The following is a 71,078-nucleotide window of genomic DNA, read 5'->3' as shown; positions in this document are numbered from 1 at the left end:
CTAATGCAGTTGTTACTTGGAAAAAACTTAAACTCTCGATTTGATTAGAGGTAGAACAGAAGCCAAATTTTTCTATAACTTTACTGTGACCATGGCCAACAAGTTATTTAACCTTTCTGAGCCTTTGTAACCTCTAAAATGGAAATACTGTCTATTTTGCAGTACTATAAGGTTTATAGACAGTATTTAAAAAACAACTGCATAGTGAGTGGTACTTCAGAAACATAAGGTTTTTTTTAAATTGATTTCAGAGAGGAAGGGAGAGTGGGGAGAGAGAGAAACATCAATGACGAGACAGCAATTGATTGAGTGCCTCCTGCACATACCTGCTGGGGGGGAATCAAGCCCACAACCCGGGCATGTGCCCTGATGGGGAACTGAACCTCGATTTCCTGGATCATAGGTCGATGCTCAACCACTGAGCCATGACGGCTGGACAGAAACATAAACTTTTTATAAAATGTTTCATATTCTGTCTTTTGTCCACCTGTGTCTGAGGCTACTCATTTTGTAATGATTGCATATACTCTGCCATGCTAAAAAAAAAAAAAAAAAAAAAAAAGTACTCCATATTGTTGCTTACTAGGCTAGAGCCTGAGTAACTTCCTTCAAAGCAACATTTTCCATGTCATCCAGATGATTCTTAATATGGTTCACATTTGTTAAAATAAACAGACTAAACCATACCTGAAAATCACAAATGATTTGATGAACAGCATTAGAATCCAACAGGTTAACATGCTCAAACTTTGGTCTTGCTCTTCTAAAACCACAGCCAACGGCATGCCAGTTATTCTGCTGAAATTCTTTGTACACAGCTCTGCCAAGAAGCCCAGTGGCACCAGTAACCAGGACCCGCCTACTGGGGACGTTAACTTCCTCCTAAAAGGTGAAGGGGAAGAAAAGGGATTATTTGCTTTGAAAAAATTCTCTCAACAAAATTAGTCAAGGTGATCATTCACCAAACACTTCCTCTAAGCGTTCTGCTTTGTGTCCTTTATCCATAAGCCAATTCTTAAGTCAGAACAAAGATCAAACTGTATTGATAACTGCATCACTTAAGAAAGTTTTCATAATCTTACCAAAGGAAAAAAAACAAAAAACCACCTAAGATGACACCGCAAGGAATCAGCTGGTCAAAAAGACTGTGATTGCCTATGTTAATAATAAAAAATCTTAATTCTATGATCAGTGATGTCCAAATGAGTAATCAACTGCAACTTTAATTATGTTCTTCAGTTTATAAAGTCCACGATTAGGGTTACGCTTACTTATTTTATGACCTGATTAAATATTTGGCCTTTATTCCACCAGTGTTTACAAGGTGACATTTTCGGTCTCCAGTTTTTAATCCCAAGTTTTCTTTCAAGTCTCACTGATGTAGCATATTTTGATAGGTCCGAGCGAGAGAATTCACAGTCCACAGGGATTTATGTGAAGGAAAAACAAATTTGATCCTTATGGCACTAATATCCTTTCTAAGTTTAACCAGACTGGTAAATGTTCTTGAATTAAAACTCTAAATTTACCTACATAGACCAGTTAAACTAATAAACACAGATATAAAGAATAAAAAAATTAAAAAAAAAAACATTCTAAACGGATATGTGTTGCAGCTGTGAAAATGAAAAAAATCCCTTACACATAAAAATTAAAAGGAACTACTATTTAGGAAATAATATCACGACAGGCAACAGCAAATTATCTTCCAAAATCTTGAATTAAGTCAGAAACAGAAGTTTTATTAAACTTCATCATCTTGAAGACTTATTTCCAAATGCTGTTATAGTCCCCTAATCCTGAGTTGTCAAACCTTTAAAGATGCATACAATAATAACCAAAGACCTTCCCTTAGCTCTCAGTTCAGCTGAATAACCAGCAGACTATATATTAAAAAAATAAAAACATTAAAAGAAGAAAAAGGCTACCAAAAATCAGGGATTTCCATCATAGGAAAAACCTGAAATGAAAGGTCTGATAGGGACAGTATAAAGGTAAATTCTTAAAGATATTGTCCTTGGTTCAACCAATTTCATAGCATTTTTAAAGTAGAAGGAAAATTCATGTAGGTGGTTGCAAAACTTGGCTCAAAGCCCATTTATCTATGAAAACAAGGTTTTCAGCCAGCAAAATATTTTCTTTACATTTGGCAAGAAAACAGCTCTACAAAGATTGAATTATAAAGAGAAAACTTGCCAAGTCTAGTAGAGATACAATCTGAAAACAATTTACACGGGCTAAGTACTATAAACATCCCTGGAAAACACTATGAAAGAGCTATGGTTTGGTTTCTTCCGAGTTTCTCACTTTTTGCTTCCCTCTAGAAGCAGCAGGAGGGAGTTCGTAGGTCAGTGTTCTCGGCTTCCGAGTGCGGACTGCCCTCTGGAAGGCTTTCAGACCCAGGGGATCTGGAGTAGGGCCTGACCATTTGCGTTTCTAACAAATTCCAAGGTGCTGCTGATGGTGACCTGGGAACTGCACTTTGAGAAGTGTAATCCTGAACTCCAGGGAAGCCCAAGGCTTTTCTAAAGATAATTTCCTCTAATTCAAACAAGCCAAAAAATTGCCAACTATCTTTCTAGAAGCAACATCTTTCCCCCTTAAAAAGGAAAATTAGAGAAAGTCAAAGAGCAAGCATTACACAATCCACAAAGGTTACTAAACAGTAAATTATGATTTCTGAATCTTTCACTGACTAAACTTTCCCCTTATTGTAACACATCTGTTACATGGATAAAAGACATGGATCTTATAAATGTGTCATAGTTTGGCTGTGTTTTCTGCTTTTCAGTGCATCTTCAAGTAAGAGCCCAGATTATCTTTTATAATCAAGAGCATCTTAGACTTCATGAAGTAAGAGTACTGTTACAAGGACAGCAAGGCTCTTTAGGGAATACGTTATGCTTAGCACTTTCTGAAACAGAAATGATTCTGCACAATCTTATATCTGAAAACCATCAACTGTCATATAAACCTACATCAGACCTGATCATAATCAGGCCTTTTGATCATACAAACAGCTTTGCTAGGCAGGGCAGATATACATCCAAAGTGAGGAATCTAAAGCCTAGAGATGTTAAAGGTTTTGTCCAGTTAAAACCAGAACTTGGGTCTTCTTGCTTCCATGGTCCAGCCAAATACATACTGAGTTTTGTCGCAATCCTTTGTACTTATACTTGGTTTCGTGATGATTAAATTTTATCTGCTCTGCCAAGAACTGTGCCATTGAGAAGTTACTCCATCTCTGTTGATCTATTTCCTCATTGGTAAAAGGAGGCATTTGGAAAGATGGCTAAGGCTGTTACAGCTTTATAGTTCTACAATCCTGACCTTTTCCATATTATCCTTACCACAAAGGGGTCTGAAGAGAGTGAATTCACTTAAAATAAGTTTTACTCTTTCCACAGTCTCTCTAGAGACTTAATGAGCACCTTCTGTCACCAGTACAGGGGCCAAAACAAGATTTTTCCATTGGATTATAAGTTTATTTGGTGGTTGGCAAATAAAATATGCATCATTCTGAAATTAAAAGATGTCAACCAAAAATAACTTCTATTTCAGTTTCTATACATAAACAGAACTCTACCTAAAGCTTTAGAAAGCATATTATTTTGATTTTTTCTTTTTAAAAGAAAATAAATATTCCTCTGAAAATTACTTTGGACTGTTAACACTATAAATTTAGTCCTGCAAAACACAAGCATGTCCTGAAACCCTGAGGAACTCAAAATGAAAGAATAAAAAGCTGTCTAGTTCATCAAAACCACAATCAAGAGCTGAAAACATTTTGTGTGCCTCAAAGTCTACTTCCTCAATTTTTATTACTTTATGGGTAAATTATATCAAATGTCACTTTAAGTTACTCTGAACCTATTTATTTCTTACTGTATAAACCCTTAGATGTACAGAATTCAATGACATCAGATGACCAGATTTACAGATACGAAGGAAAATTCTTGAAAAATTAAACATACATAAATAAATGTAGAACTACCACTCTTATGCTATCTAATCAAATAGTACCAAGTTGTAAAGAAGAATAAATGGCTCTCTCAGAATGACCCAAAACAGTACCCGGTGACAGATTTCTAACTTAGCACACTTGCATTAAAAGTATCTTAGAAATAGGTGAAAAATCACTAATACCTAAAGAGGGTTCTTCTTCAGCTTTAGTGGTAAACATAACAATACTTTGCAATTTTTAGAATGTCTTAAATTTAGCAAAGTTTTGAATTCATTTCTTTAATTGATCTTCGAAAAATTTCCCCTCAAGGCAGATCTCTGAGACATTCCTGGGCTGTAGGAAACTTTTAAAGATCCCATGACTCCTTAGCTGACCTCGGTCTGACTCCTGTTACCCTAGTGCACACCCCAGCCAGTGTTATTCACAGAGACCACTAGCCTGCTTCTCTAAGACAAACTGTAAGCCAGTCCTCCTTCTCATGAGTGAGTTTTCATTCTACCGGTTTTGAGAACAGCAAATATGTCCCACGCTTTTGGAGGCACCATTTTTTAGATATATTTTTATTGATCTCAGAGAGACGAAGGGAGAAGAGGGAGAGAGAGGGAGAGAAACATCAATGATGAGAGTCGCGGATCAGCCGCCTCCTGCGCGCCCCCTGCTGGGGGTCGAGCCCGCAGCCCGGCCTGTGCCCTGACCGGGAATCGAACCCCGATCTCCTGGGTCCTAGGTGGACGCTCAGCCGCTGAGCCACGCCGGCCGGGCTGGACGTACCATTTCTAAGGAGGGAAACCCCCACTTACGTTAGTCTACTGGACTCCTACTGTGGAAGCCGCTTTATACACGCACATACATATACATAAACGTAAACTGACAACAGGTAGCAGTTACTCAGCACTGTCTGGGCCACACAGGAACAATACAGTGCTTTAACGACCCCATCTGGCCCAGCGGGCGTGGCTCAGCGGGCGAGCATCCACCTAGGACCCAGGCGATCGGGGTTCGATTCCCGGTCAGGGCACATGCCCAGGTTGTGGGTTAGGCAGCCGATCAATGACTCTCTCATCATCGATGTTTCTCTCTCTCCCTCCCCCCTCCTTTCCTCTCTCTGAAATCAATAAAGATATGTTTAAAAGTAAATAAATAAAAAATAAATAAATAGCCCATCTATCCTAACTTAGTCCCCCCAATCCCATCCCAAAGTAACATGAAAACACCAACATGCCACATTTTTGGAGGCATTAAAACTTTGCATTCCCCCAAACTGCCGTCTCCTCTATCCCCGCTTCTATCCAGAAGACACGGTGGTCTGGGCACGACCAGCCTTCTGACCCCCAGGGCTGGGTATATTCTGTAGACTGGTGGGTGAGTGCCGGGCAGCCTGGACGAGGACAGACAGAAGGTGGGCGAGGGCGGTGGTCCCAAACGCTGGGACCACCTTTCTTCCCGCAACCTGTGTAGCGCCTTTAAAGCCCCAAACACCGCTTCTAACATGCACTTGATGAACGTGGACCACAGGCATGGCCTCGAAGCCTCAATCTCCTCATCTGCAGCGTGGAGCCAAATCAACCTTCCAGGGATGACGACCGCGATGCACACACCGCGTCTGGACGCTGTTTACTATTCCTGAAAAGCCACCCTTCCCCTTCTGCCTAAGAGACACCAACGGGCAAGACCGAGGGGCGGGCACAAAGGATGCAAGAGAAACTAAGGAAAAGCGAAGCAAAAACCGAGACGGCCCCGAACAGCCCTCTTCACTCCCGAGAGGGGCGAGGAGACGCAAAAGTGAAACCCGGTCTCCGAGCGCCGAGGCTGCGAGGGCACCCGGGGCGGGTGTGCGCGACGTAAACAAACCCCGAGGCGCCGCCGGGTCCTCCGGGCCGAGGAGGCGGCGCCGAGCGGCCGAGCGGGAGGATGCGCCCGGAAAAACCACCGCTGCCACCCGCTGCCCCGAGACCCCCGGGACGCCTGCTTCACCTCCACCAGCTGGCAGCTCCCGGGAACGAAGTGGACGGACAGCTCCTTCTCCCGCCCCACCATGCCGGCCGTCCTCGCGCCGCGTCGGCGACCGCCGCTTCCTCCCGCCCAGGACCGCGCCAGCCGCAGCGCCGCAGCCCCGCAGCTGCCGCTCCGGTGCCCTCGGCCCGCCTCCCCGAGGTCCGGTGGCCTGCCTACCGCTTCCGGCTTCCGCTGCCAAGGCCGCGCCCGTTCATTGGCCACGCTGCGCCCAAGCCCCAGAAAGGGGGCGGGCGCGCCGGAGGAGCTTTCTGCCCACGCGCCAACTCTTAAAGGGACACACAAAACAAAGGCCTTGGCCTTAAGCAGTGAGTCCAAGTTATGTTTTTTGAGAGAGTTATTTTATGTACTTTTTTCCCTTTTTTTTTTTTTGACTAGGGCAGGATTGAATTGGATCGCCTGCAACTTCAAGTTGGCAGACTTGTGCGCAGTGCATAAGCATCAACCTGAAACTAATACAAAATATTGAACGTAAACTGCAATTGGAAAAGAAACAAAAAAAGTAGGGCCAAAAGTTCAAGAAGGAACCAAGGGGACAGAGTCATGCTCAAGCCCCAGTTTCACGCTTTTTTTACGTGACAAATCAAGTTACTTTCCCTTCGAAACCGCAGTCCTATTTCCGAAATCCTTTTTGCTTTAGAACCTAAGCAGCCTTTCGCAAAAGTCCTGTGACTTTCCTACCCACCCCCACCCCCCACCAAGAACTCATTTCCTAGTCTGTAGAGTGTCTTTGGAACAGTAACGGAAGAGAACCCGAGTGAGGCCCTTCCTTTTATCGATTTCTGTGTAAACCCGGACTGTTCCTGCTCGTCAGCTTAGCCTGTATTTAGGGTCCTTGAGAGCACTGCCCCAACCCCGACCCTGCCGGATCTGCAGGCAACAAAGTAACGGGGGTGGCTGCAGGGGGATGGGGGAGAAGATTCCAGATCCTCTTCATTCTCAAAAGCTGGAGAGTTTTTACAAAGTCTCTAGTTGCAACGCGTGTTGCGATCTAACCCACGAAAAAGTAATTAAGTATTCAATGTGAAGAGGAGTTTAGGACGAGCACATGCCGCGAGCTTGCATTCCCAGGGAAGCCTTGCCTGGAGCGAGGGGCAGCAAAAGCGTCCTGCCTGCGTTTGTGCATCTGGTTGGATACTTGCAGGAAAACCGTGGCATCGTTTTAGGGGCACGTGTGTGTGTGGTTTTTCATCACTCTCTTTAAAGAGGAAAGTTTCTGTGCGCATGAAAACGCCGCCGTTCTACAGGCACTGTCCCAGTCCGTGCTGGGGCCAAGCCTAGGAATGGAACGACGGCAGCCTGGAGCTGCAAGTTACGTTAGCGGGGTCGGTTCACGCCGAGACAAAGAAAGGCGGGGGTGCCCTGTAGGCAAAAGCCTCCTCTACGCAGAACCTTCGCCTGTGCCGCTGCAGGAACCCGCTCTGCTGCATTGCACGTTTGTCAGCTCATGAGACTTACTGGGAACTTCATACAGGGTCAAGAATTAAAGTTAGTTTATTCCTTCGCGTCCCAAGGTTCTATGTTTTAAAGAAATGAGTGACACCCTTTCATTTCGGCTTTCAGCGGTCGTGCACCCAGATGCTTTTCAAGCAACTCTTAGCTCCAGAATGCCTCCTTCCCTGGACCGCTAAGCCCTTACCTGTTCCATGTTCCCGGGCATTTCGGGCATGGTTCCAGAATGAGCTGGGAAGGCAGATTCGGGTGAGTTTCAGCCGCCGCCGCCTCCGGCCGCGTCTTTGTTCTTCCAGCAGGGAGCGCGGGCCGGGAAAACGTGAGCCGCAGCTCCGCTCCACCTTTTAAATTAGCATTTTGATGCCAATCCCAGAACCTCGTGCAGTTTTCAACCTTGCAGTAAACTGGCAGCTGATTCCCCGTGGCAGTCTTGAAAATACCCAATGAGAAGTTTCCTGCTTAATCGCCGGACTAGTGAAGGGCCATTAGCAAAACCATTAGGAGAACCAACTTCTTTTTTTTAGAAGAAACAACAGCAACAAAACCTCCCTGTGAAGACTTGTTGCAATTTTCTCTTGCAGAAGAAAAGCAAGAGTCGGCGGTTGGAAAGCACGCAGACCACGCAACTGATTTCCTGTTCTGAAATATTTTGTTATGCCTCATTACAGAAGAATTTATTTAGCAAAGTTTTCCATTGCTTTCCCCCCAGTGCTTTTTAATAAACTATTTCAAAGGTCGGTAAAAGGCACGTGGTAACAGCAAGCAGAGATTAAAATGCAACAGGTCATTTCCATTAATCTTTTCCTGCCCTTTGTTTGAGAGAGTGGAAAAGAGGCGAGCCCTAAGTTTGGCCACACATTAAAGATGGCTAGATCTGTGATTCCTAAACCTGCCTGCGCCAGGGAACAAATGAAACAATCATTCTGAAGGAGTGGAGTAGAGTGATCTTATTTTTAACTTTCAAGGGTGATGTATATGTGCAATTAAATTTTGAGCCACTGCTCGGGATTATGATTCTTTAACAATTTAACAACAAAACTGCCATTCAGCTAGACCTAAAAACATCACTTAACTCTTTACACTCTACCCACTTAAAGTACATACATAGCACATGTAAACTCTATGTGGCATGCAGAGAGTCTATGAGCAATGAAGAACTTACAATTTTTAAAAATTGATAAATTAAAATTCAATTTAAAAAGTTTCTGTTCATGAAAAGATAATATTTTTAAAAATGAATAAGAAAGGCACAGACTGGGAAAATGGTCTTCAAAGAACTAATATTCAGAATATTTAAAGAACTATAATTCAATATTTTTTTAAAAATCATTTTAAAAATGGACATAGTTTTGAACAGATACTTATAGGAGCACTTATAATGTCCAGAGATTGAGCACCTGAATTAATTTGAAATATAATTATATTACTTATAAAACTGTAGAACACATACACTTAAGTGAGCAAGGATTTAAGTTTCTTTTTCCTTAAGTTCCTTTCTCCTAGGCCCTTGCACCCATACACTCCCGTTGGCCCGGGACTAAACAATTAAGGAGGTGACGCAGCTGTGGACAGTGTATCCCTGAACAGGCCTGGCCAGGCCGGCCCAACTGGGAATCAAGATATCATCTCATTGAAACGTCACCAGATGACCAAGAACAATAGCCTGCGGACCTCCAGGGCTGCACAATAGCTGCATTCTGTTCCCAGCCTCAATTTATCCCATTTCCCTATATAACCTGATCCCTCAGGCCATTCCTAAAGACAGGTTTTGGATGCTCATATGCTCCCTGCCTTCTTGGTTGGCTGGCCTTCTCAATAAAGACCTTATATGATTCAACCCTGCCTTTGTTGAATTGGATACAGCGACAGGCCGCGGGAAACCCACTGGGAAACTGGGCAACAGTACTTCACAAAGTGAAGACACAGAATAATCACATAAAGTGTTACATAGGAAAAGGGTCTCCACGTCTGGATGGTTCTGACTAAATGTATTCTTGCTAAATGTTAAAATGTAGCACAGTATTTTGCAGACTCAATTGTAACCAGATGAACTTGACCAGAGCCAAAACCTGATGGGCTTTGCCAACTCCAAAGAAGTCAATATGTTATTAACCAAATCTGGGATAAGTTTAGCCAATTGCAAAGAAGAAATCAACATGTAATTAACCAAATAGCGTATATAACCAATGGCTAAGCCTCCTTTCTGGGAGACAGAGCTTTGGATGGGAATCCCCAGTCTCCTTTACTTGCTGCAAGTAAACAAAACGACCTAACACAACCACCATGTCTTGTTCTTAAATAGAATACTCCAAGGAGTGAGCCCCTTGAATTCGGTACCAGAAAGATGCTCAACATCAGGGAAATGTAAATTACAGTAACATTGAAATACCATTACATACCTAACAGAATGGCTAAAATTAAAAAGACTGATAACATCATACGCTAACAAACATTTTGAGCAACTAGAATGCTAGTGGGAGTATAACATAATAAAATCACTTCAGAAAACTGGTTGACAATTTACTCTAAAGTGAAATATACACCTACCCCATGACCCAGGAATTCCATTTCTAGGTCCTTACCCAAGAGAAATGAAAGCATATATCCCTAAGATTTGCACAAGAATATTTATAGCAGCTTAAATCAAATAACCTAAAACTGGAAACAAACATTGCTCAACAGATAAATGGATAGCCAAATTGTGGTATATCCATACTGTGGAATATTGCTCAGCTATACAAAGAAATGAACTATATCAATTAATCATAAAATCATTATGCTGAGCGAAAGAAGCTGGATGCAAAAAAGTGTGATTCCATTTATGTGAAATTCTAAAGTAGGTGAAACTAATCTATGGTGAAAGAAATTATCTTTCCTTAGAGGAAAAGTAGAGATTAACTGTGAAGGCCATAAGTGAACTTTCTGAGGTAATGGAAATGTTTTATATTTTGATAGGGGTGTGGGGAACATGGTTAATTATGTTTATCAAAATTCATCAAACTAAAACAATTAAGATCTGCTCATTTCGTTGTATTACTGTATGTAATTTATAGGTCAATTTTAAAACAGTAGTACACTCATATTTTGGATCATTTGGGTAACAATCTTAAACTCAGTCAACAATTTCCAAGATACTAGGTTGAGGTAGTGTTATCCACTGCATTGACACTGCGCAATGAACTAAATTGACAGTATTTAAATTTCTGAACTCATTAAGATCTAAGAAATCAAAATATTTTTTCCTTGAGAGGATATGCAAACATTTTTCAAGTTTGAGAAATGTATCTCTAAGTTATTATAGTACCCCAAGGGAAAGAACAAAGGGTTTTGTCCTCCCTCTTTGTAAACGACACTCTGCTTCAACCATCCCAGCTGTTCCCGTTTCTATGACTGTGACACCCACGTGAATGGCTTTGACCTACGTTCTCTCCCAAGCTATGGCTTCCCCATTCCAGATGCCTCAAAGCAATCTTTACCTGTATGTTCCTCTGGCATATCAAACTCACAGGTCCAAGAAACTAAAACAGTAAATTTAATATTGATTCATTACTTTGTTCTCCAAACCCAATCTTCCTCTTAACCTCCCAGGTTTGTGTGAAAGATGCTGATACTGGACACCAAATGGGTCTGGGTCGCCTGTCACTACTTGAGCCAAATTAAGCAGAGACAAGGTTGAATCATAAATGAGCGTTTATTCCAATAACGCTGCCAGTTTGGAGAGAGCAGCAGGTCATCCTGTAAGTTCTGCTCTGGCCTCCCCTACTAGCCGGCTAATTATATATGGATAAGGAAGGGGGGCAGGATAAGGGCTGTAGGGCCCATGGTCTGTGTGTCTCCATCCAGGACCTTGAAGTCCAATAACAAGGTAGTTCATTTTCTATGATGTTAAAAACAGCTCCACCTGTTCCTGGGATCAGAGAATGGTCAGCATTCCTGATGAAAACTCCCGAAGGGGGTCAGGGTCTGGGCACAGCAACCAAATCAAAGCATGCCCTGTCCTTTGTCTGTTCTCAAAATGTATTTTCTTTGAGGATGGATCCATCCAGGCCCCAAGGCATCTCTTATCTTTCTACAGCTCTGTATTTCTTCTTGCAGCACATCCTCCACTTTCCCATGGTCTGTAAGAAAACCTCTTATCTATAGTTAGTAAGGTGAATAATCACTTAACAGCTGTGGTCCTATTCTCGTTGTGTGCCCTTCCCCGTATCAACACTATTACACTAATTAACTCGGCTACACTAAAATATACATGTGGGAGTTTATTAGCGGATGAAGATTGTAAATGAAAATGAATCATTAAAAACAATAAATCTATTTAAATTAAAATGTGGAACAAAAGTACGAAAGGAAATGTGCAGAATAATCTTGGAGTGAGGAAGCCTTTGTTAAACAAAAAATCCTGAGCCCTGGCCAGATGGTTCAGTTGGTTGGAGCATCCTCCCAATATGCCAAGGCTGTGGGTTCAATCTCCAGTAAGGGCACATAGAAGAATCAACCAATTAATGTATAAATAAATGTAACAACAGCAAAAAAAATCAGTGTTTTTCTCTCGCTCTTTCTCCCTTTCTCTCTCAAATCAATCCATAAATAAAATGTTTTTAATATATCTTTATTGATTTCAGAGAGAGGAAGGGAGAGATAGAAACATCAATGATGAAAGAGCCATTGATCAGCTGCCTCCTGCCCCGCCCCCCCCCCCCCCCCCCCCCCCCCGGGGATTGAGCCGGCAACCCAGGCATGTGCCCTGACCAGGAATCAAATCTTGATCTCCTGGATCATAGGTCGATGCTCAACTGCTGAGCCACGTGGGTCAGGCAATAAAAAAATCTTGAGGCAGAAAGCCGTTCTGAAAGAAAGGGTTTATTGAGCCACATGCTAACCAGAAAAAGGACCAGGTCCTGGGGCGTGCAGTCCCAACCACCACTGGCAGGACTGGATGGAGAAGACAGACATGTCCCCGATCCTGGGGTTGATGGGGCTCTTTTATACAATGAGTTTGGGGGAGAGAGATGTAAGATGTTTAGAAAGAATTTACGTTGGCTACAGACAAGGGGAGGGCAGGAAAAGGAGAAGGGAAGGTGCAGGGGTAGGTGAACAGTCCATGAGGAAGAGGGACGTGGTGCTTTGGAACTGGTTGTGTGCAACAGTCTGCCAAGTTCATTCCTAAGCAAGAAGCCTGGGGTCAGTCTGGTGGTTCCCTCTTCCGTTTGGGTAAGAGCTGAAATAACTGCCGGGAAGCTGACTCGAAGTTTCAATGCCCCTTCAGGAATGCAGCAGCCTTTTGCGGGTTTTGGCCTGCAGCTGTCGATGAACTTCCCCTGCTCTTCCTCTCGCCCTCAGGCTGCTGTAACTGAGGACGCCTCAGAATGTGTCTCCTGTCACCTCGTATAGGCATATCATGAAATTCAGAAACCAAAAGTGAAAATATCAACAAACTAGACTACATAGATTTTTGTAAATATCTGCATGACAACAATAATAATGAACGAAGTCAAACGATCAACTGGGAGAAAATACATGTAATGCGTGAGGGGTAAAGAAATAAATGTCACACGGCCGGGGTGGCTCAGTGGTTGAGCGTCGACCTATGAACCAGGAGGTCACGGTTCGATTCCCTGTCAGGGCACCTACCTGGGGTGTGGGCCCGATCCCCAGGAGGCAGCTGATCAATGATTCTCTCTCATCACTGCAGTTTCTCTCTCTCTCTCCCTCTCCCTTCCTCTCTCTGAAATCAATAGAAACATATATTTTTTAAAAGAACTAATTGTCCTCATGCTATATGAGGAACCAGGGCAGGGATGTACAATTCTCCTGACATCAGTGGAGTGGAGAAGTGTAAGCCTCCCCTTGGAATTACTATGTTTTGAACAATCCAACAAGGAGCTGGAGCAGAGGGTGTGAGTACACGTGTATTTGTGTCGGCAAATCTTACGGAGGAGAGAAGATGAAGCTCCTGCCGACCTGCTTCAGTGTTCAGTTCCGCATGGGTAAGGCCAACGGAAGGGTACATGAGTCAGAACACTGAGGGGCCTGCGCTAACACTCTAGGTATAACTTTCTGGCTAATGTAGGGGATTTAAAAACTTATTATTATAAACATTTTCAAACTTACGTAAGTTAAAAAAATAGCCTAATAAATACCTTTATACTTTCTACCCAAGTTTTGTTCTCTTTTTGTCTAAATCAGTCCTACTTTAAAAAAGTAAACCCTTATTTTGTTTAGAGCAGTTTAAGGTTCACAGAAAAATTGAGGTGAAAACACAGGGGTTTCCCCAAGACATCCTGCCCTCACACATGTACAGCCCCCTCCCCCCATTATCAACATCCCTCCAAAGTGGTACACAAGTTACAACTTATGAACCTACATAGATACGTCACTGCCACCCAAAGTCCGCAGTTTACATCAGGGCTCACTCTTGCCGTTGTAAATTCTATGGATTTAGACGAATGTGTAATGACACGTACCCGTCATTGTGGCATCATGCGGAGTATTTGCACTGCCCTAAAATTCCCGGTGTTCCTCCTGCGTATCCCACCCCACCCCTCAAACCCTGGCGGTCACTGACCTTTTTACTGTCGCCATAGTCTTGCCTTTTCCAGAATGTCATATGATTGGAATCATACAGGATGTAGCCTTTTCAGACGGGCTTCTTTCACTTAGGAACATGCACGGAAAGTTCCTTCTCCATCTTTTTCTGGCCTGAAAGCTCATTCTTTTCAGCACTGAATAATATGCCATTGTCTGGAAGTACCACAGTTTATTTACCAGGTCACCCATGATGGACTCTGGTTGTTCCCACATCTTTGCTATTGTAACACTGCAATGAACTTGGAAGGGCAAATATTTGTTTGAAGCCCTCATTTCAATTATTTGGGATAAATACTCCTAAGTGCGACGGCTGGATCCTACGGTAGTTCTTTTTTTAAGTTTTTTGAGGAACCTCCATAGTTTCTGCACCACTTTACATTTCCACTAGCACTGTTCAAGGGGTCTGGTTTTTTTACATGTTCACCAACACTTACCTTTCATTTTTTGGTAACAGCCATTTTAATAGATGTGACATGATATCTTACTGTGGTTTTGACTGATGTACATTTCCCTGATTAGTGACACTTAGCATCTTTCATATACCTGTTGGCCATTTGTGTCTTTTTATAAATTAAAAATATTGTTATTGATTTTTAGAGAAGGGAGAGGGCGAGAGTGAAACACTGATCAGCTGCCTCCTGCATGCTTCCTACTGAGGAACCCAAACGGCAACATTTCGGTGCAATGGACTCTGCCCAACCAATGAGCGACACCAGCCAGGGCCATGCATGTATTCTTTGGAGAAGTGTATATTCAAATTCTCACCCATTTTAAAAATTTTAGGGGTTTTTTGCTATTGAGTTGTAGGAGTTCCTTATCTGGTATATAGTTTGCAAATATTTTCTTGACTTTTGTAGGGTGGCTTTTCACTGTTTTCTTTGCTATAAGAGTGCTTCATATTTCTATAATCCTATAAATACTCTTGAGCTTTGTTCTGGGGTGTAATTCAGTTTCTTAGACATAGTTTGATCCTTTCAGGTCTTCCTTGTAAGATTAGTTAGGCGGGACCAGAGCAGTGCTCACTTTAGGACTAATCACAGGTACGCCTCGGAGATACTGTGGGTTCCACTCCAGACCACCACCATACAGCAAGTATTCCAAGAAGGCAAATCACACATTTTGGTGTCCCAGTGCACATAAAAGTTATGTTTACACTATACTGTAGTTTATTAAGAATGCAATAGCATTATGTCTAAAAAACAATGTACACACCTTGATTAAAAATACTGTATTACTAAAAAACAATGCTAATAATCACCTGAGCTCTCAGCAAGTTCTAATCTTTTTGATGCCAATGGGCTTTTACGACACAGGTTGCCACAAACCATCATGTAAAAAACACGTCATCTGCAAAGTGCGATAGAGTGAAGTGCAATAAAACGAGGTCTACCTGTATTACCCAGTACTGAGGCGAAAGCCTTCTGTATATCCCACCCATCGCCTTATACATCATTAGGTTTTCCCAGCGTGGCCGGTGGTAACAGCCAATATTTCTAGCCTTGTGTCAGCTTTGAGCACTGTTACTTCTAATTTTAGGGCGTGGGGCTTTCCCTGGCCTCAAATAGTTTCCTCATGTGCACTACTAACGAATACCTGAGGGGCCCTTCGTACAGCTCCAGAGTCCTCCCTTTAGGCGATGTTCTCCTTTCTAGTACCCTGTCCTGCAAACTCCAGCCACTTTGGTATCCTTGGATCTCAACTCGGGTGGTTGGGTGGGCTCTGCCTGGGTTCCCCGCCTTCCCCTTCCCAACATCCTCGTTTGAAAATTCTCTTAAGGCAGTAAATTGGGAACAAGTGTAGAGCTCACCTTCATTTTCCCATCTCTCAGGGATTGTCCTTCAGTGGCTCACATCTAACATCTCAAAAATAATTACCTTGTCTAGGTTCTGGTAGTTTTAGGTGGGGGGGGGGATGAGGTGAGGATGGATGAATCCGATCCTGTTATTCCATCTTAGATAAAAGCAAAATTCCTAAACCATTTCACTTTATTATACAAATTTTCTGATTTCTACATTTCCTCTGAACTTAATTCAAATAATGGCATTTAAAAATTCAACTATGCATTAAGGTCCAATAAAATCATTTATTATGAAAAGCAATTCTAATTGTAATAATCTCTTTTAGTACATTGATGGAGAAATATTACTTAAAAAGGTGGCTTATAATACACTAACAGTAAACCCGAAATTTCAGATGGAGAATTACCACTCTCTAAATAGTATACTACCATTTGTAATTCTAGAGACAAGGTAGGGAGGGGAGGGCACAGATAATAAATACACCTTAAACAGGAGCATTAACATAACTTCATATAATACGAGTTGAATAATTGGGTTAATGATTTAATGTGTGCTTTTATTTCACAGTACAGAAATACTAATCAAATACCCAGTAGTCAGGTGACGCCAAGCAGTATAAGAAAAATTCTCTAGAGTTAGTTGAGTGCTCTCCCCCTCCTGGGAGCATGCCAGTGCCTTTCCCTTCTTTTTCACCCATAGGCCTTCTTCCTGCGCCCTTCCCTTCCTGTACTTCTTCCCCCACAGGCCCACATCTCCTAAACTGCAAGGGTCCCCACGAGACTTGCAACCAGGGGAGCTGCAGGCAGCAGCAGCTCGTCCAGAGATATCCCCTTGAACCTGTCCCCAAGACTCCCTTTTCTCTGACTCCTTAGTGAGCCAAAGTAGCCCTGCCTAGGCTCTCTCCTGGTGCTGCTTCTGTCCTAAGCCCTTCCTTGTTTCACTATCCCCAGCTTTCATAAACATACTCTCAAAATAAATAAATAAATAAAAGAGTTAAGAGCAGTGTTTCTCAGATTTTTGACCTATCTAAGAATTAACTGTAGAGTTTCTTTCAAATGTAGATTTTCAGGCCAAAACCCATATTTTAATTTCGTAGGACTGGGATAGAGTCTAGGAATCTGCAATCCATTGACCAGCTCAGTGACTCTGGTAAGAGATAAAGAGATGACTGTGGCCTGGCTGGGCGTGGCTCAGCAGCTGAACATTGATCGAGGATCCAGAAACACGAGGTTCGATTCCTGGCCAGAGCACATGCCTGGGTTGCGGGCTCAATCCCCAGTCGGGGGCATGCAGGAAGCAGCCGATCAATGACTCTCTCATCATTGATGTTTCTCTCTCTCTCTCCCTCTCCCTTCCTCTCTGTGAAATCAATAAAGATATATATTTTTTAAAAAAAGAGAGAGATGACTGTGGAATTAAGCCTGCCCTTACTTCTTACTTGAACTGGATAAATAGATGACAGATAAAACAAAGTAAACATTATTAGGACAATCAAAGTAGAGGCAAGAACAAGCCAAGGTGTTTTGTCTTAGCTTAAGAGGTTCAGATCAGAAAAGCCATCCAGGATCAAACTAAAAAACCTGGGGATTAGAATCTTGAAAGCATCTAAGGTTTCAGAATAGGGGAATAATAATATGAGAGTGATTTTTAAAAGAATGTTGATTGATGGGACAAGTTGGAAAGCTGGAAAGCCAAGTGGAAGGTTTAGAATGAAGTGATGAAAATGAACAACAGGGAGGAGCTAAGGACAATAGAAAATAAAATGTCAGAAGACATAATGGTGAAAATGTTGACCTTGCTTTCAGATACCTAAGAATAGGAAGTTTATGTTAAACACATTTAAAAGCATTCGTTACAAACATAATAACAGCAACAACAACAAGAATAAGACTAAAATAATCTTCAGTTGGTTTTCCAGGTGTTTACTTGCAGGATTCTTGAAACTCCACAGGAGCTCAACAGCAGTTTGTATTGCCTGGAGGGATTATTAAAAAGAAGTGTTAGTGTTCTCAGTCAACACCAAGTCATCAGTCAGCATAAACTAAAAACAGGCCTCTACTGTCTTCCGTAAGGCAGATGAAGCAATGTTTGCATTCCGTAGCATAATTTTATTTATAGTTCTTCATTCACTGTTTTGACTTATGTTGATTTATTGTCAAAGATACAAAGGTTCAATGTCAAGAAAGAGACAACATCTACTTCTCCAAAACTACAAACTAGACATTTAGGTTAAAATGCTAAGGGTATGTCAGAGGGAATTGTTCTGGGGGGCGGCTGGTGCAGGGGGAGAGGGGGGTAGGAGCAAAAAAGTCAGACAAGGCTTCAAGGAAGAGGGAGTTTCAATGGGCTTGAAGAACAGATGGGATCCAGAAATAAGGAAAATAGAAAGTATGGAAGGAGGGAAGAAGTCTTTTCACAAAAAAATCTCAGGAAGAATTTCTTTTATATCAGAAACTGTCAATAAATTTTCAGTTCATAAAAATGGATAACTTACTAAATGCTCTAAAAGCAAATCTAAAGGAAGGTGACACTTGTATACATTCATTTCTTACCTTCTTTTAACGGGGTTTTCAGAACAAAGTTTTCTTTACTTTCGTGAACAAAAGCCTTTGAAGGATCAAAGTGTTTGATACCCAGAACTTTATTCAACTCCTCTTGAAGTTTTCTCTCGCTTTGCTTTGTTTTAGCAAGCTGACAGCGGAGCTTTGACACCTCCTACAGAAAAATATAGACAATAAACAGTTACTTAAGATGACGCTGGTGAAGTGTGTAAGCAATGTTACTGACAAATTCCAAAGTTGCTCAGCTCAAGTATCAAACCAAACGGCAAAAATCACTACTAGAGAGACACTTTAAGACTATGAATTTAGCCCTGGCTCAGTTGGTTGGGCACCGTCCTATGTGCCCAAAGGTTGCCGGTTTGATTCCCGGTCAGGGCACATGCCAGGGTTGCAGGCTCAATCCCTGGTAGGGGGCATACAGGAGGAAGTGGAACAATGCTTAGCTCTCACATTGATGTTTCTCTCTCTCTCGAAAAATCAATAATAATAAAAAAAAGACTAAATTTACAAAATGACCTGGAACAACTATGATATAGGAGATAACAAGTCATTTAAATCTTCTTGCCCCTCTACAGGTACAAGGATGTATTTCTGATAAAAGTTCATCTCTAACTTTAAGGCCGAGATCAACTTCCAGCATAAGAGCATGAGGGACTCCACTGACTTGCTTCCTAGTGAAACGAAACATTAGAAAGAGGCAACCATTTAAAGCCTCCATAAGTGGCTCTAAGACAAAAGAGCCAATGAAGAAACATCTATTCAGGCAAATCTACGAAAATGTGGTAAAAAGGAAGAGTCTGTGCTATTTGCACAAGCCTGCCCCCTGTGTCCCCACTGCCGCTTAGGAAGGTGAGAGCTCCACACTGGACTGCTGCAGCCAAGATCCCAGGGCTCCCTCCCCTGCTAGCTCCTTGCCAGAAGCTTTTCCCGTCAGGAAAAGCAGGGCATCAACATTTCTCATCTTGCCCTCAGCTACCTGTTGCATCAGAGAAATGCAAGTCAAAATTGCAATTAGGTATCACTTCACATCCACTAGGATGGCTAGAGTCAAAAAGTCAGAAAATAACAAGTTCTGCTGAGGAGGTAAAGAAATTAGAACCCTACTTTGTTGCTGCTGGAATGCAGGGTGGCATAGCTGCTTTGGAAAACAGCCCAACAGTTCCTCACGTGATTAAACAGTTACCATATGACCCAGCAATTTCACTCCTAGATAACCCAAGAGCAACAAAAACGTAAGTCCACACAAGAGCTTCTACATGGCAGTTCACAGTAGCATTATTCATAACAGCCCAAAGGTGAAAACAACCCAACTGTCCTTCAAGCAACAGATGAATAAATAAAATGTGCCATAGCCACAAAATAAAATACTAAGAATGAAGTACTGGTGCATGCTATCACGCGGACTAACCTTGAGAACATTATGCTGACTGGAAAAATCCAGACACAAGAGGCCACATATTATTTGATTAAAAAAAAAAGTCCAGAATAAGAAAATTTTTAGAGGCAGAAAGTAGATTAGTGGTGGGTGGGAGGAGTGGATGAGAAAATAGGGAGATAATAGCTAAAGGGTAAGGGGTTTCATTTTGAAGTGATTAAAAATGTTCTAAAATTGACTGTGGCGATGGTTACACCTATCTGTAACTATAGTGAAAACCACCGAGTTGTACGCTTTAAATGGTGTGTGAATTATATTTCAATAAAGCTATTAAAGCCCGGCTGGGTGTGGCTCAGCAGTTGAGCATCGACCTAGGATCCAGGAGATCGAGGTTCGATTCCCGGTCAGGGCGCATGCCCGGGTTGCGGGCTTGATCCCCAGCGCGGGGCGTGCAGGAGGCAGCCGATCGATGACTCTCTCATCACTGATGTTTCTCTCTCTCTCTCTCTCCCTCTCCCTCTTTGAAATCAATAAAAATATATTTAAAACAATAAAATAAAAAACTTAAAGGCCTAACTATTTTTGAACACTGCCTATCTTTATAGTATTTATTTATATCAAGGCTTTTGTTACTTTAAAAACAGAAATGGATGTGTAAACCTTTCTGAAATTTTCCAATCACTCTAGTAATTTTCAACATACTAACGAAGTAGTTAGAAAACTGGAGAACACTGACACCCATCTGGTAAGCACTCTAAAATAAAATAAATCCTTAATTCTTGGATGGATGTTCCTCTTTTCTGATAGGGAAGTCCTTCATTTTACTTGACCGTTATAAACGGAATAAAAACAGCCCTCTGCCGCGTCTTCCGTGGGACTGTTGCTCTACACACCGACTTGAGTTGGCTATTTTCATCTTTCAGCTTCACCACGTGCTTGATTTTTTGCTTTAGATTCTGATGGCCCAATAACTTAGCATACGAATCTCTCAGTTTATTGAGCTGGTCCTGAGCTGCACCATGTTCATTCAACAGAGCCTGTTTCTCTGCTTCAAATGCATCCAGTTGTAGCTGAAAAATAGATTTTACATCAAGTTAAAACTTAAAACTGTTAAATCTTACTTGTCTATGTTAACTATATAAAAAATTTAAAAATGAACATAAAACAGATTTTGTTGATATGTTCTCAGAGCTCTCCATAAATTCTGTGAGACTATTTTTTTTTTAAATTGTGTGGTTTTCATTTCAAAGATCATAAAAAGAGGGAAAGAAACAAGAAAAGAAGTCCAGTCAGCCAGTCTATTTGTATCAACTGGATTGCATTATAACCAGCACTCCTAATCTATTTAAGTGCCAAGATTAGCATTTCTGCTGCTGCTTTTTTAAGATCGGTGTATTAACTTGAGAAAGATCACAACAAAATAATTATCACAAATTTACATACATTAATGGTCAAAAGAGTCTTCTAAGCTATTAACTTGAAGTCTCTTACTAGGAGGTATTTTTTTTAGCCTATAAAGGCTTTATTAAAAAAATGTATGCATAATAATTTAACAAAGTTTATAAGCCATCTTGAATAGGAAGTTAAACTGGCACTAAATGCACAGCAAAATGACCTTTCAGGAAAACCAGGCCACTGTCCTGACTGTGAGAGGGAACAAGGTGAATTCCTAAAACAAACAAGAGTATGTTTAGTCCTAACTGACAAACCTGGAAAGGCTTTGTTTTCTCATATAGTTCTTCATAGAGGAGACGCCACTTATTCACCTCCTCCGTTAACTCTGCCACTGTGTCTGCTTCCCCAGCCTTCCTGTAAGGGAAGTTAATTAAAGACGTAGTGCAGTGCGTTAGAGACAAGGACTGAGGTGCGTGGCCCTGGGCTCTGAGCCGGGACTACCTTGCTGCCTCCTCCTCCGCCAGCTGCCTCTTCAGGTCTTCACCCTGCTGCTTGAGCTGGTTCTCCAAGTCAGTTACTTTTTGGAGAGAAGAAACTGTGATTTCTTTCATTTCTGCTTCTTTGAGTGCTGATCTGGTCTGCAGGTCTAGAAGCATCCTTGGTTTGAGAGAGAAGACGAACCCATTGAACATTTTACAGCCATTTTAACTACTTTTCATGTTTTCCTTTATTATTATTTCTTTAACTTCAGGACATCTCTTCAACAATTTTTATCTTTTTAATTAAATTTTTAATTTGCAATTTGAGATCACCCAAAGCAAGCCATGAGACCAGCTACAATGCCCTGCATCTCTCGGTAGCCGGCTTTCAGCAGCGTTAAGCCCTCTTGATGGCCCGCGGGCCGGAGTGTGCCAGGCTCTGCTTCTCCCACTGACCTTGCATATTCCTGGTTTGAGCTCTCCATGGCCAGCATCTGATGCTGAACATCCTCTGCCCTTTTCTCAGCCTTGGCCACTCGTTCCTGAAGTGATGAGTTCTCCAGCTTAAGATCTTCTATCTCACTAGCTGTTAATGCTTTATAGCTTATTAACAAGAAAACAAGTTAAAGCATTTTTCTAACTACTGTATATATGACAAATAGATAGCAGATGAATATACAGTTTGTAAAATTTTAAGTAAAACAAACAAAACCTTAGTATCTATCAATTTATGCATTTACACAGTCAGAACTCAGTGTTCTGAGGTCAGTGCTAATGAGCTTATACCTCATACACTGCTTTTCAAAAAAAAAAAAAAAATCAAGTGCCTACTACATGCAGAAAGTATGCATACAGAGATGAAAAAACCCATTACCAAACATGAAAATTATTCTAAAGTAAAAATTCTAAAATCTCTGTAATTACTCTGTTCATGTTCTTTTTGGGAAAATAGGCAAATGCCTCTCTTCAGGTTTTCACACACACACACACCCCAAAAAAAAAATTGGGGAAAAAAAAGGATATAATTAAAATTGTGGTGTTAGGAAGTAAAACTACAGAGCTCCTTAAGTTGATAAAACAGGGGACCCTACATTTCGGTTGGTGATTCAGAAAAGGCCTTTCTGAAGAATTCATTGTTTAGCTGAGCCATGATGCACAAGGAAGATTTGGGGAGGCAGTTAGGGAAAAGTATTTCAGAGGGAAAAGATGCTTAGAGGCAGGTCAAACATAGTGCACATATACTAAAAATTTGAACAACAGAGATTCGGCCCTTGTGCAAGTATCATATGCAAATTCATAAAGCATTCCATATTTTAAAGCAAAACAAAAAAACAAAAAGAAAAAATATAAGACTGGAGCCTAATAAATAAGAGAGGTAAGAGCAGAAGCTAGGGAAGGTGGAGGCCACTCATCACTGCAGGGCACCGCAGGGTCACCTGAGGTCTCTAAGTGTGTGGATGACTCCAGACACATGCGGAGAAGGGACTGGGGAAGGTGCAGGTGTGCCACATGGAAAGATTAACTAGAAGGCAATTATCAGTCCCAGTGAACGAAAAAGGCTGGGACTAAGGAGCTGGCAATGGAAATACGTGAGATCTCTTTCTGAGGCAGAATTTTAAAATTCCAGGAATAGATGAGGTGTTGGGAGAAAGAGAGAGAAAAGGATCAGAGATGACACTAAGATTTATGGAGCGAGAAGCTAGGGAGATGCCAGAGACTGAAATAAAAAAGAGACCAGAGGCAGAAAGAGACGGGGTGATCAAGAGTCGTTTTAGACAGGTTACATTGGGAGACTGTGAGATATCCACTTGGAGATGTCAAGTAGGTAGCTGGATACACGGGCACAGAGCTGAATGGAGATGTGTGGTTTGAAGAAATAAGCTTTAACGGTATTAGCATACTGATGGTGAGTGGAGTCATAGAATGGCTAAACACCTCCCAAGACACTATTTTTCAAAGTAATAAAAAGGGAAATACCTGTACAGGATTGAGAACAGCACTAAAAATTATATAAAATAAAATTTATATAATTTATATTTCTGTTCTGATGGAAACATTATAATTAAAATAGATACATACATATACATGACGTGTGTGTGTGTGTGTGTGTGTGTGTGTGCACGTATATATCTATGTTATACATAATGTATCACATAAAGATCTTGTCCTTGGGAAAGAAGGTACTATTTAGTGAATGGGCACTAGCAATTCATTATCCACATGGAAAAACAAAAGTAAATTTGATCTCTATATCACTGCACACACAGAAATCAGTTCTAAGTGAAAAAGTAAAATGCAAAACAGAAACTTTTAGAAGAAAAATAGGTGAATATCTTTATGTTCTTGGGATAAAAAGATGATCTTAAATGAGATGCAAAAGTGTTCACATAAAAATCTACAAATTTAACCACATTAAAATCAAAAGGAAATTAATATACCAGGCAACACTAAATGTCCATTTATGGTCGGTCATTGTGGAATTTAAAGTAATACCAATAATTTTATGTGTGTGATTGATTTTGTTGTTCGGTTTTCCCTAAACACCCCTCCCTGCTCTTATTATGCTTGAGAGTGCAGGCTCCTGATAAAAATACCTTTCGAATTGAGCAGTGACATCCCCAAGGTTCTGCTCTGCACTGTTACACCTTTCCTGCAGCAGCAGGGTGACCTGAGTCTGAGCAGCATTACTTTTCTCGAGTTCAGCTTCTTTCCTAAGAAAAATGAAAAATGAAAAGATAAACTGCTAAATACAAATCACTGCCCTAAGAAAGAGATTATTAGTATTCACCTTTGACACTATGGGTGTCAAAGGTGAATCCCACATCCCCGTTTACACTAGCTCCTGGATAGCTTAGATCTAAATTTATGGACGACATCGAATAGCATGTTTAGTATGTAGGGCTTCATCTCATCTTTCCTGTTCTGATTTTACTTTTGTTTTCATCTTCACTCACTTATTTCTACATTTATCTTTTTATATCACATGTATTTATGCAGTTAGTTTAAACACTCTTTTGGAAGAAAGTAGGATAAAAATACTCAAAGAGAATCTTAATAGCAACAGCTAAGACTAAAGAATGTGAAGAATTACTAGTCAAAAAGCATTTGGACTGAATAAAATTTAATTCTCTGCATGCAGACACTTAAGAGATACTAAGTACAGTAAAGACACTTTGTTTTAAAAGTTCTTTTGAAAAGAGTTATAGGATTAGGAAGATTTTTATTATATCCATAACCTACATACTAAATTGTTATTCAAAGATTCAATAACTTACTTAGTGGGTTATTTTGCATAGACAAAATGGCTTTTTAGTCATCTTTATAAATAATATCCATTACCAAAATGATGATAGAAATTTTTAGATATGCACATGAGTGTATGATAACTTTTAAAGAACATGTGGAACTAAAAACCATAAATAAGAAGCACTATTCACTTACAGGCTAAGTCTGACACTAGATAACAGCTGGTTGAATTCATTCTGTAATGAATAGGGGATTTAAAAATATACACAACTGCAGCTAAAAGCAATCAAATGGTACTAACGGTACTATTAATAAAGGTAATATTTTTATAATAAAAATAGTCTCTTTACTGCCCCCTAGAGGAAGCACTTTCAACTCTTTTAGTTTTTATTTTTAGCATAACATTTCCAGGCAGAAAGGGACCATAGAAACCACCTCATAAAACTCCTTTATTATCTAATAAAATAGTAAATTACAGAGATTAAGGCTGTCTTGCTCAGAATCACACAGCTAGTTAACAGACCTAGCCATAAATTACTTATCTCCTGACCTCTGGACCAGTTCTAGGTCAGGATAAATGATTATCTCAACGTTCTTTCTGAAACTGAGATCATCTATTCAGGTTCTTAAAGAAACTATTGCCTGAGACTGGTGTCAGTATAGAACAATCCCCCTAATTACATTTTGGTGCTGTTCTCCCAAAAGCAGTAAATATAAAAACCTTGGTGTGCTTTTTTATTTTTTATTTTTAAATCACTAAGCATTAAAAGAAAACAGAAGAGGCTCAGACTAGTCCATGCTAGAAAAATTTTAGTGATGAAATCCCAAAGATTGAAATAATATAATTATTTTATTTGCAGTTTGAATTCAATAATCAACCTGGACATTTTAATTTAAGTAAAGGTAATGGGGGACACATAATGTGATGAAAACAATATGAAACTAGAGTAAAAAACAAAACAAAACATAAGATCTCAGTCTTTCTACTTCTAATGATACATTTCTTATTTTCGAATGTTTCCCAATTCTGGTTGATTTTTCCTCATTTTGCTTTTTGACTGTTATTTCTGAAGTGTTTGTGTTCTCTCAAAACAAGTAATTAAAGATATAACTTACACTATGTGAAATGATGTACTTATATACAAAAATGGAAATGAGTCTTATAAGAGGGTGGGAATCTTAGTTTTTTGGGAATTTTTCTAAATCTATTATTGTTGTGCCCAGCCGGGTGTGGCTCAGCGGTTAAGCATCGACCTAGGATCCAGGCGATCAGGGTTTGATTACCGGTCAGGGCACATGCCCGGGTTGTGGGCTGCAGCCGATCAGTGACTCTCTCATCATTGATGTTTCTAGCTCTCTCTCTCCCTCTCCTTTCCTCTCTCTGAAATCAATAAAGATATATTTAAATAAATAAATAAATAAATCTATTATTGTTGTAACGTTAATGTCCAATCATTTTCAGAAAACATGAGAGTAGTTATAGGAACCCAAAATTTTGGCCATTTTTGTATTAAAACTCTTAAATTAAACCACTGGCTTTAAATAAAGAAAGGGTGTGGCTCGGACTTTGGCCATCACACTTGTTTGCAGGTACATCCTCTGCTTGTACTTTCTCTGTGGCTATTCCTTTACTGTAAAATGACTCTAACCTCACCCACTTGTGTGACTGATGTGTGAATCCCAAAAGAATGTACTAGAAGAATATTCTGTAAAATCTGAAGTCCTCTGCAAGTATGAGGTCTTATTAACACAAACCCCTTCAGCTTTTCTTCTAGAAGTTTCAGTTCTTCAGCTTTAGCTTTTGTTTCTTCCTCCAGCTGTTGGACCAGCTTTTCACCTTGCTGCTCCTTTTGCTGCAACTTGTCGAGCTCATCCAGAGCTTGCTTTAATTCTTCCTCAAGGAGATTCCTCTCTTTCACCATTTCCTCTTGAAAAGTGCACAGCTTCTGCTGAAGACTAGAAGATAATTCCTGCATCCAGAAGAGAACCAAGGAATAATCAGAAAGGTTTAAATAATTTAATTTAATAATTTGTGAGGCTTTATTAAAGACAGAAAAGATACAGATAATGAAAAATACCAAATTCAAGATCCTCAAGGAAATTTGAAAAAAATATGAAGATATCATATTCCCTTTGTCAGGGATTACATCCTATAACTTGTCAACATTATGATGTTTTATTTTAGTCTTTTTTCTGTGCAACACACATACACAAGCCTACTTCTCATAAAACTGAAATCATATTCTACAAATGGCTTTTATCACATATTTTTGTCATATGATATATAAAAGGACTATGATTTCAATGTTATATCAAAAAAATTTAAAGTTATAGGAGTACATGCCGATAAAAAGATATAAGTAAATTACCATTATAAAAAGTTTTGACATTATAAAGTGAAAACTGCCTTTGACTACTCCCCACCCCAACCTTGCTTTTCTCATTCCAGAGATAAACACTACTTTGGTATATATGCCTATGGTCTTTTCTCGTATATTTATATACTTTTTAAAACATAAGTTATATACTGTGTATTTAAAGGTCATTTAAAAACATAAAAATGGCTGTTGAGATATTTTCAAGTATAGTATATACAGATCTATTTAATTCCTTCAGTCGTTGCAGGTTCTTCAACAATATAATATTTATATAATATAATATTGCCTAACTCTCACAAAGGTAATTTATTATTTTATTTTATATTTTATTCTATTTTATTTATCAAATGTTTACATTTGTGCCAATCGTTTAAGTGAAAAACCAAAGGATTTCCATTTCTATGATTATTACTAAGATAGAACATATATTAACAGTTATAGGCTATCTAAATTTCTATTTCTAAGAATTATCTATTTCTACCCTATGCCCATTGTTTCTTAGTGGACTTTTTTCTCATTGACATGTAAAATGTTTTTTACGTAATCTGGATTTTAAAAAATTGTCAGTTTGTTTCTCGTGTAATTAGATCCCTTTTTTCAACACAACTGTAAAAGCTTATGTAGTAATCTAACAACAAGAATGTGCTGGGAAAGGTTTTTAAACAATTTCCTTATTTTGCTCCATCTGCTGCTTATAATTTTCTCACATTATCAATAACCCTGTGTCGAACATCTTTGTAGCTAAATCTGCTGCAAAACCATGATTATTTTCTCAGGATAAAGTTCCAAAAATAAAATTGGTGGATCAAAGGATATATACAATTTAAATGTGTTCTGACCACAGGGAAATGTACAACATAAAATAAGTAGTAGTTTTATTTTATATTGTAGAAAATTACCTTCTCTTGTTGCAGAAGTGAATCAGTTTGCAACTCTTTCTGTTGTAGCTTTTCAAGTTCTTGTTTCTCAAGAATTAACTTCTCTTTTAAGTTTTGTATTTCAGAGCTCAGGTTTTCATCCTGTTCTCTGCCCCTGTCGATGAGGTCTTCTGGCAAAGGGAAGCGTTAACAATGTTGTCAATAGATACTAATATTAGCTTTGAGCAACCCAGATTCCCATTATAGTTCATTCTCCATACGTATTTCATTAACATACATAGCATGTCAACAGAGAGCAAGTATTTTCAAAGGGAAAACCCCCCTCTATGTTTATATCATTACTCTATATGTTATATGATAAACCCCCCAAACCTACTTCTATGTGTCACCAATTTTAATTGGCCACCATATGGAGAAGTCGAATACTGCACAATAGTATATATTTACATCAAGACAAGCAATATATTAAAATAAACAGGACAAACATTATAAAAGACTAAAATTCTCATATGTAGAGCAGGGTTTTTTTGTTGTTTATATAACTATTTTAGAAGTTGTTTTTAAACATAGCAGTGCTTTTCTCAAATATTGCATGTAGTACTTAGCTAAAGAAAGTAAAACTGTAAACATACAATACCTTTTTCTTTTTTGAGCAGCTGACATTTAGCATTCAGGTCTTTTACTTGTTTAGACAACGTATCAACATTCTCCTCAAGAGACTGCGTAAGGCTTAAAACTTCATGATCCTTCTCTTTCAAATTTTCCTCTAACCGGGCAATGTCTAGCTTGTATTTTTCCACTTGATCTGAGGCACAACTGCATTAAGACAGATTATTATGAAGAGCACATTATTTAAGCACAGGGAAAAGTAACTGAGAAGATCAAAATGATGTATTCACTGCACTTCAACAAAATGAGGACCAATTTAAAACTACTGTCGATTGATATTACCTTATTTCTTCAATGTATTCTAAGAGTTTTTCTGTTTCAGATTTTTCATCAACCTTTTCTTTCTGTACTGAAACGCTAAAAAAAAAGGTGCATATATTAATATAATAATCACACACGATGCTTACTCTGTATCAGATACTATTTTATCAGGTAGGCTGATTCTTGAGTCTAACCTCTGAACTGTTAATTTATGTGGCATCTCAAGTTGACAATTTAATATAGGCAAATAGGAGACTTACTTTTTTTAAGTGAGAAAGCTTTCCAAATATAGTCCGATAAAGGGCTGTGATGATTAAGACTCATCATCCACAACACTCCAAGTGTTAGAAAAATAATCTTTTTTGCAGCTTTCCTGGTTTCCCCACCCCCACATGTACAAGATACCATTCTGTATTCCATAAAGCTTATGTGTTGACCTCCTCCAAAAACCTCAGCTTAAGAAATGGGCAAAAGCCTTAAATAGACATCTAACAAAAGGATACATATGAACGGTCAATAAAAATATAATTCACATTAATAGCAATAAATTAAAATCACAAATGAGATACTATTTCACAGCTATCAGAAGGGCTGAAATCACACTTGACAACATCAACTGCTGCTGAGGATGTGGGACCACTGGACTGGAACCATCACACACTCTAACTGGGCATGAAAACGGTTCATCCACTTTGAGTTTCTGAAAGTGTTATACACGTATCCTGTGACCCAGGAATTCCATTCTTAGGTATTTACTCAAGAGAAATAAAACACATGTCTGCAAAGAGGCACACATAGCAGTCTTATTTATAATAGAGACTGGAGACCCAAGTATTGATCAACGGGAGAAGAGTACACAGATGGAGGCTGAGTCACATAGTGGGCTACTACTCAGAAATTAAAAGGAACAAATTATCACACACACACACACACACACACACACACACACGTTCACAAACACGTGCAGACAATGATAAATGTGTCCCCAAAAACCAAACTAATCTATGACGATGGAAGTCGGAGCCGTAGGGGTGGGCCATTACAAGGGGATGGCAGGAACAGGGTGCACGGAGGGAGGGATGCCAGTACTCTCCCTTGTACTGGGTGGTGGTTATTCAGGGAAGACAACTGTCAAGTCACCAAACTGACTACTTGTGATCTGTGCGTTTTATTGTATGTCCACTGCAGCTCAGTAGTAAACACAGGGCTAGAGCTGTGCATTGAACACAGCCCCCTATACCAGTGCTTCTCAGTTTGGTCCACTTCACCTCTTCCGCAAGATCATGCCGTTAGAAAAATCATCACCGATACAGAGAAGCACATAAGTAACCAGAGTCATAGGTCTTTTCAGCCTAAAATGGTTGGGAATGAGTAGGTCTCAACTGTCACTTGGATAAAGAAATAAAGGCAATGAGAGGAAGGAAAAGAGGTAAGTATTGTGGGAAGGTTCAGGTCCCAGGAAACAATAGCAGGGGAGAGAGGTGAAACCCGAACTGAAGGCTTCCTCTTCCCTTTGGGCACTCACAGTTTCCCCTCGAGCTCGGCTACTTTCCCCTGAGACTCTTGGAGATTCTTCTGGGTGACCTGCAGTTTCGCCTCCATGCCTTGTTGCTTGGCCATCAGGCTCTACACAACAGAAATAGGTTGCAGGAAATAAGAACTCGCTCAGATCCACAGGTCCAGGCCCTGTGCACTCAGCAGAGGCGTCGCTTACCCTCATCTTAGCTTCTCTTTGGTTTCTAAGCTTCATCAGTTCCAGGCTCAGCATTCTCAGGTGCTTCTGGTTACCATCTTCAGAAAACTAAGTACGACAAACATGTAAAAGATTCAGAAATATCTTCTAAGTCCTATGTCAAATCACTTAAATACTGATTGACCTACCAATTATTGGGACTGTTAGTTGCCTGCAATACACTCTGACAGAGCAAACAGCCTTTGACCAACACCAGATTACTATTTATGCTATTGTGCTTGCCCCTCCTTTCACTCCATGCAACTTTCTGGTTTAATGCTGAAAGTAGCTTGGGTGGTCACTTGCCTCTATATGCTGGAATGTTCATTGCAAGGCTGTAAAACAGGCTTCTTGGAGAGGGTTGCATAAAGGGTGTTTACTTAACAAAACACATTTGAATTCCCTGGCCTACTTGGAATTATGTGAGGACTACAGGGTCCACCCCAGGCCAACTAAGTCAGATCCTCCTGGATGGGGCCCAGGAATCTGTTCCCTTCCCCGTGTTTCATTCTTCCGCACCCTCACTCCCTTTGAAAGCAAAGAGCCCCCAGCACATCACAGGCCCCAAATAAATGACTCTTAAACTGAACAGTGATTTATAGCTACCTTCTACTTCTGTAAAAAGCAAAATGACCACATTAAGTCCTATTACTATATTAATCCTGATAAACACAATTTATTGATTGAACACATTTCTTCATTTTTCACTTCCTTTCCAAAAGGATTTGAGATGGAAGCCTACTATTATTACTACTATTCATTTCAAAGAAGGATCTTTAAAGTGACTTCTAGATGTAAATTCTGCAACTTGGATTCATGTCCTTATTTATGGGGGCTATTTTGAAGGAGGGTGAGAAAATGTCAGACATTAAAACAAAAAGTAACAAGTTTGTTTCTAACTTCTTATGTATCAGGCAACATAATAAAAAAGATACAATAATAATTCCTACTGGAAGTAGCTTAATATTTAAGGTACGTTTAGTGAAGGAAAAAAAAAGACTAAACTAGAGTCTAAAATTCCCAAACAACTAGTATTTTTATTATTTATTCAATTATAATTATTATTGTGTGGTTCGAATACCTTAGATTTTAGTAGCTCGTTAGTCCTGGTTAGTTCAGTGACCTGCTTCTCCAGTGTAGCATTACTTGCAGAGAGAGACGTTTTTTCCCTGACGGCAGCACTTAGCTTTGCTTCCATCTTGTCCAGCTCAGCTTCCAGATCCTGGAGGCGCTTGTCCTGAGCACCACGTTCCTGCAGGAGGACACGAATCTGGATGGAAACAAGGTGATGAGTGAATGAATGATTCAATGACACAATGCCAACATAACTAGCTGCTACTGATAATTAAAATGTCAAAGTTCTAGGAAAACCAGATTGTGACATGCTGCTCTCAGGTATCCTAATTTCACTAGCTGTGTGAAGAATCATATTTAATTTATGATATGTCTTAAAAATCAGTAAGCATTTCAAGAACACAGGATTTTAATCACCATAAACTTCCTGATGTAATTAAACTCTTTATTCATCTTTAAGATTGTTACCTATAAGAGCTCTTATTTTCTCTAGGCCTAACTATATGAAATCAAATTATAATTTAAAATGCTAAATCACTTTTTTGTCTTAAGAAGGCAGAACTGGAATTCTTGGTAGGATGCAGTAGGCACGAACAAGCCATCATTTCTTCTGTAATTACTAGATGAAACCCAAACCCCAAATCAAAACCACATATTTCTCAAAAGAAAAAGTGGAAGCCAGAGACAATGAAATGGCATGCTTCAAACACAGGAGGGGAAAACCTGCCAATATAAAATTCTATTCCGAATGAAAAGCTTTAAATATGAAGGTGACATAGAGATTTTTCAAAGAAAAGCTGAGAGTGTCTGATAACAGTAGGCCTGCACAACAAGAAACACTAAAGGAAGCTTTCTGGTAAAGCAGAATGATCCCAGATGCTTATGAGATAGCACTATAAATATGGGACACAGACAGATTGACCAAAACAAAACAAAAGCTGATATGGCTATGTAAATATCACACGCAGTAGATTTTAAGGCAAAAAATACTACTAGAAATAAACGGGAATTTTATGGTAAAACAGTCATTTCAAGAGGAAGATATAGGCTTAAATTTGTTCTGTACTTAATATCATAACTTCAAAATATAAACAGAAAAAAATGACAGAATTAAAAGAGAAATAGACTAATTCACAGAGCTAAAATTTTAAAAGTACTCCTCTTAGTAACTGACAGAATAATATCAGTAAATATTTGGACAAAACTATTAACTCACTTGAACTGACATACATAGACCACTATACCCAACAAGTGCAAAATACATATTTTTCTCTAGTGCACAGAACACATTTACCAAAATAGACTATTTGCTGGGTATAAAAGCATCAAGAAAACATAGCTGTATTAAATCTTATGAAAAGTATTTTGTATTCTCATTGGCTTTGTGTGCATACTAATCTCAGTATTTTAAGCCAACATTGCTTAACTAACAATATATTAAGCACCACTTATATGTATATGGCTATGAACTTGATGCTAAGGACTGACCGGGCTTTAAGAGTCCCTACCATAAGATTCTCTATGCTCATAATATACACACTATGTTTATAACTGGTGTTTTTAGCATAGTATCATACAGCAGAAAAAAGAACAGTGAGATAATCTACATCATACATTTTGCAGCTAAAGAAGCTTAAGTTCCAAAAAAGTGTTTGTAAACTCAAATGCCTACACGACTAAGCGGATAACATAAAGAAGCAAAGAGGGCCAGGCGAGGACTGAACAAATGTGGGGTCTAAAGGGGCCATCCTGCACAACTGTGGTAGATTGTTACCCAGGAGGGGAATGTGGAAACACTGTTGTCAGATCTGATTTCTGCCAACAGATGTCAGAAATCTGATTGTTTTGCATGAAACTTTACATTTAAATACTGACAATTAATTCACATTAAAGGAACACACAACAAATAATTTGAAGCTTAAAATCTCTATTCTAAAAGATTAACTGACCCAAATGACCAGTTTGAATCCTGGCACTGCCCCTTACCTGCTATCTGAGATTCACCTATTACCCCTCCCCCATTAATCCTTTTCATGTATTCTCAATAAAATGATAACCAATATTATTAAAATAAATACAAAAGGATCAGGTAGCATCCAGGACAGAGATCTGCAAAGTTACCTCGACATATTCGTGGTAATCAATGAAAAGTTCTACTATAATCAATGAAAAGTTTTAGTACATCAAAAGAATAGGTCCACCAGAAAGAACCAGTAACGGAAACATGGCTAAAAGACAGAGAGAAAAGCAAGGCTGGAAGGGACCAGCTTATCCCTGCTGAGGGAAGTGAATGGGCTACTTGGGTCAGCTCTGATCAACAGGAACTTCTGCTATGGGGGAAATGCTTCCCAGTATGGTAGCCTCTCCTCACATGGGGCTACTGAGCACTTGAACTAACTGAAAAAATTGAGTTCTAAATTTTATTTAACTGAAATCATCACATATGGTGAGTAGCTACCACATAACTGCAGCCCTAAATCATTTTATCCCTGAGAAAGGCCTATACCAGTGGTGCAGAGAAATGTGTCAGGTTAGCACAGCTCCATCACAATCCAACCAGCCTGCTAGGATTTCATGCTCACTAAGCAATTCCCTAGCTAGTCACTCTCTTAACATATAGAGCAGCATATAGGAAAAGTAAAGGTAAATACTTGACCTATACATAATTGTAGTAAACCAACATATTGATTTTTAGTTGTCATTGTTTCATTAAGCAGGTTATCTTGAACCTGTCCCTTAGTATGCTAACAACTTGACTTGCCAGCATATCCCACTGGCAACCAGGCTCTGACGCGTGGTGTCGGAGCCAAGGAGTGATTACCCTGTAGGCACTGGTCTGGATGGTGTGTCTGCCACCCAGTGTGACTCCTTAAGCTGCAACAGAATCCCTGTCTCTTAATTCTATGGAACTCTTTCCATTGTATAGAGCACATTTATTTTCCAGTAAGTTGAAAGCATTGCTTACCTCTTTTTCCAACATCTTCAAGTCTTTATCATTCTTTTGAGATTCCTTCTATTTAAAAGTCAAAGAACAAGGGATGATCAAATGTAAGCGTAATGAACATCACAAATGAATTTGATTTTTAGTTATCAGAAAACACTGAGGAGTCCAAACTGTTAATTTCTATTTTAAACATTTCCCTGAGTCTACTAAATATTTTGTAGGTTCCTTACTAAATGAGGGAAAAGGTTCTTCAAATCTCAAAATATTTCAGGCTTAAAAGTTTTGATCCCAATAGATTTGTTTTTTGTTTGTTTATCTTCCTAACAAGTCCAGTGAAAAGAACAGCTGGAGCTTTATGACTAAAGCGACTGACTGCTTCTTTCTAAAGTTAAACAGCAATGCATTTTGAATATTTAATCATGCTATCTCAGAAAGAAAAGAATCTTACAAAGAGAAATCAGTTTAAACTTAAATAGCCAAAGAGGGGGGAAAATTCAAAGAAATAAAGAAAAACTGAAATGGTACAAGCTCCTAATCTACTTTATTCTAAGTACGACATAATTTTCATACTACATCTTTTTATATGCAACAGGCTTTTTGAGACTATGATCGAAAAACAGAATGACTATCTTTTCCATCTAAAAATGGAAGAAAATGCATACACATCTTAAATGAAATCTGTTTTATATGTTTTTAAGTGTGGGGGGGTTACACATCAGTCTCACATTTATTAATTTACCACCTGATGGCATTTTCTATCAAGAAAGGCCTATTATTTTGAGGTTTTGCACAAACTTGAGACTTGTTTTTAATTTAGTTTTCTAAGAGGGTTTTTGAATTCTATAATTAATTAAAAATTTCAGCCCAGACGGGCGTGGCTCAGCGGTTGAGCATCGACCTGGGATCCAGGCGATCAGGGTTCGATTCCCGGTCAGGGCACATGCCCGGGTTGTGGGCTCGATCAATGACTCTCTCATCATTGATGTTTCTCTCTCTCTCTCTCTCTCTCTCTCTCTCCCTTTCCTTTCCTCTCTCTGGAATCAATAAAGATATATTTAAAAAATAAAAAAAATTTCAGAACTGTTTCTCCAGGAAATTTACATCAATTTCCAAGAAGAATGTCTATATCACTGCTGCCCAAGAGAAATATAATGCAAGTCATATATTCATCTTCAAATTTTCTAGTAGCGATATTTAAAAAGTAAAGTTTTTTAATAATATATTTTACTTAACCCAAAATACCAAAAATATTATTTCAACATGTCATTAGTATAAAATTATTAGTGAGGTATTTTATATTTTTTGTTCTAGGTCTTCAATATTTGCTGTGCATTTTACACTTCCAGCACATCTCAATTCAGGTTCTAAATTTTCATCAGAAATATCTATCTGTATTTAGATTTCATAAAACATACAGGTGAAAAAGTAGATTTGCCTGCCTAAGTTGTTCTGAAAACATTTGAGAATTTTCCAACAACAGAATCAAGTATCAGCTTTTAAATATATGCATATTAATTAAAATTAAATATTAAAAATGTAGTTCTTCACTTTCAAATGCTCAGTAGCCACATGTGGCTGACTAATCATGTCCTTATTAGACATGCAACTCTTTATTCCAGAATAAGAGACACAGGAGTAATTGCCAAAGGAATGAACAAGTCTAAGCTCAACCTATGGCTTCAGTTTCCCAACTCGGAATCCTTATCACATTAAAAAATCAATTTGGCCCGGCCGGGCGTGGCTCAGCGGTTGAGCATCGACCTGGGATCCAGGTGATCAGGGTTCGATTCCCGGTCAGGGCACATGCCCGGGTTGCGGGCTTGATCAATGACTTTCTCATCATTGATGTTTCTATCTCTCTCTCTCCCTCTCCTTCCCTCTCTCTGAAATCAATAAAGATATATTTAAAAATAAAAATTAAAAAATTAAAAATCAATTTGGCCTGGCCCATATGGTTCAGTGGTTGAGCGCCAACCCATGTACCAGGAGGTCATGGTTCAATTCCCAGTCAGGGTACATACCTAGCTTGCAGGCTCCATCCCCAGTACGGGGTGTGCAGGAGGCAACTAATCAATGTTTCTCTCTCCCTCCCCCTTCCTTTTTCTAAAGTCAATAAAAAAATAAAAATAAAAAAAGTACAACTTGCTTTTATGAACTAATGGAAACAAACAGTAATAGTAGGCTCTTGCACAAGCAGTAACTTGAAGCCAATACAAATTTAATTTCTCACCATTCCTTGGCAGTTTTTGAACAGTAAACATCTTTTAGGCATTAGAATATTTTTTTCCTTTCTCTTTATCAGTACTTACCCTTCTCCCCAAACAAAAATAAAACAACTCAAATGATGGTAACTACAAATCAAAACATCACATAATTTTTAAACTTTTACTATAAAATTTATCTAGACATAGAAATGACTGAGAAGTGGAAACCATTTTGTAATTCTGAACTGGGGGTACATTTAAGCACAATATATTTAGCAGTGGTGTAGGCAGAAATATAAAACTTACTGGGGTCCTAATGATAATCTATTTCACTACTTTATAGGTTTCCTTATAAATTTAGTACTTAACCCAGTCTAGTGAAATGCAGTCCCTTTCAGAAATATTTTCAATGATACAGTTCATAAACCAGGTAGAACATAAGAGCTCCTCACCTTTAATCCCAACGTCTTAACTTTCCTTGCTGAAGCAGGCAAGGTAGTTTCTTTGTCAAGAGTAACATTTTGTTGAGATTCTGCAATAAATTGAACCACAGGCAAAACATAATTTCAAAATTTCTTACTGCGGCTATTAGTGAAGCAATATAAATTTATTCTTTTCTGGACTGTACATTTCCAAATAATTAGTTGCACATATGTTTTACACATCTAACATTTTTCTGATTTTTCTGTTGTTCCCTGACAGAAGGCCAAGGTAATTAGCAAAAGGGAAACTGTGTATCTCTGTGTCTCACTTCATTTTCCTGATTACACAGTTGTGTAAAAAGGAAGGCATTATTCTTTAGTTGACCCTCTCATAAATCAACCAAAAACAAAAATGTAAGTATAGTTGTAGTTTCACACTCTTAGAAATATCATAATGTCTTTAAATGTATATACTGTTAATCATAACTTAAAACTTTTGAGGCCATATAACCATTATTTTATTTTGGGATCCATTACCTTTTTGTTTTTTAAATCTTTGTGATTTCTGAAAGGATACCGGTCCTTTCAATACTTCTGAAGTTTTCACATCATAAGCACCTGGAGACGGTGCACAGCCTAGAGGAAACATAAAACATCAACTTCTCATCTAATGCTACTTACAAGTCTAAGTTAAAAACATGCCCAAGGAAAGTGAGTAACATAAATGTAAAAAATTCCATTAGTAAATGCTTTGTTCTTTCAAATGTAACATAACACCCATTTGATATGAGGAACAGTATCATCTTCCCAAATGCCCTTTATTTCAACTGGGTCAAAGGAACGCAGGCGACTGAGCAAAACAGCAAAGACAGTCCTGGGGTGAACATCTTGTAAGACCAAGCAACATGGTTTTCTTATTAGGATTTACTATAAGAGAGAACATATTTGGAATCAGCTCTACTCAGAGTCACTGAGGTTAACTAGTTTACTACCATTAGATTCTAGAAGTGAAGCAACTAAAAGTGTCTTAGCCCTCAAGATTTAGCCTGGAATAAATTTTTTAAAAAATATGATTGTGTTGATTTTAGAGAGAGGAAGGGAGAGAGATATATAAACACCGATGACAGTCATTGATCCACTGCCTCCTGCACACCCACTACCGGGGATTGAGCCCGCAACATGGGTATGTGCCGTGACAGGGAATCGAACCATGACCTCCTGGTTCATGGGTCAACGCTCAACCACTGAGCCACGCCAGCTGGGCTGGAATATAAATTTATAGTGATAATCCATCTCTGGCTAATATCAATACAGAAAATTTATAAAGCCATAGGCTATATTTCTATGTTCCAGAAATGTATATTGTGTAACTTCATGCAAGCAACTGGGGTCCCAAATTAAAGGCATTTCAGAGTGTTTATGCATAGCAAATGTAAGATCTGGTGGTCAGGGGCGACAATAATAAAAATGTCATTAGCATAGCCCTGGCCGGTGTGGCTCAGTATTTAGAGCATTGGCCCTTGCACTGAAGGGTTGTGGGTTCAATTCCCAGTCAAGGGCAGGCATGTACCTGGATTGCAGGTTCGATCCCTGGCCCTGGTCAGGGCACGTGTGGGAGGTAAACAATCAATGTTTCTCTGTCACATTGATGTTTCTCTCTCTCTCTTCCCTTCCCTCCCTCTAAAAATCAATGGAAAAAATATCCTCTGGTGAGGATTAACAACTGAAAAATGTCACTAGCATAAAGCTTTAGTTTATTGGGAATCAACAGAGTTATACTATTCTCTGAAAAGCTACTTACTTGAGTCCAGAGTTTCATGCAAATAAATAGGAGCAGCAGGGAATGTGAGCATTCCAAGGCAACTCCTACTCTCCCCTAAGTGTTTTTCAAGAGGGATGACAAAAGTTCATTAGATATCTTGACTAACAGTTTTTTAAAAAGTGAAACAACAGAAAATATCAGTGTGACTCACACATAGCAAATTCAAGCACTGTTTTCTGGTACTTCTGTTTCAGTTTTGTGTAGAAATATAAAGATATATCCCACATAGAGATATACAGTTTATTTCTCATCCTGGGACACAAAAAGTATTAAAGTCATTGCTTTCAATTCTAAGTAGGCTATAAAAACATCAAGAATGGAATTAAGTTTCCGTTCTTCTACCTAGAACAATGATCATTTATACATACTGATATAGATTCCAATCCTGGGAGCTTTCAGATCTAAATGTGGTCAATAAGGGGTAGAGGTAGTGTGTTTCCAATCAGGAGAGAGAGTATTAAATGAAGTATAGAATTCACAGGCGTATCTAAGCTTAAGGCAGACTGAGCAAAAAGCATCAGTCTTGGCCGGCTCAGATTTCTCACACTGCACAACTCTTAACACAACATGGAGTGAACGTAGGGTGAAAGGGGTTTCCCCCCAATTAGGTTAAAGGTGGCACATCTTAGAGCATCTATATTACTCATTTGGGATAGGGGCGGGGGTGTCAACGGGGAGCACATTATATTTTAAAGCAAACAGGAGACTTCAAAGAAAACTGCCACCACTACTGCAGGCGAAGCGTTTTTAGGGAAAGTGGGGATGAAGGGATGGTTATCTTTTGCTCTCTGTTCTTAGGGATGCTTTTCTGGAAAAGTGTGAGCAGCACTGTTCTAGACTTGGCAGAGCAGCCAGAAAAAAAGTCGTGCGGCCTTCTAGTGTTTAGTTCATCGTTAGGTCCACACTCCCAAAAGGGGATGAGGGCCAGCAAAAGGTGGGATGGTGGGCAGTAACTACGCAGAATCATGCAAGTTGAGAACAATTAAAACCATATTTAAAAACTCTTCTCTAAAGACTGAAGAGTGAAACCCTGGCCCGCGCGGCTCAGTTGGTTGAGTGTTGTCCCGTGCACCCAAAGGTCGCTGGTTCGATTTCTGGTCAGGGTACATGCCCAGGTTGCAGGCTCAGTCCCCGGTGTGGGGTGTGCAGGAGGCAGCCGACTGACGCTTCTCTTTCACATAGATGTCCCTCTCTGTATCTCTCTCTAAAATCAATAAAATTTATTTATTTTTATTTATTTTTTTTAAGCTTTCTTTTTTTTTTTTTTTTTTAAATATATCTTTATTGATTTCAGAGAGAGGAAAGGAGAGGGAGAGAGAGATAGAAACATCAATGATGAGAGAGTCATTGATTGAGCCCACAACCGGAGCATGTGCCCTGACTGGGAATCGAACCCTGATCGCCTGGATCCAAGGTCGATGCTCAACCCCTGAGCCACGCTGTGCTAAAATCAATAAAATTTTTTAAAAAAAGACAAAAAAGACTGAAGAGTCAAATTCGATAGTCACAGGTATCTAGATTCAAGAACTAGGTTGACAGCCTGCCTGTACCTACCATCCCTAAGACTGGGCATATGCTGTTTTCATGCCATAGGTCTTTCTCTTTTATAAGACTTAAATGTACTACATTGTAGACAAGACTTGTTAGAAATCTGGGGAGAGGGAACATCAGACAAAAGAAAAGGGATAACCTGGGAGATACCACAAGCTTTCTGGAACAACTTATATCTTGATCAAGGATAACCAGAAGCTAAGGCAGAAAGCGAATACTTCTATGCAAACAAACGCTTTATGCATTAAATTAAATAAATGCTTCAAACTTCCAGAACTTTTTCGTTCCTATTTCTTCCACCTCGAATGGCTAGTCCACCTTCCGTTTGGCCTGGCTAACTCTCACTCATCCTCCAGATCTCAGCCTGCGGTGGCCTCCTCTGGTTTTCTCTGAATCTCCCCGTCGGGTCAGAGCCCTCACAGGGGAGCCCGTGGGGACCCAGTTTGGTAAAGGCCTGCTTACACGGTGCAGGCATCCACGTCCCACGTGAGACAGCGCCTGTAACTTACCCACCTCCCACCTTAGGCAAGCTGCTTGGAGGCGGGGACTGTCTTAATCATGACTGTGTCCCCTGTACTTTGCTCAGGGCTGAGGTTAAGCGGTGTGGTGAAGAAAACACAGAGAGCCACTGGGGACGTGACAAAGGGAGCAAGGGTTTTGTAATTAGGATTCAAATCCGGCTTAATCTGCCCATCGGCGGACACTACCGCGGGTCAGGTCCTGTGGGGTCACTGGGAGAAGATCGTGAATAAGAACATTCCCGTTTGCATGCCGTCTGCCAGAGATTAAAGACAGGTGACCACGAAACGAGTATGTTTATATATCATGCATAGGTCACGGTTCCGCTCTACCACTGACAGGCCGCTCGGTGCCGTGGCAAAAGCCCCGTTTCCTCATCTGCAAAATACGGGCGGAACCAATACCTTCCTCGTTCGGCTGTTGGAAAAAAACAAACCAGACCTAGGAGGAAACATCTTAGCACAGAGCGAGTGTGTGATAAACGCCCGAGCGCTTCCCAAGCGCGTCCGAGGCGAGCGGGCTGCTGCGCTCACGCGCCGCAGGGTCCGGAGCCCAGGGCGGGCTTCACCAAGGCCCCGCTTCAGGCGCCAGGTCTGCCGGCTGGCTTGTGTGACCCTGAGGAAACCCAAGGCTCGGCCATTTCATCAGGAAGATCATGCGCAGGATTCTCTCTCCAGGACGCTGGGGGAATGAGAAGCGAACCAGTCATCTAGGTAAACATACAGTATGGCGCCTGGGCCACCGCCAAGATGAGCTGTCATCACGTCCTTTACAGTGTTTTTCCACCGATACTGCCGTAATTCTACAGTCGACAAACTGCCTTTCCCAACCTTCTTTCTTTTATGCCCGAATGGAATGTCCAGAAAGAAATCCACAAGTACAGACAAACAGCATGGCCAGCCCTAAAAATCGCTTATTTCTCTTGTGATGGAGGGAACCGAAAGGGGCAAGGGGCGTGAGAGCAACTCCCGTCCCCCAGTTCCTTCCCCCGTACGCACCAGAAGGGTCATTGAAGCGTTTCAGGGGCGCCTTAGGGAAGGACATGCTGACCACCAGCTCCACACGCCGGAGGGAACTGGCGTTCCCCGGCCACTTCCTGGTGCCGATTTTGACAATCCTAACTTCAAATTCAAATCTCCCGGCTCATTCCCCGCCCACCCCGGCGTTAGCCAATCGGAAAAACCAAAACTCAGGGCAAACCAATCCAGAGAAGGGACCTACAAAGAGCATGCGCACTCAGCTCTCTCCGGGTCCAATTACGTAGCTTGTGAGTTCAAGTTGCCAGCCTATAGGAGACCGTTACGGTCTCCGCGCCCCGCCTCCTCCCGCGTCCAATCACTCCTGGCGTTACTGACTTGTAACCTACCGCCAAGCAGCATTTGCGCAAGCGCGCTTCAACTCGAGAAGCCGGGAAGTGGGCCTGTGGCGTCACAAAGGGGGCGGTGCAGTGAGTTCCAGCCTCTCCGGTTCCAACCCTCGCCTGCCGTTCCTGGGATGTAAACTTCTCGGGTTTCAGTTCTTTCAAATTGGGTCCTGCCAGGATCCTGAATAGCCACTGAAAGGGAGAAACAAGCGCCCTGAGAGCTCCGCTTCCATTGCTGCGCATGAGCGGTGACCTGAGCGGAGCGGCCGGGGCGGGGCCTGAGCGTGGCGACCCGGCGCCTGCGCTCAGCTCGCTCAGCGCGGCTGCCGCCGGGAGGCCCCTGGAGCATGTCGGCCCCGTTTGAGGAGCGCAGCGGGGTGGTGCCGTGCGGGACGCCGTGGGGCCAGTGGTACCAGACCCTGGAGGAGGTGTTCATTGAAGTTCAGGTGCCGCCGGGCACTCGCGCCCAAGATGTCCGGTGCGACCTGCGGAGCCGGCATGTGGCGCTGGCGGTGGGTGGCCGCGAGATCCTCAAGGTAGCGGCAGGTCGGGGCTTGTGCCCGGTGTCTTCGCGGCCTCCTCAAATCCCCGCGCCCCGGGGCTCCTGGTGTCCGTAGGAGGACTTGGGAGGCCGCGGGGCTTCGCTGTCCGGCCTGAGTTCGGTCTGGTCGCAGCCCCCACCTCCACCTCCAGGGCCAGTGCCGAGTCGACTTGGAAATTTGAGGAGCCCGTTTTTCTGGCTTGCTTTCTAAACCAAATGAAATAAATTGCTTCTGTTCTGCCTCTGCGGGTCTTCAGCTGAGAACGGCTGAACTAGATGGTTAAAGAGACGAATATTTATACTCCAGACACCGCCCTGAGCGCGGGGAGGACCGCGCTGAACGAGACCGATGGGGTTTCCGCGCTCGGGTTATGGCAAGTTAGGGAGGCTTCAGAAAACCAAAACAATGGCTGCTCAGGCAGTTACGGGAGAAGTAAAGAAGAAAATCCAGGAGCAGGATATCGGGATGCGGATTCAGAGGGGGTGTCAGGTGTTTGCTTTTTTCCTCCTTGAAAATCGGGAAAGTTCTGCACGTTTCTGGACTTTTTGGTTAAGCAGATGGTCAAGAGGTGTGTGAAGAAAATAACCCCTTTTACGCTCACCGGTGCCAGCCCTTTGGGTCAGGGACCCGCTTGTGCCTTGTTAAGCTTTATAGTTAAATTCAGTGAAGTCCAAGTTAGACTCCTTTCTCAGATTTAGATGCCCAAGATGTTTGATGGCACTGTTAAAGACTGTCTCGGGAGGACACCTGGTTATGCCATTTTTTTCTAGTTTTGAAGTCTTGGGCAAGAGATTTGTCAGTGTGTCTAACCTGGATCCATAAAGTGCAGTCATTAAAGCACCTTTCTTGTAGGACTGTTTTGGGCATAGCATGGTACCCGTGTGAAAGCAGAGCTTGGAGCAGGGCCTCGTATGTGATAAACACACAGGTCTGAGCTGTTGTTTTCTATGGAAGCTCTTTGAGTGCCTTCGAGAAAAGGAAGATTCATGGGAAAGACTCTGATTTCTGTCATCGTGGATCTAAATGACTTTTCTGAATAGCTCTGCAGTTCATAGCTTCCTGAACAGTGGTTTAAGATTACAATTCACATTTATCTTAGTAATTCCAGTAATTTGGGAATTGAGCAATAACTAGGATTTTAGGTGTGCATTTAGACTGGTAGGGTTTTTTCACAAGTATCGACATGAAAAAAAAGTGTTCTTTTTTTTTTAAAACATTTTCTAAAACAAATTTGGTAAGCAACAAATAAATGGGTTTCAGCAGACACATTCTCTTTTAGACTTACATTTTGCTGCTTACGTAAAAGGAGTTTCTGAAGGAAAACAGTAACAGCTGATCTTACCTCAGATCCATAGTAGGTGCTAAAATAATCTTTTAATGCCAAACTGCCCAACAAAGAGATTGAGCCAGTTTTTAAAAGTTTATTTTAAAAGACATCATTTCTTCTTAATTCCATCAGGACAGCTCTTGTAATTTATTTTAATTGATAAAGCATTTCAGGTATTAATTTTCTGTTTGGCTGATCAGTGATCAGTAGTCTGTCTTCATCTTATAAAAATCAAGGGTCCCTGATCTTCAGAGAGCCCTGTGTTTTCTGTCATAGTAAATATTCCAAGCAGTGTAAACTAGGTTTCATTTCACCTGCTAGGAGGAAACTTAGGGTTGAGGACCTGTCAATGTGTTGAAATGGTGTAAAATTTTGTGTCGCTATTCTAACCAAATTAGACAATTTGTGGGTTAGATAGGAAATTAGGTAAGTCTTGAATCATGAAAGCTTTGTAAAAATTAATGAAGCTTCTATATTTTTTGTATCTTATGTTTGTTTTTCAGGGCAAACTCTTTGATTCTACAATAGCTGATGAAGGAACGTGGACTTTGGGTAAGGGTAATCTATTATAAATCCTAGGGTCTTTGTAAACATTAATTTTGTCTTGGAACTCAGTATGTTTTCCCTGTTGTATTAGGTGCTTTGTCTTTGTGGCTTTGGAAGCTATAATAATAGAAATGTACTGACAGCAATTGTGTGTCAAGATTACCTAATGGTTTTTGAAAATGTAAAAATTGATGAACTCTAACTACTTGTCATTTTTGTTTAGAGGACAGAAAAATGGTTCGTATCGTTCTTACAAAGACAAAGAGAGATGCAGCAAATTGTTGGACTTCTCTTCTAGAATCTGAATATGCAGCTGATCCTTGGGTACAAGATCAAATGCAGAGAAAACTTACACTAGAGAGATTCCAGAAAGAAGTAAGTCAGATAAATGTATGAATATGTGTAGTTAAACATCTTAAAAACATGGAATAATTATTTTTTGAAATTAAAACTCATGAGGTTATAACAATGACAAAAGTTCTATAGAGGAATTTTTAAAGTTAAATGGTTAGAAAAAGGACTGCCTTTTTTATTTTTATTTTATTTATTTTTTTGTTAATCCTCATCCTAGGATATTTTTCCATTGATATTTTTTCAGAGACAGTGGAAGGGGGGGAGGGGGAAAGAGAAACATCGATGTGAGAGAGACTCATCAATTGGTTGCTTCCTGCTCGAGCGCAGACCAGGCTGGGGATCAAACCTGCAACCCAGGTACATGCCCTTGACTGGGAATCAAACCCGGGACCGTTTGGTGCTCGGGCCAGTGCTCTAACCAGTGAGCAACCACCAGCCAGGGCAAGTCTGACCTTTTTATGTATGGATTTTTTTAAAAAAATTTCTTGAGAATTTATACTATTGTGATATCTAAGTTTAATTTATTTAATGTACATCAGTAATGTCTGAATAAACTCATGAAAACTCAATCACTGTAGACTTAGATAGTGTAAAAAAGTGAAACACCCCTTCATCAACATCTCTGCTTTCCATGCCTCTGTCTCAGCCTCACCTTATTAATATGTTGGCTTATTTTGTCTTTAACATAAATGGAGACTCACACTGTGTATATTCTTCATGTTTCCTTTTTAATATGTTTTGCATCTCTTTTCCTGTTAGTGCACATAGATAAAACTCACTTCTTTAGCCTCTCCAGGGTGCTTTCTAGTTTGAATGTTATTGTAATATTTAGCTATTCCCACTTGATACGATTTAGATGTCCCCGTTTATGTCTGCTATTTCAAACAAAGTTTGTACTTTCATCTCTGTGAAATTATTGAAACTATTCAAACATTCCTTTAAGATAGATGTTTAGGAGAATTACTGGATCGAAGCACTGTTAAAGTGTTCATGGATAATTTCCATCTCTATGGCGATTTCCAAATGTCTATCTCTAGCCTAGACTTTTCTCCCGAGTTTTGGATTCATCCAATTGCCTATCCAACATCTCCACTTGGCTAACAAACATATTAAACTCAACACGTCCAACATGAACATCCTAACTTCTCTCTCACGTTTGTTCTACCTCTAGGCTTCTCACCTCAGTTGATGGACACAAGTTCAAATTAAAAAAATAATAATAGGGAATCATCCTCCATTCCTCCCTGTCTCTCACACCCTATGCATTTTGTCAGGAAACATGCATTTTTACTGGTACTGCCACTTCCACCTGATCTGGACTACCTCTAATATCTTGTCTAGATTACTTCAATAACCTAATTCTTCTCTTCACTTCTACCTTTTCCAAACTACAGTCCTCTCAAAATAGCAATTAGAGCAGTCCTTTTAAAGTGCAAGTCAGATTACATTACTTCTCTTTTCAGAACTCTTTCACTCTAGTGAAGCACAAGGTCTCTTACAAGGCTCTATCTGATCTGGTCTTCCCTGATCTCCTGACCTCCGTCGGTACTATCCCTCTCAGTCATTCTGCTCTAGCCATACAGACCTTTTTGCTGTTTCTTAAACATGTCAGGCCATTCCTTTTCTGTCCTTTTGACTGTGATGTTCTTTTCCCAAAGCTTGGCTGACTTCACTGTTTTCAAGTCATTACTCAATGCCCATTCTTTGAGCTTTGATCATCCTGTTTAAATACTGTAACCTTTTTATTTTTCTTATTCTGCCCTATTTTTTTTTCTATAGCATTTACCAACTTTTGTTTTTTTAATATGTTTTTATTGATTTTTAGAGAGAGGAAGGGAGAGGGCTAGAGAGATAGAAACATCAATGAGAGAGAAACATCATTGATTGGCTGACTTCTGCATACCTCCCCCCCTCCACTGGGGACCCAGCCTGCAACCCAGACACGTGCTCTGCCTGGGAATTGAACCTCTTGGTGCATGGGACAGTGCCCAACCATTGAGCAACACTGGCTAGGCAGCACTTTACCAACTTTTAACATACTAGATTCCAACTCTCAGTACACTCAATCAGAGGCCTGCAAACTATGGCCCATGGTCAAATCCAGCCCACTGCCTGATTTTGAAGTAAAGTTTTATGAAACATTGCCATGCTCATTCATTTGTGTTTTGTCTTTCATAATAGCAACAGCAGAATTGAGTAGTTATGACTGAGACTGTGTGGTCTTCAAAGCCTAACATATTTACTACCTGGCTCTTGACAGAAAAGTTTGCTGACTCCTGCACTCGATAACTTAATGGTTTATTATTTGTCTCCTGCTAGAGTGTAACTCCACTGAAGCAGGGATCTTTGTTCACTCTTTCTTCTTTTTTAAAAAATGTTTTTATTGATTTCAGAGAGAAGGCAAGGCAGGGAGAGAGAGAAACATCAGTGATGAGAGAGTCATTGATTGGCTGCCTCCTGCACGCCCCCTATTGGGTATTGAGCCCACAACCTGGGCATGTGCCCTGACGGGAATTGAACAGAGATCTCCTGGATCATAGGTTGATGCTCAACCGCTGAGCCCTACTGGCCAGGCTGTTTGTTCACTCTTGAATTCCATATGCCTCTAATGGTATCTTCCAAACAGTAGGAACTTAATTAATGTCGAAATGAAATGTCCTCCCAAAAGATTAAAACCTGAAGTACTGCTTACTTCCTAGGATTGTTAGGAAGATTAACTATGTTAATGTATGTATAGCTGTTAGAACCCTGCCTGGCATATAGTAAGGTCTCAAAAAAAATGCTATTAAAAGCTGTTTATACACTGATACTAAAGTATGTGTTTGTCTATACACTTGTCAACATTGAAACACACATATTGGATTTTTTAAATATTTATAAGTCTGAAAATTAAAAAATACCTTATAGTTTTAAGTTTCATTCTGTTGATTACAGTGAAGTTTGGTACATTTTTACATGTTTATTGGCCGTTTAGGTTTCCTTTTTTGTCACTTGACAGTTCATATCTTTTCTAACTTTTATCATAAATTTTTTTCTGTATCTTTTAGAATCCCGGTTTTGACTTCAGTGGAGCAGAAATCTCAGGAAACTACACCAAAGGTGGACCAGATTTCTCAAATCTGGAGAAATAACTACTGTTTTTTTGCTGCATTCTGTGGACTGTAGCAGATGTTGTCGACTTCATCAAAGGAACAGATTATGTGGTGGAAGAAAAATGTGGATGCTTACAGTTAACAAATTTCAAAATATATTTAAATATGGTTCTAAAAATTGCATTCAAACATGATTTACATAGGAAGCCTCAAATACTGTGGGAACTATTCTGTTGATATATGGTAACTTTTTTTGGACTTCTTTTTGCTCAGCATGAAGTTTCATATGCTGCATTTTACTAATTTTATATTTAACCTATATTTTTAATACAAAAAAATTAGGGCCTGAATCATATGAAATGACAGGGTGCCATCAGGAAAAATTCAGTTTTTTTCTGTTAATAAGTGTGATGTAGGAATAATGTTCAATAAAATTTTGTAAATAGGAATTGTGTACCCTTCTGTCTAAGTATACCAGTTCACACAACGACATATTACTGAAAAAAAAACTTAAGAAAGGGAAAAAAATCCCCAAATATATTCTGAGTAATTTTAAGAGTTAATGAAAATCTCTGAATTTTTATTAAGTATATTTTTTTGAGAGATCACTATATGTCAAGAAATTGAAAAATAGTAGGAACGAATTAATACAAAAGAGATTTGGTGAAGTAAATATGATTATTGGGCAAGTGTATTGTAAGTGCCAAAAACAAGTTACGGTCAATGATTATAAATCAGTGACATCATTTTGATCTTCAGTGTTCCAGGCGTAGAGGTAAGAATTGCCTTGAAATTTTATTTCATCCTATTTATTTCCTTTCTTTTTTATTAAAAAATTTTTGTTACTCCTCACCTGAGAATATTTTTTTCCATTGCTTTTCAGAGAAAATGGAAGGGAGGGATGGAGGGAAGGAAGGAAGGAGGGAGGAACGGCGATGTCGGAGACATACTGGTTGCTTCCCGCACATGCCCCAACTCCTGACAAGGGGTGGAGAGCAAGCCTGCAACCCAAGTGTGTGCCCTTGACCTGGAATGGAACCCAAGACACTTCGGTATGAGGGCTGACGCTCTAACCACTGAGCGACATTGGCCAGGGCGATGCCACAGCTGTCATCCTCACCCCAGTTCCTGCCCCAAGCAACCACTAATTTACTTCCCATCTCAGATCTCCCTGTTCTGGACATTTCATATTTATGAAGTCATAATATGTGGTCTTTTATTTACTGGCTTCTGTCACTCAGCATAATGTTTTAGAGGTTTTTCCACGTTATTGTGCCAGTGCTTCATTTTTTTGTATGCATGGCTAAGTAACATTTTATGTGTCACTACCACACATTGTTTATCAATTTATTAGGAGATGGACATTTGGGAGGTTTCTACCTTTTGGCTCTTATGAGTCATGCTGTTATAAACATTCAAGTACAAGTTTTTATGTGCAGGTATATTTTCATTTCTTACTGAGGAGTGGAAGCACAAGTTATATGGAAACTATGTTTAATCGTTTGAGGAACTGCTAGATTGTTCCAGTGTGACTATACCACTTTATGTTCCCCCCAGCAGTGTATGGGAATTCTAATTTTTCCACATATTGTCAACACTTGTTATGTGACTTTGATTCTAGCCATACTAGTGGATGTAAAGTGGTATCACATTGTGGTTTCCATTTGCCTTTCCCTGACTAAATCTGTTGAGCATCTTTTCTTGTGCTTGGTTACCATTTGTGTATCTTCTCTGGAGAAATGTTTATTCAGATACTTTACCCATTTTTGAATTGGGTTAGCTGTTCTTTTATTGAATTTTAAGAATTTTTTATATATTCTGGACACAAATCCCTTGTTGGATGTACGATTTGCATATATTTTCTATTGTGTAGGTGTTGTTTTACTTTCTTGATGGTGTCTTTTGAAACATTAATGTTTTAAATTTTGATATAATCTAATTATTCATCATGCTTTTGGTAGATCATGCTTTTGGTGTCCATCTAAGAACTCTGAGTAATCCCAGGTTATAAGGATTTTTTCCAAGTTTTTTTCTAAAAGATTTACAATTTTGTTTTACATTTAGATCTATGGCCTATTTTGTGTGTGTGTGTGTGTGTAAGCTGTGCAATAGAGGGGGAGGTTCTTTATTTTGCATATGGATGTCCGTTTGTTTCAAAATCATTTGTTGAATGATCCATTCTCCATTAAATTGTTTTTGCACTTTTGTCAAAAATCAATTTCTACTTATATGGTTTTGTTTTTGGTCTCTAGTCCATTGACCTCTGTGTCCCTTTGTCAATACCCCACTGCTTTGATAATTATAGCTTTATGGTAAGTCTTAAAATTGCGTAGCATAATTCCTTCAACTTAATTCTTTTCAAAATAGTTTTGGGTATTTTAAGGTTTTTTTGCCTTTCTGTATAAAGTTTAGAATCAGCTAGTCCATATCTGCAAAAAATCCTGGGGTTTTCATTGGAATAGCATGTTAAGCCTTCTAATCCGAGAACATGGGGTTTGTTTCCATATAGGACCCTTTGATTTCAGTCATCAGCATTTTGTGGTTTTCTGCTTATGGAACCTTTATATCTTTTACATTTAATCCTAGGTGTTCATTTCCTGGACCTGTTGTAAATGACTATTTATTGAAATTTTGTTTTCTGATTGTACATTGCTAGTGCATAGAAATAATGTCTGATTTTTGTTTGTTGACCTTGTTTCTTGTGATCTTGCTAAACTCATTTATTAGTTGTAGGAAGTTTTTGTTGTTTACTCCTTGTGATTTTCTGCATGAACCACAAATGAGAACAGGTGTTTTGTCTTTTCTTGTCCATAGGTCTTTTATTTTTCTTGCTTCATTGCACTTGCCAGAAGTGGTAAAAGCAGCCATCCTGTCTCATTCTGGATGTTAGTTTCTAGAGCAGTCTTTCACCATTAAGTATTACATTAGCTGTAGGTTTTTGTAGATGACCATTATCAGGTTGAGGAGGTTCTCATCTTTTACTTCCTAGTTAGCTGGATTTTTCTCATGAGTGGATTTGAATGTTCTCAAAATGACTTTCTCAGTTATCAATTGATTTAGTCATTTTTTTTCCTTTAGACTGTTAATACGCTGGATTATATTGATTTTCAGATTTTGAACCAGCTCCTGTCTTGCCCCATCCCAAACTTGGTCACAGAATAATTATTTAGTTTATATACCTGGATTTGTTTGTTGAGGATTTTTGCGTCTGTTTGTTCATTTGGGATATTAGTACATAGTGTTTTTCATTTGTTTTGTTTTTATCTTGGTTTGGTATCAGGGTAATGCTGGCCTTACAAAACGAATTGGAAGTGATTCTGCTGCTTTCTGGAAGAGATTTGTAGAATTTAAGTCTTCTTTAAATGTTTTATGGGATTTGTCAGTAACATTTTTAACAATGGATCAATTTTTAAGAATACTTACAGAACTTATTCAGGTTATTTAGCTAAGTTTTGGTAGTTCATGCCATTCAGTATTGATTCATTTCATCTAACTATGAGCATAGAGTTGTTTGTGGTCCATTTCCTTGGAGTCCTTTTAATGTCTAGAATCTGTAGTAGTATCTTTCATTCCTAAGATTAGTCATTTCTGTCTCTTGTCACTCTCTCTAGAGGTTTATCAATTGCATCGCTCTTTTTAAGGAACTACATAGTTTTCAGTTTTGTTGATTTTCCTGTTACCTAGTTCAGTGTGGGGTTTTTTACCCCTTTTGCTTTATTTTGCTTTTCCTTGTTTCTGAAAATGAAAGCTTAGATTATTGAGGCCATTTTTCTTAATAAAAGCCGTTAATATTATGCATTATTCTCTAAGCACTGGTTTAGCTGCATTCCATACATTTTGGTATTTTCATTGAGTTCAAAATATTTTATTTCCCTTGGAACTTTCCTTTAAAGACATGAATTATTTAGAAATCTGTTGTTTCATTTCCAAGTGTATGGCGAGTTTCCCTTTATCTGTTACTGATTTTTAGTTTATGTTCAAAGAACATACTTACATGACTTAAGGTCTTTTAAATTTCTTAATGTTTATTTTATAACCCCAGATATGGTCTATGTTGGTGAGAGTACCATGTGCACTTGAAGAAAATGCCTATTCTAGGGTGAAGTTATGTCAAGTAGACCCAGTGGGTTGTTGGTATTACTCAGCTCTTCCACTTCCTTGCAGGTTTTCTAGTAGTTCCAATGATTACCGAGAGGAATGTTTAAGTCTCCAACTATAATTGAAGCTCTGTCCATTTTTCCTTTTAGTGTTGTTTTTGCTTCTTGTATTTTTAAGCTGATATTAGGTGCATACATATTTAGGATGCCATGTCTTGGCAAACTGTTTATTTTGTCATTAAAGTCCCTCTTTATCCTTGGTCATTTTGATTGCTCCTAAATCTACTTTGTTGAATTTTTTTTTTTTTAAATGTATATGTATTGATTTCAGATAGAGGAAAGGAGAGGGAGAGAGAGATAGAAACATCAATGATAAGAGTCATTGATTGGTTGTCTCCTGCACGTCACCGACTGGGGATCGAGCCCACAACCCGGGCACGTGCCCTGACCGGCAATTGAACCCCGGTCGCCTGGATCCTAGGTCAATGCTCAACCACTGAGCCACTCCCAGCCGGGCTACTTTGTTGAATTAATATGTAAAAATTGACTTTATCTTTTGTCTTATTTATGTTTACTGTTTTTGGTTTATGAAAAATTACAGGTTTCACACAGAGTAAGCAATAACAGATTTTATAAACATTAGTTAGTATAAAATAGGAAAAATAAATTCTCGAGTGTTCTTCTACGATCAGGATGCTAGCACTGAAGTTAATGTGGCCAGAATATAATGTATATGTTACCCATATAACATATGTAACCTATCATAATGCGGTCTGTTTTGCCTGGAAATTATACAGTTTCACAGGAGTCCATTTAATCTTGTTTTGGGAGGTAATGTGCACAGCCTTTTGGTCAGAATGGCCTGTATTTGAATCCCACCTCCAGGTACTGACGTTGAGCAAGTCACTTCTCTGTGGCTCCTGCTTATTTGTAAATTGGGGTAACCTCATACAGTTTGGAGGATTACATGAGCTGACTGATACAAAATATCTGGCAGTAGTACCTGATAGTAAAAACTATTATTGCTAACCACAAATATTAGATCAGAAATGTCTGTTGTTTAGGTAGTATGTCACATAATTGGAAGTACAGGTAAGGTTCACCTACCCTTTTTAAAAATAACACTTGTGAAAAGAGGGCCTATTAAATATCTAATTTGAGACATTTAAGTTTTTCTTTCATTAGTAATTCCTTGTAGTGTCTGCTTTGTTTAGTTCACTTCATTAAACATAACAGTTCAAAATTACATATTGTTTTAATTCAACAATTACCAGTTGACCTAAGCAAGCCAACACAACACTTGGCAGTTATCTGCCACCATTTGGAAAAGAGGTAAAGAGGGTTTGCATAAAACTTCAGATGGGCTGAGTCTAAGGGTAAAGTTGTATTAAGGATATCCATAGTAGCAAGGAGTCTAAATGATACAAATAACCAAAGTGCATAAAAATAACTTTTTAATGCATATGAAGCATATGTGTTACCATTATGTGTCTTATTTTTAAAAAACCATGAGTAAAGCTTCAAGTGGTAATGGCCATACTATTAAAGAGATTAAAGAGATTTTTTTCTGCTACCGTACATCTTTAGTGCTAACTTTAAATAGACTGAATCGAGATAGCTTTTTATTGTGGTTCTGCCGTCACATTGCCAAAATAATTTGTTGACTCAGAAGAGAAACAAATAGAAAACCACCTAGCAAAGAAGTGCATTTCAATTAACTTTATTGAAGTGTATATTCTTTAGTACTAAAACAATAGTAGTTGGTTAGGTCACCTCTGCCAACTCAGAATCAACACAGATGTAATAAAAATATTGAAATGTATCAGCCTTTTGGGAAAACTGAAAAGTTACCTACAAAACACTGTTTACAAAAGTATAAGATACACTGTGGTTCTTTGGTTCATTTTCAGTGTATTTATCCATAACATGATGTCAGAATTGGGTACCGTCACCTTGGATGGACTCGGGCTACACATCACACCCAGTCCTTTATAACACTTTTAACACTGTAGATCTCATATTCACTGACTTAACAGGAAATCCTGCAGGCTGCCTCAGCAACCTCATGATTATGAAGCTGCATATTTACCTAAGACCTGTTTTCGCAGCAGGGGAAATTAGTGAAAGTATATTCCCTTCGTTATAAATATTCAAAGAAGCAATGGCAGTTGTATAGAAAGAGTCTTTAGTAAAACTCCGGGAGTGTTAACTTAGCAAGTTTTCAGAGTGATGTTAATTTATTTTGAGTCACTATTACAATAAAACTATTTTTCTTGATGGGACTATACCAAAGCAGATTTTGTATAAAAACATTTTTCCTGGACACAAACATCACTTGTTTTCTACAAAAAAAAAAAAATTAGATAAATTAATATGCCAAAATTACTAGGTATGTAGTTCTGCTTTATATAAAATGTAATTCCCATGTTACAATAAAGGAAAACAGATTACTTGCATGATGGGTGCTAAGAAACCATATTCACCACCTAAAATAGTGACTCTTATGTCTTAAAAGTGCAATCGTGAAATATTGGTTTTGATGTAAACCTCATAATTTTACATTTAAATTAAGTAGGTTTCCATTTTTAATACCACCTAAATATACCGACGCAATATAGAAAGTTGGATCAATATTAAAAATGGAGATTCACAGTTTACCTTCCCAGACTTGTCATTAACATTTCACATTATGTTCTTGGCTTTGTATGCCTGAGGTGAATTCAAATTTAAGCATAATTTCATCCACTACAGCATAATTAATTAGGCAGTTTTCCCAAATCTGAGAACATCAATGCTAATCCAGTTGTGATGTTTTGACAATTCACAGCTTAAATTCACTACAACATTATGGAATCCAGCCTCTAAGATTGCGGTGAATGGCTTCAGAGAAGGGTTTTTGTTGCTGTAATAATCCTATTTAAACAAACAAACAAAAAATCAAGTTAACAGAAGTTTGCCAAACATAAATACTACTAACTGTTAAAAATGATGTACTGCCCATATTTAAGATTCACAATCATGCCACATGTAGGCTTGTTAAATGTTAACATTGGGTTTTGAATAGGAAAAAAATTAAATCACCACAGTGAGTTAAATGTAGATGGCAAGAAAATATCCATCAGTGACAATCAGGCATGTAACTACTTTCCAGTGTTCCAACTGCTATAGCAATGATACAAACTAGCGTACCCTGCTGGTATCCAAATGCCCAATATGAAGACCATCTGCCATAACTTACTTTTTCTTTAAATACAACATCCAAGATCATACTGATTTTGCTTATAAGCTAACAGTCTCAAATTAGTTCATATAAGGTTCAAACTTTTGGTCCTGTTGTCCTACTCAGGCTTGTATAATTTTAAATGAGCCAGAGCTTGAGTCCACACAAAGCAAAATGATGTACAATTAAAAATTACTGTTTTAGTGCTACTTTTAAGATTCTGGTTGTTCAAGAGGATGCTGTTTTCTAAGCTGATAATGAAATGGCTAATGTATAGGTCAAAGGTTGGATAGGATAATTCCTTTCTGTTAATGGTGGTGTACCTGGAATGTAATTAATACCCTAAAATACTAGCTGACTAGATCAGGAAGTTACTTCTCCTTTGCTAGTCCAACTGCATTTTATTTTGAAAATCAGATCTTAATTCTCGAATTGTAGAAGACAATGACAGCATTGGAAAACTTTCTCTATGAGGAGAATAGCTGTGAACACAGTTTACCAGTTAAGGAACCGTTTCAGGAATGGTCGGAAGGTGGGCTATTCTGTAGTAACTATGCTTCAGTTGCCGTGCAGTTCGTCCAGAAACAATCCACTTCAACTTCTGAACATTTGGTTTGCAGCACTGGTTTGATGAATATTCAGTTAAACACTTGGATACGAGCTCTTGCCAGAAGGTCAAATCTCTGCCATTTATCTGTACATAAATTTTAAGAAATCATTCCTCAATTAAAATAAAAGTACTATAGTATTTAACTACAGTAATAATTGCATTCTTAACATGTGTCTTTCCGCGTCAAAAATATTTGAAGATAAGCTTACTTAAGTTTCAAACACATGATATCTCATTTCACATCAGGACACAGTACAAGCGATTTAGTTTCTTTTACAGCTGTTAACGGGAATGACCTTGGCATACCTTGGAATGTTTCTGGAGACATTCTAGGCCTTCTGTTAACTCGACACACTTCTGTTCTTGGATCTCCAGTGCAATGATAGACAATGCCAACACAGAAGGCTAAAAGAGAAATTTTAAAGTAAATGTTGACTATAAAAACAGGTATATAAATAGGATTACTCTTCATATAAATATTTACCTTTGCTTTAGAAAATAGGATCCTGCAGTGGCATGCCTTAAGTTGAGCTTCTAATCTTTCAAAATTAAGGCTATTCCTCCTTTAAAAAGAAAATGAGATTAATTTTATGTAGAGAATTTTACATCTAGTCAAAAGACAAATTTTTAGAAAACCATTGAAGTCAATTTTAAAGTTTATACATACACTTATAAAAGATTAATGATTTGAAGTAAACAATTCCCCTTCCTTCAGAGACATGAACTCCTTAAAGATACTATACATGAATTTTAAGTGATTTGAGAAAAAAAAAAAAAAGTATGTCACAACTGTCAAGGTCTCCTTTTATTTTAATCTATTTCTGCATCTACTGAAGTTCCTTTTTCCATAAATCTGTTAGATGCTTACCTACTAGGTTCTATGAGTTAACCAGTCTATACATGGAAAATGTAATATAAATAAAAGCTGAAATGTCCATTAGTCCCAAGAACTAGCCTTCACATACTTCCAGACACTACTGACAACTAAAGTCTCACTTCTGCTGGACAGTGAAGTGAAATTCAAGGAGCCGCAGGTCCTTTGGTAGGAATTCTCTCAGGATACTGACCGTAAGCATCATCCAGACAAGACCATTCTGATTCCAAATATCCTCGGTTCAAGACAAAGACCACATACCTTTCAAATGGTAAGTTCTCTTGAATGAGTGAATAGTAGAGCTGCAGAAATTGAAAGGCAGTAGTAGCTTTGACTTTCCAACACACCTTCTCCAACACAATCTTTTCCATTCTCATCAGGTCTGAAACCGTGAACCTATACTGACTGATTCGGATCAAGTCACTTGCCAGTGGGACATTCCTTTCCTCTTCTATTGATTTTACAGCCAGGTAGAAGCAGCTTAGTCCAACACACCCAAGGTGCTTGGGCTGTACCTAAAAAGATAATAACGCCCATGTCTTTACCTTATTTCAATTAAAAAAACAAAACATAAAGGGTAATCTAGAACTCAGACCCATCATTATGAAAATGTATCTTTGAGGTGTATTTGTCAACTGTGAAGGAATTAACAAGATCAACTGTAGTCTATCAACCCTATGCACCCCACTTGGAACCAATTTTGGAGTAACTGGACTAAACTGCAGTATAATGTTTGAGTTCACATAAAAATTCTTTTTACCACCACAATGGAACTAACTATAAGCACTGTGTTCCAGTTGGTAAGTTAAGTGGTCAAAGGCTTAGATGAAGACTGGAACACCTTACAGCTTATGCACAAACTTTCCACAATGTTGTTTTTTTTAGGCTGTTTTCTTTGTAGTGATACATGTGTTTTAAAACATAGCATATACCTTTCACTCTGCCTGTAAAGCTCTATTACCAAGCTCTTTTAAATTTATCATTTTCTGAATGTCTACAATGTGAAATTCAGTCAAAATTCTCTCCACTCTTAAGTTGCAGCTCAAATAAAATTTTAAGCAGCCATTACCAGTGTCTGTACTCTCTTCTTCTTGGAACCCCTTCGGCAATATCTAAAGAGGCACAATGTAATTATTTTTCTTATTATGCCTTGTATTGTATGATAGTTATTGGTGCAAACGTTCTCATATAAGACTGTAATATACCTAAGGGACATGTTTATTATTCATCTGTGCAACATTTATAGATTCAATGGCAATGCCTGCACATACTGTTTAAAAAAAAAAAAAAAAGTTACTTAATTAGCCCGGCTGGCTTGGCTCAGCCGTTGCGTATCCACCTATGATCCAGGAGATCATGGCAGTTCAATTCCTGGTCAGGGCCCATGCAGGGTTGCATCGTCCTGTACACCAAAAGGTTTGGGGTTCAACTCCAGGTCAGGGCACATACCTAGGTTGTGGGTTTGATCCCTGGTCTGGGTATGGACAGGAGGCAACCAACTGATGCTTTTCTCTCATTGATGCTTCTCTCTCATCAATAAAACATATCCTCAGTTGAGGATTAAAATAAAAAACAAACACTCAGGGTAACGTAGCTTTAAACATACCTTCATTTTGGACAGGAATCTGTCCAATAAATTCACAGCTAGAGAAAATGTCTCTGTATCGAAGCCAAAGAACTGAGTTAGACTAAGAAGATCTTTCACTTCAAAGTCCCTTAGTCTTGCAGTCATCCTGAGGCTTTTATCATGCGCAGATTCAATGAGTCTCAAGCCGGGGACCTTTGGCTGACATTTCGGCTCCTGTTCCAACAGTGTGTTCAGCTGGTGTAGCAGTTTCTGAGAGTCAGTTGTTGTGAGTACCTCTATCATCTATATATAGAACAAAGCCCAGAAAGGGTAAGAATAGCCCTTCCGGCACAGTGTTGCGCCAAGAGCTTGATAACATGTTTCCCTACCCCCAAAGCTGCTAGTGAATCTAAGTCACTGCAATGTTAAAAAGTTGCAAACCTTCCATGAAATACTCAAGTCATTCACTGTCAGAAAATAACTATGAGTTGTAACACAGGATCCCAGAACTTTGAAATTAGATGGTAGTATGTATTCTGCCACATATTAACAACGCAGACTGTTCAAATTAGATACTTTTTCTTAGTCTTTAGTTCCTCATCTGTAAAGTGGGTGTGAGGTTATCACTACCTACCTCACTGACTTGTGTGGAATACATGCGGTCACCTAGGTGTGGAGCTTAGCATATACAGTAGGTGCCTAATCAACACTGGACAATATTAATAAACTTATTTCTACGTCTGTAACATGAGGCAACAATATGTCTCTGGCTGTGAAGACTAAATGAGACGATTCCTGTAGAATTTAGCACAGTGCCTGGCACACGATGCTCAATAATTGTGAACTTTTATTGGTGTTAGGAAAGGAAGTTTAAGGGTGTTATGGGAGCACGTGGAGGGGCTGGGAGGCTAATCTAGCCCGCAAGAGGGAGACTGGGAGTTTTTTATTAATAAATTGAAAAGTGTATTGATAATTTTATTACCTATTAATATTGCACATTTGTGACCTGGGCACCATGCTAAGCCCTGGACGGACGGACACACACACACACACACACACACACACACACACACACACACACACACGGTCCCTCCCTACACAACTGAAAGACAGGAACGCAGGGGACTTCAGAGTTGGGCTACGGAAGGGGTGGGCGAATGAGGACACATAACGTTAGGGGTTCAACTCTTTGGCCGCGGGTCTGGTCCCCGGGACCCGCGCGACCCGCCTGCAGACACTTAGACCCCCTGGGATCTGAGACAGGTCGGATCTGGCCCCGCCCCTCCAGGCTCGGGCTAGCCCGGACTTGTTGCTTTCAGCAATGGGGTAGCTAATCGGGGAAAGGGGCGCGGGCCAGACTCACCCCTAACCCTGTGCCCCCCAACCCCGCCCCCACGCGCCCCGCTAGGTCAGCCCGGCAGTCCCAGCTCACCTTGATGGCGAACGCGGCTCCTTTGCTGGAATCGCCTCCCCGGGCCTGCTCCCACCTCAGCCCACGGTGTCAGATCCGAGAGGCCCAAGAGGCGAGGGGACTCGCGGGCGAGAGGGGAGCGGCCCGGGGAGGGGGAGCTGTCCTGGGCGGAGGTCTCCGCAGCGCCGTCCAGACGACACTGCCCTCCTCTGGGTCAGCTTGGAGACGAAGGGACCAGGACGGGCCTCCGCGGGATTATATTGGAGGGCGGGGCCTTCCCTCTAGGATTGGGGAGCATCGCCGCCGCTAATTGGTGCAGTTCATTTGATGGATGGCGCCGGTGAACCAAAGAGGACTGGTCTGTAGAAGGAGGCAAATTCTCCGCCCCTTGAGGCCACGCCCCTGCCTCTGAGCGCCTCTCATTGGAGAATTTTTCAATGAAGAGGAGGGCGAACTAGGTGCCCCGCGCACCAATCCCGGCCCGGGGAAGGTGCCCGCTGGCGGCTGGATTGGCCAGAAGGTCAGGTGTGCTGGGGCTTTTTGTTCGCGGTGGGTTAGGAGGGCGGTGCTGCCCCGCCTGGCTAAAAGTATCCAGGCTAGTTACTAAAAAAAAAAAAAAAAAAAATTAAGCCTGCCTTTTCACTATAGATGGAGAGGTGGTGGATTTTCTGTGGGGCACTTTATGAAATTCCAGAGGTTTCTCTTTGTGAGCTTTGAAAATCAATTCACCTTTGCCTTATTTTGCTTTTTTTGTATAATTCTTCAGACAGTGGAGTTGGGCTGCATAAATTCTTGGCCTTGGACCGATTTTCTGAATTGTACGTGTTAGCCAATTGAAAAAGAGAAGTTGTAGTTTTCCAGTGGCGAACAATGAAACCGTGTGGTCCACTCTTAAGAGAACACATGGGCAAGGTCATTGGAATGACTGTGAATCTCAGTTCGCAGACCCGTGTGTGAAGCAGTATTCTTCTTTTCGCTTACTGTGAATGAACTCAGCCTCTGATTGTGAGTCTGTGCCAGGGTAGTGGGAAAAACAACGAGCCTGAAACCTTTCTGAACTCCCTCTGCCTCCTTTCTCTCTCCCAGATGGTCACCGATGAGAAAGGTCCACATTAAGGGGACTGGCTTTCAGAGGTTGTGCTTGAATGTCTCTGTTCCCATGGCGTCTTCCTAGTTAGCCTTTATCTGGGCTTTGAACAGGTAAAAATCTGAAAGACTTGGTGGCATCTCTGCTGTTTGCCCTACCTTGTACTTCCCTGGGGCAATGCTCAGAACCAAGTCCTGAAATGGGGGCAGAGTTGTGGGGGTGGAGGGGGAAGGGAAACCTGGGGGGAGGAAGAGTTAAAGCTGCAAAATAATACTTCAGCCACATAATCAGGTCAGTTTCACAAAGTGAGGCCTTGCAAATGGGGAAATGGCTTGGTTCTCCTTGAAAATAGTTGTGTAATGGATATTGGTGGGCAACGCGAAACATTTTAAAATTATTTATTATAATAATCTGTGAGTTTACAAATATGTGTTTCTACTTTTGGCTTTTCCTAACAAAATTAGAAATGAATATTCACACACACTATAATGATTAAATATAAGTCAAGTCAAATGGACATTCTTTGCCTTTTCTCTTTCCCCTGACCCCCACTGTCATTTTTATTACATAATATTGGAATATTTATTATAATTTAAATAATTTAAAAGACCTAATTAGCAAAATGTGCAAATGTAACACTCAATGTACTCTTGTAAAGGAAAGCAATGAGCCCTTCATTAACTATGACTTTACTTTTAAAGATGTGTAGGTTTACTAATGAATTTCTCTGAGGAATTTTTCAAGTGACTGACTTCTCAGGTACTTTTAGACTTGATGCTATAGTCAGCTGCCATCTTCATAGTTTAAATGCAGCAAGAACCGATGCTCAGAAGAATATGGCCTTAAAAAAAAAAAAAAAAAAAAAAGGCCTTGAGAATGAGCAGGAATCCCAGGCAGTAACAAGAGGGTTTAATCATAATCTCTACCTTATAGGCTGCAGAAGTGCCTTTGGGCAACAAAAATCATAACAAATAGGTGTAACAGTGGTGGAGTCATATGCTGCCCTGACTCACAGGGAAATTCCTCATTGACTATGTTTCCATCCTGGAGATGGGAGGAGCTTCTGCACCTCACCCTCTGTTCAGGCTCCCTGATAAACGTCTGGAAGTTTTGGATACAGGCTTGTCCAGCCTCCATGAAAACCAGGAAAGTGATCAAAAGGATCTCAGCTGAGTCCCTTCTCCTCTATTGTGTGATTCTTCCAGGAATTACTTATTACAGACCCTTGCCCCCTCTCCCATTGTTTTCTAGTGCATCTGCTCTGTCTCATTCATTTGAAGAGAACCTGTTTGGCCCCGGATTCTTTGAGGCTTTATTAGCCCCTGGGATACCAAAGAAATTATGTATAGTCTGGGTATTGGTGGGGAGGTGAGGAGGTATCCTTGCCATTCAGAGATCCTAGCTACCTCAGGAAAAGGAAACCCTTCCAAAAACTAAACTTTATTTGTCAAGTAAACCACTGCTGTATAAAGACAGTGGGAGACATTAGAGAGAGCACTCCCACTCTCTAGCATTTAGTCTAATGGCCGTAGATTCTGTTGAGTGCAGGGCTCAAAGCCAAGGTCAGCCAATAATTAAAAGTTTGCATTTGTGATATATTTCCTATGTGCCAGGCCATGTGCTGAACTTGAACACACATGATTTTATTTAGCCCTCTAACAACTCTGATATTGTTACTAATATTCTCTTCAGAAATGAGGGATATTTTTGTATATAACCTGTTTAGTAACTACTATTTACCATTTGCTAAATATACTTTGGCCCTGGGCTGGTAGCTCAGTTAGTTAGAGTGTCATCCCCACATGCCAAGGTCACAGGTTCAGATGCCCAGTCAGGGCACATACAAGAAACAACCAATGAATGCATAAATAAGTGGAACAACACATCAATGTTTCTCTCCCCCTTCCTCTGTCTCTCTCAAATCAGTAATTTAAAAAAATATATATACTTTACACGTAACTTGAATATGGATTTTACTGCATTTTTTCAAAAAGTTTTTATTTTGGAACATTTTGAACTCATTACCCACCTTCAATAATCATTAGTATTTTGCCCATGTTGCCTACTTACTTTCTGTTTGTCCAACCATTCAACACATGTATTTTGAGGACTTTCTGGGTGCCAGACCAGTGTATTTTGTAGCCCCAGATTTAAAATGTTACGGTTTTTGAGCCACAGGGCATGTTTTCTGTTGTTCTCTGTGAAGGTAAGGGGTTGAACAGAGCACCTGGGTCATGGTCCTCTAGGTGAGCCTTCTCTAATCTGAAGCTGGCACTGAGGGTGTGTTGGTGGACTGCTACCCTGGTAGGCCAAGGTGGGAATGGTGAAAGATTAAGGTCTCTTCATTATTCACGTTTCTGCCTAGACTGCTAACATTTTTATTTTATTTTATGAAAGTTAGTGTGTGCACATGTACACACAGACAGACACACACACAGTACACAAAAAGTTTTGATAGAGTTGAAATTTGGGAAATGAAGAACTGTACTTTCTGATCTAGCTTTTTGGTCCTTTTGCATTGTACTAGGATAAGGGACCTCACAGGTCAGAACTTTTGTTCTCTAGGTTGGCCTTAAATTGGTGGAGGCCTTCCTTACGTCAGGTCACCGCTTTCCTTGTTTCTTTAGCCTTTTAACTCTTTAACTCCTGATGTATGTATGGAAGCGTTAGCCAAGTAAAGAGGCCGGTGCAAAGGGCGTTCCAGACAAAAGCAACAGTATGTTCAAAGGCAGAGAAGACAGAGTAAGTTGATTTCTGCGAATGAAATGTAGATTACTCTGGCCAAAGCATGGATGGTGTTGGGGTGTGTGCGTGTCTGCCAATGAGATGGGGAGATATGCAGTTGATTATCCTAAAGGGCTATGTACAACATGTATGCCATTCTTAGAAATTTAGACTTCTTTAGACAGGCTTCTGAGAACCAACCATGGAATTTAAAGATAATACAGCAACTGGGTCTGTGATTTAGAATGACCATTTGGCATCAGCGTGAAGATTTGTAAGAGAGTGCCAAGAGTGGAGTCAGGACGAGCAGTTATGAGATCATTGCCTTGCCCTGGCTGGTTTGGCTCAGTGGTTGGAGTGTCAGCCCACGGACTGAAAGATCCCAGGTTTGATTTCAGCCAAGGGCATGTACCTTTGTTGTGGGCTGATCCCTGGCCCCAGTAGGGGCGTGTGGCATGTGGGAGGCAACCAATCAATGTATCCCTCTCACATTGATGTTTCTCCCTCTCTCCCTTCTACTCTCTCTGAAAAAGCAATGGAAAAAATATTCTCAGGTGAGGATTAACAAAAATAAAAAATTAAAAAAAAAGAGATCGTTGCCTTAACCTAGAAAAAAAAGTGGGAAGATTGAACTGAGGGGGTGAGATTGGGAATGGAAAGAAGGAGATGGATTCAAGGGAATTTAGGAGGTAAAACTGATAGATTGTGGCGATTGATTCAACCAGGAAGAAGGGAGGAATCAGGAATAAAGTTTAAATTTCTGTTTAAACAAAAGGTTGAATGGAGAGTCTATATATGTGCTAAGATCAGGGAATATAGGAAAAAGACCATGCTTGTGGGGGAAGACTCTGGGCCAGGGGTGCCTGAGGGACTTCCAGGCTGAGACGGCCACAATGCACCTTCAGAAACATCGGGTGCTGTAGACAGCTTTGGGACTCAGGAGAATATAGGAGGTGATTGGAGTCATGGCAGCAGATTAGATGAGATTCTCTCAGGCCAGAGAGACCAGAGAGAGTGTGCTACCCGAATCAAGAGAAATTACTTTAAGGAAGGAGTGAGACCAGTCTCTGATGTTGCAAAATGGATAAAATGAAACATGACCAAGAGGGAGAGAAAATGAAGTCAATGGAAATGTAAGGCACTTTTGCAAGGAGCATGGCCGTGCAGGGCAGAGGGTGAATTTCAGGCTGAGAGAGATGTTTTGCTTTGCAAAGATGAGCTAGAATTTGTGCATGGTTAATGACAGGAGAGAGCCAGCAGGGCAGACAATCTACTGGAACAATCTAAGGCCTCATAGGACACTAGGCAATTTACATTCGGTCAGCTGTGTTGTTATAGAAGCTTCTAGTCACATACTCACAGGCGACAATGGAAGCAAGCAATATAAAGGAGCAGAAATTTTGTATTTAGCTTGATTAAAATTCTTAGAATAGATGTGAAGAAATATCACCACATCCTCTATGAATGTTTATGTTTTCTACATCGATTCTATATTTGTAATTTCCAGTTTCAAATTACTCGAAGGACTCTTTTTTGATTTAAAATATTCTTTTCTGTCAAGGGTAAGGAGCTTTATATCCGAGCCCACGTATGAATAACATAATAAAGAAAAACATGCATTTTGGGGGATGTACCCGTATGTAGTTAAAATATGATGGAATGAGGCATCAGCTTGTTCAAGACGTCTTAAAATATCTAGCTTTTGTTGGAAGTCACCCACGCACAGATTTAGCTCAAACAGAAGAAACACTTTAAGGCCCATTATCGACGTTTCTGTTTTCAATGGAAACGTACAAATATTTACATCACGCAACCATAAATACAGCGTGAATGTACATGGAAATGCTTGGATGTGATCAATAACATTGCCCCATGGCCCTGAAACAGTGTTTTGTTTTGTTTTGAATAAGAAACGCCCCGCGGAGCCCGGCCCTGCAGGCGTTTAAATGACTAGAGACGCGGAGGGCGAGGCTACGGCTCCGACGTCCGTTTTCTCAGCGACTGGCTCCCAGCCGCAGTGCTGGCGGATGTCACTGCAGTTGCCCGCTACCTGCGGTTTTGTTTTGTGAGGTCTCGGTTGCCTGCGGTCAACCACTGTCCGAAACGTGCTACACCGCAAACCCCAGGAATAAACAAATCACGAGGGTTACATTGCGCGCCGAGACTGGCTGAGGAAATCTCGCGAGACTCGCCGGCACGTGACTCCTGCCCTCGCCCAGCGCCTCCCGCCGCAGACGCTCCCCGCCCACGGCTGAGGTGGCGGGTCCGCGGGCAGGGCCGGGGACCCGGTCTCCGGAGCCTGTGGCCCGGTCACCCTTCCTGCCGTCCTGCGGGCGCCAGAGTGTGAGGCCGCGGATGCTGGCACCTCGGAGGTGCCAGAGGGACGCCGTGCGGGGCTTCCTTTCAGTGAAAAGGTGGACGTCCTCGTCTCCATGAGACACGGAAGACAGAACTGTATGCTGAGGGGGCGAAAGTCTACCTGAGACCGGACCTTCTACCCCGGCCGGTGGAGCTGTGCGGAGGGAAAGCGGAGTCTGGGCGGGTGTTGCTCTCGCACCTCAATCTGCGAACGGTACGGTCGCAGAGCGGGACAAGGGCTTAGCGAAGAAGGAAAAGGCACCGCGTTTGTGGTGGAAGACATGACATCATCAGGACTTAGTGACGCTGCTCAGGACACCCCCGCTGCAGCCTAAGGCGGCCCCACAACCTACGTCATTCACCTCGCCTCGGCTCCCCCGGGCCGCCATTGTGTCCTTTCAGATCAGGACAGGAGGGTGAGTACAGCACAGGAAGATGTATATGTGTATGTTTAACATGTTTTTTTAATTGATTTTTTTAGAGAGAGAGAAACATCGATGATGAGAGAGCCATTGGTCGGCTGCCTCCTGCGCGCCCCCTGCTGGGCGTGGAGCCCGCAACCTGCGCATGCGCCCTGACTGGGCATCAAACCGCAATCTTCCGGATCCTGGGTCCACGCTGGCCCGGCACAGTAAGATATTTTGAGAGAGAGAGACCACGTTCACATACATTTTATTACAGTGTATTGTTAGAATTGTTCTATTTTATTATTATTGTTAACTTCTTACTGTACCTAATTTATAAACTAAAGTTTATCCTAGGTATCTGTGCGTAGGAAAAAAACATGCTTTATCTAGGATAAACATAGTTTATCCACTATGTAGTTTAGCCATGATTTCAGGCATCCAATTGAGGGTTTTGGAACATATCCCCTGCAGATAAGGGGGACTGCTGTAATTGGGGAAATAATGACAGAACCTCATCAAAGTCAAAGGTGGTTGTGAGGATTGCCTGAACTAGTACTTGGAAAGAGCACATGTAAGGGCTGCAGAAGTGTTGGATATTATTATTTTCGGTAGAAATAGTAATCTCCAAAGATAAATTGTAACTCATGGCACTGTTGACATCAATGACTAAATATATTTATGATTACTTTTTAATTTCTCAGTCATAGTTTATGTTCAATATTATTCTGTATTAGTTTCAGAACTATAGCAGAGTGTGGCAGAAAATCATGTTCTTTACAGAGTGCACCCCCCAGTATTTCAAGTACCCATCTGTCCCTCTACATAGTTATTACAATATTATTGACTATATTCCCTATGTTGTATAATCTACATCTCTGTGACTATTTGCAACTGCCAATTTGTTCTACTAAATCCCTTCACATTTTTTTTTTTTTTAAATATATCTTTATTGATTTCAGAGAAATAAAGGGAGAGGGAGAGAGAGAGATAGAAACATCAATGATGAGAGAGTCATTGATCAGCTGCAGCCCACAACCCGGGTATGTGCCCTGACCGGGAACCGAACCCTGATCGCCTGGATCCTAGGTGGACGATCAACCGCTGAGCCACGCCCGGCCGGGCACGTCACATTTTTCACCTGGCCCAAACCCCCTCCCCTCTGACAACCATCAGGCTGTTGTTCTCTGTATGTATAAGTCTGTGTCTATTTTGTTTGTTTATTTTGTTCTTTAGATTCCAAATATAAATACAGGGATGGGCAAAAGTAGGTTTAGAGTTGAGAGTACATGAAACACAGAGTTTATTCTTGTATTATTATAATCATAACCCGCATGTCTTTTTCCATAGGAACAACTGTGAACCTACTTTTGCCCACCCGTATGGTAATTGTCTTTTTCTGTCTGACATTTCACTTAGCATAATATCCTTCAATGAGTAAATATATTTAAACTAAGAAATATCAGGATCTTTGCTCTTCATTACTTACAATAATAAGTTAGTCTTCCAGTTGTTTTGAACTTAAAGTGGGAATTTACCTCTGAACCTGCCAGAGAAAAGACCTCATAAACCGGGGGGAGTTGGCTTAACACAAATTACCTAATAAGCAGAAACCAGTATTTTGGGTTTTTCTTTAGTCTTTCTTTTGTTAAGCATTTTCCTTAAGTGGACTCTTTTTTTACATATGAAAGTGTCTGATGATTCCCATCAAGAGATAATGGTATCTCATATTTTTTATTAAACTTCATATTTTACTAATGGCTTTCACATATATTTTCTTTTCCAAACTTCCTAAAATCCTTGCCAGATTTTCAGGGAAAAGATTGTGTGTTTGTTTGTTAGGCTGGCGTAACAAAACACCATAGACTGGATTGACAAAAATTTGTTTTCTGACAGTTCTGAAGGCTGAAGTCCAAGATCAAAGTGTCAGCAGGTTTAGATTCTCCTAAGGCCTTTCCTTGGCTTGCCGATGGCCCCCATCTCCCTGTGTCCTCACATGGACTTTTCTTTGTATTCATATCTTCTTGGTGTCTCTTCCTCTTCTTATAAGGACAACAATCATAGTGGTTTAGGGCTATATCCTTATGACCCCATTTAACTTTTATCTCCCTAAAGACTCCATTTCCAACTGCAGTCACCTTGGGGTTAGGGCTTCAACGTATGAATCTTGAGGGTGACAGAATTCATTCCATAGTAGATTATGAGCCATATGTTTTGGGGAGGACAGTAAATCCAGAGAGGTTAAATGATTTATTCTGGCTTGTGGACTTTCATTCTATTTTTCCTCATTGTACATCTCATGTTCCCTTCTGGAATTACTTCTCCAGGTATTCCTTCTTGACAGCATGTGTTTATGAAAATGATTTTAGGTTCATGAACAAAAGAATGCTATTTTATTCACACCTGAAATCTAAGCTCAAGATTTCATTGCTTGGTTATACTTTGCTCCATTTAACTAAACTCACTGTCTTAGAATTCACTATTGTTAATTTCCAGATGGTCAATTTACAATAACTTTTGGACCAGCTTGAGAAATTAAGGGCTAGCTTGTTCAAACACTCCCTAGCACACAAACGCCTTAACAATAAGCACTTGTAAAAGGCTAGCTCTAACTGTGTGACCTTGGGAACATTATTAACTTTCTGAGCATCCATTCCCTCTTCACTGGAAAAGTAATAACACCCATTTCATTCACAGAGATGTTGTGTCTTTTCATGCTCTTGTTGGCCATTCGTTTACCTTCTTTGGAGAAATATCTATCAACTCTTTTGTCTATATTTTAATCAGGTTTTTGTTGTTGAGTTGTAGGTGTCCTTTATATATTATGGATATTGACCCTTATCCTATATATGATTTGTAAATATTTTCTCCCATTCTGTGGGTTGTCTTTTTACTTCTTTAATAGTGTCCTTTTTTCATTTTGATGCAGTTCAACTTTCTATTTTATTTTAGTTTTTGCCTGTGCTTTTGATCATATCCAAGAAATCATTGTCAAATCCAGTGCCATTAAGCTTTTCTCCTGTTTTCTTCTTAGAGTTTTATAGTTTTAAGAATATTATGCTAAGTGAAATAAGACAGGCAGAGAAAGACAAACATCACATGATCTCGCTTATATGTGGAATCTAAAGAACTTAATAAACTGATGAACAGAATAGATTCAATGACATGGAAGCATAGATCAGACTGATGAATGTCAGAGGGTTGGAGGAGGGTAGGTGGGTGGATGGGGAGAGATTAACCAAAGAATTTATATGCATATATGCAGAACCCAAGGACATGGACAATGGTGGGGAGAGGGACTGGGGAGGGGGATGGGTCATTGGGGAAAAAAGGGACATCTGTAATATTTTAAACAAAAAATAAAATTAAAAAAAAAGTTTTATAGTTTTAGTGTACCCAAAATAAGTAGAATACGTCTCCTTCCTTTTTTTATGTTTTAATCCCCCCCATGGTTCCTGTACCTACTATAAAATGTCTAGCTAATCTGAAAAATTAACTTGTACCACAATTAAAGTGGTACTCCTGTTGGTTATCTAAGTCTACATAAGAAACACCTCAAAGCTAAGTGACTTAACACAATGATGTCATTGCTCCCTAACCAGTCTGCATTCAGATGGAGTTGGCTGGAATGGCTTGGAGGCTGGCAACTGGAATTGTCTGAAGGGTCACTCAGTCGCTCACATATGTGGTGGTCTCGGACTTCAGCTTTGGCTCTGGCCACAGTACTTACGTGCAGCATTTCTATGTGGCTTCTGGGCTTCCTCACAGCCTGGTGGCTGTGTTCCAAGGGTGAGCACTTGAGAGAGAGAAAAGAGAGAGAGAGCATGAGAGAGCAGGTGGAAGCTGTATGAATTAGTTTCTGGAGTCATACCACATGCCTTCTTTTTTTTCTCTATTGGTCAACTAGCCTAGCCCAGTTCAAGGGCAGGGAAAATAGACTCCATTTCTCAATGGAAAGCTGCAAGGTTCTGTTAGAGCATGAAGAACAGACATATGGCTGTGGCTATTTTTGGAAAACACAATCTCCATACCTTCTAATGATAATATACAAATTTAAAAATGGCAACATCAAAATCTAAAGGAATGATTGTCAAAGTGGGAATTTCAGGCATTAAAGCACGCCTCAGCCAGAGATATTTAGGTAGCTCTTTCAATAACATTAGGTAGGCAAACATA

General features: G+C 40.0%; 4 protein-coding genes across 7 annotated transcripts in view; 1 reads left to right on the top strand and 3 right to left on the bottom strand.

Annotated features, from left to right (window-relative positions):
- The window catches only part of MAT2B (methionine adenosyltransferase 2 non-catalytic beta subunit), a 13,783-nt gene extending 5,957 nt beyond the window's left edge, over positions 1–7,826 (bottom strand). Inside the window, exons 1-2 of the mRNA XM_016214017.2 lie at positions 7,617–7,826; positions 688–882 (exon numbers count right to left, since the gene is read on the bottom strand). Of these exons, the coding sequence (XP_016069503.1) occupies positions 688–882; positions 7,617–7,646 (225 nt within the window). The 5' untranslated portion in view covers positions 7,647–7,826. The remainder of the gene's footprint in view (positions 1–687; positions 883–7,616) is intronic.
- Positions 7,827–16,529: 8,703 nt separating this feature from the next.
- Positions 16,530–42,428, bottom strand: HMMR (hyaluronan mediated motility receptor). The gene is made up of 18 exons (XM_016214009.2): positions 42,325–42,428; positions 37,972–38,070; positions 37,465–37,544; positions 34,830–34,877; positions 31,872–32,060; positions 30,773–30,859; positions 30,584–30,684; positions 29,080–29,154; positions 28,766–28,944; positions 28,150–28,298; positions 26,628–26,842; positions 24,221–24,337; positions 22,083–22,229; positions 21,649–21,804; positions 21,462–21,561; positions 20,646–20,822; positions 18,369–18,531; positions 16,530–17,791 (listed from the first exon to the last, which is right to left on the bottom strand). Exons 1-18 carry the CDS (start codon positions 42,368–42,370, stop codon positions 17,772–17,774), a joined length of 2,148 nt encoding a protein of 715 aa, XP_016069495.2. The 5' UTR covers positions 42,371–42,428; the 3' UTR covers positions 16,530–17,771.
- Positions 42,429–43,017: 589 nt separating this feature from the next.
- On the top strand, positions 43,018–50,768 carry NUDCD2 (NudC domain containing 2). 4 transcript variants are annotated; one of them, XM_016214013.2, is made up of 4 exons: positions 43,018–43,225; positions 45,062–45,110; positions 45,328–45,479; positions 48,506–50,768. In XM_016214013.2, the coding sequence occupies exons 1-4, from the start codon at positions 43,037–43,039 to the stop codon at positions 48,587–48,589; spliced, it is 474 nt and encodes a 157-aa protein (XP_016069499.1). In that variant the 5' UTR covers positions 43,018–43,036; the 3' UTR covers positions 48,590–50,768. The 4 variants fall into 4 exon arrangements, with proteins under 4 accessions (XP_016069499.1, XP_087673088.1, XP_016069500.2 ...); XM_087816962.1 differs by having other exon boundaries at positions 43,019–43,201; XM_016214014.2 differs by lacking the exon at positions 43,018–43,225 and adding an exon at positions 43,682–43,720 and having other exon boundaries at positions 48,506–48,999.
- A 4,097-nt stretch (positions 50,769–54,865) lies between these two features.
- CCNG1 (cyclin G1) lies at positions 54,866–60,547 on the bottom strand. The gene is made up of 7 exons (XM_016214018.2): positions 60,351–60,547; positions 58,958–59,221; positions 57,613–57,866; positions 56,962–57,040; positions 56,784–56,882; positions 56,367–56,561; positions 54,866–55,560 (listed from the first exon to the last, which is right to left on the bottom strand). The coding sequence occupies exons 2-6, from the start codon at positions 59,219–59,221 to the stop codon at positions 56,370–56,372; spliced, it is 888 nt and encodes a 295-aa protein (XP_016069504.1). The 5' UTR covers positions 60,351–60,547; the 3' UTR covers positions 54,866–55,560; positions 56,367–56,369.
- Between the last annotated feature and the right edge of the window lie 10,531 nt (positions 60,548–71,078).

This window comes from Miniopterus natalensis, chromosome 4, assembly GCF_054644295.1.
Source record: "Miniopterus natalensis isolate mMinNat1 chromosome 4, mMinNat1.hap1, whole genome shotgun sequence".
Classification (NCBI taxonomy): domain Eukaryota; kingdom Metazoa; phylum Chordata; class Mammalia; order Chiroptera; family Miniopteridae; genus Miniopterus; species Miniopterus natalensis.
The sequence above is the reverse complement of the archived record's forward strand: the minus strand, read 5'-3'. Positions and strand labels throughout refer to the sequence as shown.

Excerpts from the sequence above, each read along its gene's own strand:
- HMMR (XM_016214009.2), bottom strand. The coding sequence starts at position 42,370 with ATGTCCTTCCCTAAGGCGCCCCTGAAACGCTTCAATGACCCTTCTG. Across the intron at positions 30,860-31,871 it reads ACGAGCTACTAAAATCTAAG|TTTTCTGAAGATGGTAACCA; the intron begins GTATTCGAACCA and ends TGTCGTACTTAG. Across the intron at positions 29,155-30,583 it reads GCCGAGCTCGAGGGGAAACT|CGTTTCAGTACAGAAAGAAA; the intron begins GTGAGTGCCCAA and ends CTTTTTTTTTAG.
- NUDCD2 (XM_016214013.2), top strand. The coding sequence starts at position 43,037 with ATGTCGGCCCCGTTTGAGGAGCGCAGCGGGGTGGTGCCGTGCGGGACG. Across the intron at positions 43,226-45,061 it reads GTGGCCGCGAGATCCTCAAG|GGCAAACTCTTTGATTCTAC; the intron begins GTAGCGGCAGGT and ends TTTGTTTTTCAG. Across the intron at positions 45,111-45,327 it reads TGAAGGAACGTGGACTTTGG|AGGACAGAAAAATGGTTCGT; the intron begins GTAAGGGTAATC and ends ATTTTTGTTTAG.
- CCNG1 (XM_016214018.2), bottom strand. The coding sequence starts at position 59,221 with ATGATAGAGGTACTCACAACAACTGACTCTCAGAAACTGCTACACCAG. Across the intron at positions 57,041-57,612 it reads GAGAACTTACCATTTGAAAG|GAGGAATAGCCTTAATTTTG; the intron begins GTATGTGGTCTT and ends TTCTTTTTAAAG. Across the intron at positions 56,883-56,961 it reads TCCTATTTTCTAAAGCAAAG|CCTTCTGTGTTGGCATTGTC; the intron begins GTAAATATTTAT and ends TTTCTCTTTTAG.